Below are 71,716 nucleotides of genomic sequence, written 5' to 3' on the forward strand. Positions count from 1 at the left end.
GAATAGGTGCATAGCCTGCCAGTTGTTGTACACAGGAAGCAGACCCTCGGAGCACAGGGCTACCCTGCAATAAGTACATAGCATGCCTGTTGTAGTATACAGGAAGCAGGCCCTAAGAGCACAGGACTGTCCTCGAATAGGTGCATAGCCTGCCAGTTGTTGTACACAGGAAGCGGACGCTCAGAGCACAGGGATTGTCCTGGAATAGGTGCATAGCCTGCCAGTTGTTGTACACAGGAAGCAGACCCTCGGAGCACAGGGCTGTCCTGCAATAGGTGCATAGCCTGCCAGTTGTAGTACACAGGAAGCAGACCCTCAGAGCACAGGGATGTCTTGGAATAGGTGCATAGCCTGCCAGTTGTTTTAAAAAGGAAGAAGACCCTCAGAGCACAGGACTGTCCTGGAATAGATGCATATTCTGCCAGATGTTGTACACAGGAAGCGGACGCTCAGAGCACAGGGATTGTCCTGGAATAGGTGCATAGCCTGCCTGTTGTTGTACACAGGAAGCAGACCTTCAGAGCACAGGGCTGTCCTGAAATAGGTGCATAGCCTGCCTGTTGATGTACACAGGAAGCAGACCCTAAGAGCACAGGGTTGTCCTGGAATAGGTGAATAGCCTGCCAGTTGTTGTACACAGGAAGCAGACCCTCGGAGCACAGGACTATCCTGGAGTAGATGCAAACCTCGAATAGGTGCATAGCTTGCCTGTTGTTGTACACAGGAAGCAGACCCTCGGCGCACAGGGCTGTCCTAGGAGAGGTGCATAGCCTGCCTGTGGTTGCACACAGGAAGCAGACCCTCGGAGCGCAAGACTGTCCTAGAATAGGTGCACAGCCAGCCAGTTGTTGCACACAAGAAGCAGGCCCTAAGAGCACAGGGCTGTCCTAGAATAGGTACATAGCCTGCTGGTTGTTGTACATAGGAAGCAGACCCTCAGAGCACAGGACTATCATGGAATAGGTGCATAGCCTGCCGGTTGTTGTACACAGGAAGCAGACCCTCGGAGAAGAGGACTGTCCCGGAATAGGTGCATAGCCTGCCAGTTTTTGTACACAGGAAGCAGACCCTCGGAGCACAGGACTATCCAGAAGTAGGTGCACGGCCTGGCAGTTGTTGTACACAGGATGCAGACCCTCGGAAAACAGGGCTGTCCTGGCATAGGTGCATAGCCTGCCAGTTGTTGTAAACAGGAAGCGGACCCTAAGTACACAGGACAGTCCTGGAATAGGTGCATAGTCTGCCCGTTGTTGTACACAGGAAGCAGACCCTCAGAGCAGAAGGCTGTCCTGGAATAGGTGCATAGCCTGCCTGTTGTAGTATACAGGAAGCAGGCCCTAAGAGCACACGGCTATCCTGGAATAGGTGCATAGCCTCCCAGTTGTTGTACACAGGAAGCGGACCCTTGGAGCACAGAGCTGTCCTGGAATAGGTGCATAGCCGGCCAGTTGTACACAGGAAGCAGACCCTCGGAGCACAGGACTGTCTTGGAATAGGTGCATAGCCTGCCAGTTGTACACAGGAAGAAGACCCCCCAGGGCACAGAGCTGTCTTGGAATAGGTGCATAGCCTGTGAGATGTTGTACACAGGAAGTGGACCCTGGGAGAACAGGGCTGTCCTGGAATAGGTGCATAGCCTGCCAGTTGTTGTACCCTCGGAGCAGAGGACTGTCCTGGAATAGGTGCATAGCCTGCCAGTTGCTGTACACAGGAAGCAGACCTTCAGAGCACAGGGCTGTCCTGGAATAAGTGCATAACCTGCCTGCTCTTGTACACAGGAAACAGACCCTCAGAGCACAGGGTTGTCCTGGAAGAGGTGGATAGCCTGACAGTTGCTGTACACAGGAAGCAGACCCTAGGAGCACAGGACTATCCTGGAATAGGTGCATAGCCTGCCAGTTGTTGTACACAGGAAGCAGACCCTCGGAGCACAGGGCTACCCTGCAATAAGTACATAGCATGCCTGTTGTAGTATACAGGAAGCAGGCCCTAAGAGCACAGGACTGTCCTCGAATAGGTGCATAGCCTGCCAGTTGTTGTACACAGGAAGCGGACGCTCAGAGCACAGGGATTGTCCTGGAATAGGTGCATAGCCTGCCAGTTGTTGTACACAGGAAGCAGACCCTCGGAGCACAGGGCTGTCCTGCAATAGGTGCATAGCCTGCCAGTCGTAGTACACAGGAAGCAGACCCTCAGAGCACAGGGATGTCTTGGAATAGGTGCATAGCCTGCCAGTTGTTGTACAAAGGAAGAAGACCCTCAGAGCACAGGACTGTCCTGGAATAGATGCATATTCTGCCAGATGTTGTACACAGGAAGCGGACGCTCAGAGCACAGGGATTGTCCTGGAATAGGTGCATAGCCTGCCAGTTGTTGTACACAGGAAGCAGACCCTCGGAGCACAGGGCTGTCCTGGAATAGGTACATAGCCTGCCTGTTGTTGTACACAGGAAGCAGACCTTCAGAGCACAGGGCTGTCCTGAAATAGGTGCATAGCCTGCCTGTTGATGTACACAGGAAGCAGGCCCTAAAGGCAAAGGGCTGTCCAGGAATAGGTGCATAGCCTGCCAGTTGTTGTACACAGGAAGCAGACCCTCGGAGGACAGGGCTGCCCTGGAATAGGTGCATAGCCTGCCAGTTGTTGTACACAGGAAGCAGACACTCAGAGCATAGGACTGTCCTGGAATAGGTGCATAGCCTGCCTGTTGTAGTACACAGGAATAAGGTCCTAGGAGCACAGAGCTGTCCTGGAATAGGTGCATAGCCTGCCATTTGTTGTACACAGGAAGCAGACCCTAAGGGCACAGGGCTGTCCTGGAATATGTGCATAGACTGCCAGTTATTGTACACAGGCAGCAGACCCTCAGAGCACAGGCCTGTCCTGGAATAGGTGGATAGCCTGCCTGTTGTAGTACACAGGAAACAGGCCCTAAGGGGAAAGGGCTGTCCTGGAATAGGTGCATAGCCTGCCAGTTGTTGTACACAGGAAGCAGACCCTCGGAGGACAGGGCTGTCCTGGAATAGGTGCATGGCCTGACAGTTGTTGTATACATGAAGCAGACCCTCAGAGCACAGGCCTGTCCTGGAATAGGTGGATATCCTGCCTGTTGTAGTACACAGGAAGCAAGCTCTAAGGGCAAAGGGCTGCCCTAGAATAGGTGCATAGCCTGCCAGTTATGTACACAGGAAGCAGACCCTCAGAGCACAGGGCTGTCCTGGAATAGGTGCGTAGCCTGCCATTTGTTGAACACAGGAAGCAGACCTCAGAGCACAGGGATGTCCTGGCATAGGTGCATAGCCTGCCTGTTGTAGTACACAGGAAGAAGGCCCTAAGAGCACAGAGCTGTCCTGGAATAGGTGCATAGCCTGCCATTTGTTGTACACAGGAAGCAGACCCTAAGGGCACAGGGCTGTCCTGGAATAGGTGCATAGACTGCCAGTTGTTGTACACAGGAAGCAGATCCTCAGAACACAGGGTTGTCCTGGAATAGGTGCGTAGTGTACCTGCTGTAGTACACAGGAAGCAGGCTCTAAGAGCACAGGGCTGTCGGGAATAGGTGCCTAACGTGCCATTTGTTGTACACAGGAAGCAGACCCTAAGGGCACAGGGCTGTCCTGGAATAGGTGCATAGCCTGTCAGTTGCTGTACACAGGAATTAGGCCCTAAGAGCACAGAGATGTCCTGGAATAGGTGCATAGCCTGCCATTTGTTGTACACAGGAAGCAGACCCTAAGGGCACAGGGCTGTCCTGGAACAGGTGCATAGACTGCCAGTTGTTGTACACAGGAAGCGGACCCTCAGAGCACAGGGCTGTCCTGGAATAGGTGCATAGCCTGCCAGTTGTTGTACAAAGGAAGCAGACCCTCAGAGCACAGGGCTGTCCTGGAATAGGTGTGTATCCTGCCTGTTGTTGTACACAGGAAGAAGGCCCTAAGAGCACAGAGCTGTCCTGGAATAGGTGCATACCCTGCCATTTGTTGTACACAGGAAGCAGACCTCAGAGCACAGGGATGTCCTGGCATAGGTGCATAGCCTGCCTGTTGTAGTACACAGGAAGAAGGCCCTAAGAGCACAGAGCTGTCCTGGAATAGGTGCATAGCCTGCCATTTGTTGTACACAGGAAGCAGACCCTAAGGGCACAGGGCTGTCCTGGAATAGGTGCATAGACTGCCAGTTGTTGTACACAGGAAGCAGATCCTCAGAACACAGGTTTGTCCTGGAATAGGTGCGTAGCGTGCCTGCTTTAGTACACAGGAAGCAGGCCCTAAGAGCACAGGGCTGTCGGGAATAGGTGCCTAACGTGCCATTTGTTGTACACTGGAAGCAGACCCTAAGGGCACAGGGCTGTCCTGGAAATGGTGCATAGCCTGCCAGTTGTTGTACACAGGAAGAAGGCCCTAAGAGCACATAGATGTCCTGGAATGGGTGCATAGCCTGCCATTTGTTGTACACAGGAAGCAGACCCTAAGGGCACAGGGCTGTCCTGGAACAGGTGCATAGACTGCCAGTTGTTGTACACAGGAAGCGGACCCTCAGAGCACAGGGCTGTCCTGGAATAGGTGCATAGCCTGCCAGTTGTTGTACAAAGGAAGCAGACCCTCAGAGCACAGGGCTGTCCTGGAATAGGTGCGTAGCCTGCCTGTTGTTGTACACAGGAAGAAGGCCCTAAGAGCACAGAGCTGTCCTGGAATAGGTGCATAGCCTGCCATTTGTTGAACACAGGAAGCAGACCTCAGAGCACAGGGATGTCCTGGCATAGGTGCATAGCCTGCCTGTTGTAATACACAGGAAGAAGGCCCTAAGAGCACAGAGCTGTCCTGGAATAGGTGCATAGCCTGCCATTTGTTGTACACAGGAAGCAGACCCTAAGGGCACAGGGCTGTCCTGGAATAGGTGCATAGACTGCCAGTTGTTGTACACAGGAAGCAGATCCTCAGAACACAGGGTTGTCCTGGAATAGGTGCGTAGCGTGCCTGCTGTAGTACACAGGAAGCAGGCCCTAAGAGCACAGGGCTGTCGGGAATAGGTGCCTAACGTGCCATTTGTTGTACACAGGAAGCAGACCCTAAGGGCACAGGGCTGTCCTGGAATAGGTGCATAGCCTGCCAGTTGTTGTACACAGGAATAAGGCCCTAAGAGCACAGAGATGTCCTGGAATAGGTGCATAGCCTGCCATTTGTTGTACACAGGAAGCAGACCCTAAGGGCACAGGGCTGTCCTGGAACAGGTGCGTAGACTGCCAGTTGTTGTACACAGGAAGCGGACCCTCAGAGCACAGGGCTGTCCTGGAATAGGTGCATAGCCTGCCAGTTGTTGTACAAAGGAAGCAGACCCTCAGAGCACAGGGCTGTCCTGGAATAGGTGTGTATCCTGCCTGTTGTTGTACACAGGAAGAAGGCCCTAAGAGCACAGAGCTGTCCTGGAATAGGTGCATAGCCTGCCATTTGTTGTACACAGGAAGCAGACCTCAGAGCACAGGGATGTCCTGGCATAGGTGCATAGCCTGCCTGTTGTAGTACACAGGAAGAAGGCCCTAAGAGCACAGAGCTGTCCTGGAATAGGTGCATAGCCTGCCATTTGTTGTACACAGGAAGCAGACCCTAAGGGCACAGGGCTGTCCTGGAATAGGTGCATAGACTGCCAGTTGTTGTACACAGGAAGCAGATCCTCAGAACACAGGTTTGTCCTGGAATAGGTGCGTAGCGTGCCTGCTTTAGTACACAGGAAGCAGGCCCTAAGAGCACAGGGCTGTCGGGAATAGGTGCCTAACGTGCCATTTGTTGTACACTGGAAGCAGACCCTAAGGGCACAGGGCTGTCCTGGAAATGGTGCATAGCCTGCCAGTTGTTGTACACAGGAAGAAGGCACTAAGAGCACATAGATGTCCTGGAATGGGTGCATAGCCTGCCATTTGTTGTACACAGGAAGCAGACCCTAAGGGCACAGGGCTGTCCTGGAACAGGTGCATAGACTGCCAGTTGTTGTACACAGGAAGCGGACCCTCAGAGCACAGGGCAGTCCTGGAATAGGTGCATAGCCTGTCAGTTGTTGTACAAAGGAAGCAGACCCTCAGAGCAATGGGCTGTCCTGGAATAGGTGCGTAGCCTGCCTGTTGTTGTACACAGGAAGCAGACCCTCGGAGCACAGGGTTGTCCTGGAATAGGTGCATAGCCTGCCAGTTGTAGTACACAGGAAGCAGACCCTCAGAGCACAGGGATGTCTTGGAATAGGTGCATAGACTGTCAGTTGTTGTACACAGGAAGCAGACCCTCAGAGCACAGGGCTGTCCTGGAATAGGTGCATAGCCTGCCTTTAGACCCTCAGAGCACAGGGATGTCCTGGAATAGGTACATAGCCTGCCAGTTGTTGTACACAGGAAGCAGACCCTCGGAGCAGAGGACTGTCCCGGAATAGGTGCATAGCCTGCCAGTTTTTGTACACAGGAAGCAGACCCTCGGAGCACAGGACTATCCGGAAGTAGGTGCACGGCCTGGCAGTTGTTGTACACAGGATGCAGACCTTCGGAAAACAGGGCTGTCCTGGCATAGGTGCATAGCCTGCCAGTTCTTGTAAACAGGAAGCGGACCCTAAGTACACAGGACAGTCCTGGAATAGGTGCATAGCCTGCCCGTTGTTGTACACAGGAAGCAGACCCTCAGAGCAGAAGGCTGTCCTGGAATAGGTGCATAGCCTGCCTGTTGTAGTATACAGGAAGCAGGCCCTAAGAGCACACGGCTATCCTGGAATAGGTGCATAGCCTCCCAGTTGTTGTACACAGGAAGCGGACCCTTGGAGCACAGAGCTGTCCTGGAATAGGTGCATAGCCGGCCAGTTGTACACAGGAAGCGGACCCTTGGAGCACAGAGCTGTCCTGGAATAGGTGCATAGCCTGCCAGTTGTACACAGGAAGAAGACCCCCCAGGGCACAGAGCTGTCTTGGAATAGGTGCATAGCCTGCGAGATGTTGTACACAGGAAGTGGACCCTGGGAGACCAGGGCTGTCCTGGAATAGGTGCATAGCCTGCCAGTTGTTGTACCCTCGGAGCAGAGGACTGTCCTGGAATAGGTGCATAGCCTGCCAGTTGCTGTACACAGGAAGCAGACCTTCAGAGCACAGGGCTGTCCTGGAATAAGTGCATAACCTGCCTGCTCTTGTACACAGGAAACAGACCCTCAGAGCACAGGGTTGTCCTGGAAGAGGTGGATAGCCTGACAGTTGCTGTACACAGGAAGCAGACCCTAGGAGCACAGGACTATCCTGGAATAGGTGCATAGCCTGCCAGTTGTTGTAAACAGGAAGCCGACCCTCGGAGCACAGGGCTACCCTGCAATAAGTACATAGCATGCCTGTTGTAGTATAAAGGAAGCAGGCCCTAAGAGCACAGGACTGTCCTCGAATAGGTGCATAGCCTGCCAGTTGTTGTACACAGGAAGCGGACGCTCAGAGCACAGGGATTGTCCTGGAATAGGTGCATAGCCTGCCAGTTGTTGTACACAGGAAGCAGACCCTCGGAGCACAGGGCTGTCCTGCAATAGGTGCATAGCCTGCCAGTTCTAGTACACAGGAAGCAGACCCTCAGAGCACAGGGATGTCTTGGAATAGGTGCATAGCCTGCCAGTTGTTGTACAAAGGAAGAAGACCCTCAGAGCACAGGACTGTCCTGGAATAGATGCATATTCTGCCAGATGTTGAACACAGGAAGCGGACCCTCTGGGCACAGGGCTGTCCTGGAATAGGTGCATAGCCTGCCTGTTGTTGTACACAGGAAGCAGACCTTCAGAGCACAGGGCTGTCCTGAAATAGGTGCATAGCCTGCCTGTTGATGTACACAGGAAGCAGACCCTAAGAGCACATGGTTGTCCTGGAATAGGTGAATAGCCTGCCAGTTGTTGTACACAGGAAGCAGACCCTCGGAGCACAGGACTATCCTGGAGTAGATGCAAACCTCGAATAGGTGCATAGCTTGCCTGTTGTTGTACACAGGAAGCAGACCCTCGGCGCACAGGGCTGTCCTAGAATAGGTGCACAGCCAGCCAGTTGTTGCACACAAGAAGCAGGCCCTAAGAGCACAGGGCTGTCCTAGAATAGGTGCATAGCCTGCTGGTTGTTGTACACAGGAAGCAGACCCTCGGAGCACAGGACTATCATGGAATAGGTGCATAGCCTGCCGGTTGTTGTACACAGGAAGCAGACCCTCGGAGCACAGGGCTGTCCTGGAATAGGTGCATGGCCTGCCAGTTGTTGTACACAGGAAGTAGACCCCGGACCACAGGGCTGTTCTGGAATAGGTTGATAGCCTGCCTGTTGTTGTACACAGGAAGCAGACCCGCAGATCACAGGATTATCCTGGAATAGGTGCATAGCCTGCCGGTTGTTGTACACAGGAAGCAGACCCTCTGAGCACAGGGCTGTCTTGGAATAGGTGCATAGCCTGCCAGTTGTTGTACAAAGGAAGAAGACCCTCAGAGCACAGGGCTGTCCAGGAATAGGCGCAGAGCCTGCCTGTTGTAGTATACAGGAAGCAGGCCCTAAGAGCACAGGACTGTCCTCGAATAGGAGCATAGCCTGCCAGTTGTTGTACACAGGAAGCGGACGCTCAGAGCACAGGGATTGTCCTGGAATAGGTGCATAGCCTGCCAGTTGTTGTACACAGGAAGCAGACCCTCGGAGCACAGGGCTGTCCTGGAATAGGTGCATAGCTTGCCAGTTGTAGTACACAGGAAGCAGACCCTCAGAGCACAGGGATGTCTTGGAATAGGTGCATAGACTGTCAGTTGTTGTACACAGGAAGCAGACCCTCAGAGCACAGGGCTGTCCTGGAATAGGTGCATAGCCTGCCGGTTGTTGTACACAGGAAGCAGACCCTCGGAGCACAGGACTGTCCTGGAATAGGTGCATAGCCTGCCCGTTGTTGTACACAGGAAGCAGACCCTCAGAGCACAAGGCTGTCCAGGAATAGGCGCAGAGCCTGCCTGTTGTAGTATACAGGAAGCAGGCCCTAAGAGCACAGGACTGTCCTCGAATAGGTGCATAGCCTGCCAGTTGTTGTACACAGGAAGCGGACGCTCAGAGCACAGGGATTGTCCTGGAATAGGTACATAGCCTGCCAGTTGTTGTACACAGGAAGCAGACCCTCGGAGCACAGGGCTGTCCTGGAATAGGTGCATAGCCTGCCAGTTGTAGTACACAGGAAGCAGACCCTCAGAGCACAGGGATGTCTTGGAATAGGTGCATAGACTGTCAGTTGTTGTACACAGGAAGCAGACCCTTAGAGCACAGGGCTGTCCTGGAATAGGTACATAGCCTGCCAGTTGTTGTACACAGGAAGCAGACCCTCGGAGCAGAGGACTGTCCCGGAATAGGTGCATAGCCTGCCAGTTTTTGTACACAGGAAGCAGACCCTCGGAGCACAGGACTATCCAGAAGTAGGTGCACGGCCTGGCAGTTGTTGTACACAGGATGCAGACCCTCGGAAAACATGGCTGTCCTGGCATAGGTGCATAGCCTGCCAGTTGTTGTAAACAGGAAGCGGACCCTAAGTACACAGGACAGTCCTGGAATAGGTGCATAGCCTGCCCGTTGTTGTACACAGGAAGCAGACCCTCAGAGCAGAAGGCTGTCCTGGAATAGGTGCATAGCCTGCCTGTTGTAGTATACAGGAAGCAGGCCCTAAGAGCACACAGCTATCCTGGAATAGGTGCATAGCCTCCCAGTTGTTGTACACAGGAAGCGGACCCTTGGAGCACAGAGCTGTCCTGGAATAGGTGCATAGCCGGCCAGTTGTACACAGGAAGCAGACCCTCGGAGCACAGGACTGTCTTGGAATAGGTGCATAGCCTGCCAGTTGTACACAGGAAGAAGACCCCCCAGGGCACAGAGCTGTCTTGGAATAGGTGCATAGCCTGTGAGATGTTGTACACAGGAAGTGGACCCTGGGAGAACAGGGCTGTCCTGGAATAGGTGCATAGCCTGCCAGTTGTTGTACCCTCGGAGCAGAGGACTGTCCTGGAATAGGTGCATAGCCTGCCAGTTGCTGTACACAGGAAGCAGACCTTCAGAGCACAGGGCTGTCCTGGAATAAATGCATAACCTGCCTGCTCTTGTACACAGGAAACAGACCCTCAGAGCACAGGGTTGTCCTGGAAGAGGTGGATAGCCTGACAGTTGCTGTACACAGGAAGCAGACCCTAGGAGCACAGGACTATCCTGGAATAGGTGCATAGCCTGCCAGTTGTTGTACACAGGAAGCAGACCCTCGGAGCACAGGGCTACCCTGCAATAAGTACATAGCATGCCTGTTGTAGTATACAGGAAGCAGGCCCTAAGAGCACAGGACTGTCCTCGAATAGGTGCATAGCCTGCCAGTTGTTGTACACAGGAAGCGGACGCTCAGAGCACAGGGATTGTCCTGGAATAGGTGCATAGCCTGCCAGTTGTTGTACACAGGAAGCAGACCCTCGGAGCACAGGGCTGTCCTGCAATAGGTGCATAGCCTGCCAGTTGTAGTACACAGGAAGCAGACCCTCAGAGCACAGGGATGTCTTGGAATAGGTGCATAGCCTGCCAGTTGTTTTACAAAGGAAGAAGACCCTCAGAGCACAGGACTGTCCTGGAATAGATGCATATTCTGCCAGATGTTGTACACAGGAAGCGGACGCTCAGAGCACAGGGATTGTCCTGGAATAGGTGCATAGCCTGCCAGTTGTTGTACACAGGAAGCAGACCCTCGGAGCACAGGGCTGTCCTGGAATAGGTGCATAGCCTGCCTGTTGTTGTACACAGGAAGCAGACCTTCAGAGCACAGGGCTGTCCTGAAATAGGTGCATAGCCTGCCTGTTGATGTACACAGGAAGCAGACCCTAAGAGCACAGGGTTGTCCTGGAATAGGTGAATAGCCTGCCAGTTGTTGTACACAGGAAGCAGACCCTCGGAGCACAGGACTATCCTGGAGTAGATGCAAACCTCGAATAGGTGCATAGCTTGCCTGTTGTTGTACACAGGAAGCAGACCCTCGGCGCACAGGGCTGTCCTAGGAGAGGTGCATAGCCTGCCTGTGGTTTCACACAGGAAGCAGACCCTCGGAGCGCAAGACTGTCCTAGAATAGGTGCACAGCCAGCCAGTTGTTGCACACAAGAAGCAGGCCCTAAGAGCACAGGGCTGTCCTAGAATAGGTACATAGCCTGCTGGTTGTTGTACATAGGAAGCAGACCCTCAGAGCACAGGACTATCATGGAATAGGTGCATAGCCTGCCGGTTGTTGTACACAGGAAGCAGACCCTCGGAGAAGAGGACTGTCCCGGAATAGGTGCATAGCCTGCCAGTTTTTGTACACAGGAAGCAGACCCTCGGAGCACAGGACTATCCAGAAGTAGGTGCACGGCCTGGCAGTTGTTGTACACAGGATGCAGACCCTCGGAAAACAGGGCTGTCCTGGCATAGGTGCATAGCCTGCCAGTTGTTGTAAACAGGAAGCGGACCCTAAGTACACAGGACAGTCCTGGAATAGGTGCATAGCCTGCCCGTTGTTGTACACAGGAAGCAGACCCTCAGAGCAGAAGGCTGTCCTGGAATAGGTGCATAGCCTGCCTGTTGTAGTATACAGGAAGCAGGCCCTAAGAGCACACGGCTATCCTGGAATAGGTGCATAGCCTCCCAGTTGTTGTACACAGGAAGCGGACCCTTGGAGCACAGAGCTGTCCTGGAATAGGTGCATAGCCGGCCAGTTGTACACAGGAAGCAGACCCTCGGAGCACAGGACTGTCTTGGAATAGGTGCATAGCCTGCCAGTTGTACACAGGAAGAAGACCCCCCAGGGCACAGAGCTGTCTTGGAATAGGTGCATAGCCTGTGAGATGTTGTACACAGGAAGTGGACCCTGGGAGAACAGGGCTGTCCTGGAATAGGTGCATAGCCTGCCAGTTGTTGTACCCTCGGAGCAGAGGACTGTCCTGGAATAGGTGCATAGCCTGCCAGTTGCTGTACACAGGAAGCAGACCTTCAGAGCACAGGGCTGTCCTGGAATAAGTGCATAACCTGCCTGCTCTTGTACACAGGAAACAGACCCTCAGAGCACAGGGTTGTCCTGGAAGAGGTGGATAGCCTGACAGTTGCTGTACACAGGAAGCAGACCCTAGGAGCACAGGACTATCCTGGAATAGGTGCATAGCCTGCCAGTTGTTGTACACAGGAAGCAGACCCTCGGAGCACAGGGCTACCCTGCAATAAGTACATAGCATGCCTGTTGTAGTATACAGGAAGCAGGCCCTAAGAGCACAGGACTGTCCTCGAATAGGTGCATAGCCTGCCAGTTGTTGTACACAGGAAGCGGACGCTCAGAGCACAGGGATTGTCCTGGAATAGGTGCATAGCCTGCCAGTTGTTGTACACAGGAAGCAGACCCTCGGAGCACAGGGCTGTCCTGCAATAGGTGCATAGCCTGCCAGTCGTAGTATACAGGAAGCAGACCCTCAGAGCACAGGGATGTCTTGGAATAGGTGCATAGCCTGCCAGTTGTTGTACAAAGGAAGAAGACCCTCAGAGCACAGGACTGTCCTGGAATAGATGCATATTCTGCCAGATGTTGTACACAGGAAGCGGACGCTCAGAGCACAGGGATTGTCCTGGAATAGGTGCATAGCCTGCCAGTTGTTGTACACAGGAAGCAGACCCTCGGAGCACAGGGCTGTCCTGGAATAGGTACATAGCCTGCCTGTTGTTGTACACAGGAAGCAGACCTTCAGAGCACAGGGCTGTCCTGAAATAGGTGCATAGCCTGCCTGTTGATGTACACAGGAAGCAGACCCTAAGAGCACAGGGTTGTCCTGGAATAGGTGAATAGCCTGCCAGTTGTTGTACACAGGAAGCAGACCCTCGGAGCACAGGACTATCCTGGAGTAGATGCAAACCTCGAATAGGTGCATAGCTTGCCTGTTGTTGTACACAGGAAGCAGACCCTCGGTGCACAGGGCTGTCCTAGGAGAGGTGCATAGCCTGCCTGTGGTTGCACACAGGAAGCAGACCCTCGGAGCGCAAGACTGTCCTAGAATAGGTGAACAGCCAGCCAGTTGTTGCACACAAGAAGCAGGCCCTAAGAGCACAGGGCTGTCCTAGAATAGGTACATAGCCTGCTGGTTGTTGTACACAGGAAGCAGACCCTCGGAGCACAGGACTATCATGGAATAGGTGCATAGCCTGCCGGTTGTTGTACACAGGAAGCAGACCCTCGGAGCACAGGGCTGTCCTGGAATAGGTGCATGACCTGCCAGTTGTTGTACACAGGAAGCAGACCCCGGACCACAGGGCTGTTCTGGAATAGGTTGATAGCCTGCCTGTTGTTGTACACAGGAAGCAGACCCGCAGATCACAGGACTATACTAGAATAGGTGCAATGCCTGCCGGTTGTTGTACACAGGAAGCAGACCCTCGGAGCACAGGACTATCCGGGAATAGGTGCATAGCCTGCCCTTTGTGTTATACAGGAAGCAAGCCCTAAGAGCAAAGGGCTGTCCTGGAATAGGTGCATAACCTGCCAGTTGTTGTACACAGGAAGCGGACGCTCAGAGCACAGGACTGTCCTGGAATAGGTGCATAGCCTGCCAGTTGTTGTACACAGGAAGCGGACGCTCGGAACACAGGATTGTCCTGGAATAGGTGCATAGCCTGCCAGTTGTTGTACACAGGAAGCGGACCATCGGAGCACAGGGCTGTCCGGGAATAGGTTCATAGCCTGCCAGTTGCTGTACAAAGGAAGAAGACCCTCAGAGCACAGGACTGTCCTGGAATAGATCCCTAGCCTGCCAGATGTTGTACACAGGAAGCGGACCCTCTGAACATAGGGCTGTCCTGGAATAGGTGCATAGCCTGCCAGTTGTTGTACCCTTGGAGCATAGGACTGGCCTGGAATAGGTGCATAACCTGCCAGTTGTTGTAAACAGGAAGCGACCTTCAGAGAACAGGGCTGTCCTGAAATAGGTGCATAGCCTGCCTGTTGTTGTACACAGGAAGCAGACCCTTAGAGCACAGGGTTGTCCTGCAATAATTGAATAGCCTGCCAGTTGTTGTACAGAGGAAGCAGACCCTCGGAGCACAGGGCTGTCCTCGAATAGGTGCATAGCCTGCCAGTTGTTGTACACAGGAGGCAGACCCTTGGCGCACAGAGCTGTCCTAGAAGAGGTGCATAGCCTGCCTGTTGTTGCACACAGGAAGCAGACCCTCGGAGCACAGGACTGTCCTAGAATAGGTGCAGAGCCTGCTAGTTGTTATACACAGGAAGCAGGCCCTAAGAGCACAGGACTAGCCTGGAATAGGTGCATAGCCTGCCTGTTGTTGCACACAGGAAGCAGACCCTCTGAGCACAGGGCTGTCCTAGAATAGGTACATAGCCTGCTGGTTGTTGTACACAGGAAGCAGACCCTCGGAGCACCGGAGTAGCCTGGAATAGGTGCATAGTCTGCCGGTTGTTGTACACAGGAAGCAGACCCTCGGCGCACAGGGCTGTCCTGGAATAGGTACATGGCCTGCCAGTTCTTGTACACAGGAAGTGGACCCTCAGAGCACAGGGCTGTCCTGGAATAGGTGCATAAACTGCCAGTTCTTGTACACAGGAAGTAGACCCTCGGACCAAAGGGCTGTTCTGGAATAGGTTGATAGCCTGCCTGTTGTTGTACACAGGAAGCAGACCCGCAGAGCACAGGACTATCCTGGAATAGGTGCATAGCCTGCTGGTTGTTGCACACAGGAAGCAGACCCTCGGAGCACAGGGCTGTCTTGGAATAGGTGCATAGCCTGCCAGTTGTTGTACAAAGGAAGAAGACCCTCAGAGCACAGGGCTGTCCTGGAATAGGTGCGTAGCCTGCCTGTTGTTGTAGACAGGAAGAAGGCCCTAAGAGCACAGAGCTGTCCTGGAATGGGTGCATAGCCTGTCATTTGTTGTACACAGGAAACAGACCCTAAGGGCACAGGGCTGTCCTGGAATAGGTGCATAGACTGCCAGTTGTTTTACACAGGAAGCAGACCCTCAGAGCACAGGGCTGTCCTGGAATAGGTGCATAGCCTGCCTGCAGACCCTCAGAGCACAGGGATGTCCTGGAATAGGTACATAGCCTGCCAGTTGTTGTACACAGGAAGCAGACCCTCGGAGCAGAGGACTGTCCCGGAATAGGTGCATAGCCTGCCAGTTTTTGTACACAGGAAGCAGACCCTCAGAGCACAGGACTATCCGGAAGTAGGTGCACGGCCTGGCAGTTGTTGTACACAGGATGCAGACCCTCGGAAAACAGGGCTGTCCTGGCATAGGTGCATAGCCTGCCCGTTGTTGTACACAGGAAGCAGACCCTCAGAGCAGAAGGCTGTCCTGGAATAGGTGCATAGCCTGCCTGTTGTAGTATACAGGAAGCAGGCCCTAAGAGCACACGGCTATCCTGGAATAGGTGCATAGCCTCCCAGTTGTTGTACACAGGAAGCGGACCCTTGGAGCACAGCAGTCCTGGAATAGGTGCATAGCCGGCCAGTTGTACACAGGAAGCAGACCCTCGGAACACAGGACTGTCTTGGAATAGGTGCATAGCCTGCCAGTTGTACACAGGAAGAAGACCCCCCAGGGCACAGAGCTGTCTTGGAATAGGTGCATAGCCTGTGAGATGTTGTACACAAAAAGTGGACCCTGGGAGAACAGGGCTGTCCTGGAATAGGTGCATAGCCTGCCAGTTGTTGTACCCTCGGAGCAGAGGACTGTCCTGGAATAGGTGCATAGCCTGCCGGTTGTTGTACACAGGAAGCAGACCCTCTGAGCACAGGGCTGTCCTGGAATAGGTGCATGGCCTGCCAGTTGTTGTACACAGGAAGCAGACCCCCGGACCACAGGGCTGTTCTGGAATAGGTTGATAGCCTGCCTGTTGTTGTACACAGGAAGCAGACCCGCAGATCACAGGATTATCCTGGAATAGGTGCATAGCCTGCCGGTTGTTGTACACAGGAAGCAGACCCTCGGAGCACAGGGCTGTCTTGGAATAGGTGCATAGCCTGCCAGTTGTTGTACAAAGGAAGAAGACCCTCAGAGCACAGGGCTGTCCAGGAATAGGCGCAGAGCCTGCCTGTTGTAGTATACAGGAAGCAGGCGCTAAGAGCACAGGACTGTCCTCGAATAGGTGCATAGCCTGCCAGTTGTTGTACACCGGAAGCGGACGCTCAGAGCACAGGGATTGTCCTGGAATAGGTGCATAGCCTGCCAGTTGTTGTACACAGGAAGCAGACCCTCGGAGCACAGGGCTGTCCTGGAATAGGTGCATAGCCTGCCAGTTTTAGTACACAGGAAGCAGACCCTCAGAGCACAGGGATGTCTTGGAATAGGTGCCTAGCCTGCCAGTTGTTGTAGAAAGGAAGAAGACCCTCAGAGCACAGGACTGTCCTGGAATAGATGCATATTCTGCCAGATGTTGAACACAGGAAGCGGACCCTCTGGGCACAGGGCTGTCCTGGAATAGGTGCATAGCCTGCCCGTTGTTGTACACAGGAAGCAGACCTTCAGAGCACAGGGCTGTCCTGAAATAGGTGCATAGCCTGCCTGTTGTTGTACACAGGAAGCAGACCCTAAGAGCACAGGGTTGTCCTGGAATAGGTGAATAGCCTGCCAGTTGTTGTACACAGGAAGCAGACCCTTGGAGCACAGGACTATCCTGGAGTAGATGCAAACCTCGAATAGGTGCATAGCTTGCCTGTTGTACACAGGAAGCAGACCCTCGGCGCACAGGGCTGTCCTAGGAGAGGTGCATAGCCAGCCTGTTGTTGCACACAGGAAGCAGACCCTCAGAGCGCAGGACTGTCCTGGAATAGGTGCACAGCCTGCCAGTTGTTGCACACAAGAAGCAGGCCCAAAGAGCACAGGGCTGCCCTAGAATAGGTACATAGCCTGCTGGTTGTTGTACACAGGAAGCAGACCTTCGGAGCACAGGACTATCATGGAATAGGTGCATAGCCTGCCGGTTGTTGTACACAGGAAGCAGACCCTCTGAGCACAGGGCTGTCCTGGAATAGGTGCATGGCCTGCCAGTTGTTGTACACAGGAAGCAGACCCCCGGACCACAGGGCTGTTCTGGAATAGGTTGATAGCCTGCCTGTTGTTGTACACAGGAAGCAGACCCGCAGATCACAGAACTATACTGGAATAGGTGCAATGCCTGCCGGTTGTTGTACACAGGAAGCAGACCCTCGGAGCACAGGACTATCCGGGAATAGGTGCATAGCCTGCCTCTTGTAGTATACAGGAAGCAGGCCCGAAGAGCAAAGGGCTGTCCTGGAATAGGTGCCTAACCTGCCAGTTGTTGTACACAGGAAGCGGACGCTCAGAGCACAGGACTGTCCTGGAATAGGTGCATAGCCTGCCAGTTGTTGTACACAGGAAGCGGACGCTCGGAACACAGGATTGTCCTGGAATAGGTGCATAGCCTGCCAGTTGTTGTACACAGGAAGCAGAGGCTCGGAGCACATGGCTACCCTGCAATAAGTACATAGCATGCCTGTTGTAGTATACAGGAAGCAGGCCTTAAGAGCACAGGACTGTCCTCGAATAGGTGCATAGCCTGCCAGTTGTTGTACACAGGAAGCGGACGCTCAGAGCACAGGGATTGTCCTGGAATAGGTGCATAGCCTGCCAGTTGTACACAGGAAGCAGACCCTCGGAGCACAGGGCTGTCCTGCAATAGGTGCATAGCCTGCCAGTTGTAGTACACAGGAAGCAGACCCTCAGAGCACAGGGATGTCTTGGAATAGGTGCATAGCCTGCCAGTTGTTGTACAAAGGAAGAAGACCCTCAGAGCACAGGACTGTCCTGGAATAGATGCATATTCTGCCAGATGTTGAACACAGGAAGCGGACCCTCTGGGCACAGGGCTGTCCTGGAATAGGTGCATAGCCTGCCTGTTGTTGTACACAGGAAGCAGACCTTCAGAGCACAGGGCTGTCCTGAAATAGGTGCATAGCCTGCCAGTTGTTGTACACAGGAAGCAGACCCTTGGAGCACAGGACTATCCTGGAGTAGATGCAAACCTCGAATAGGTGCATAGCTTGCCTGTTGTTGTACACAGGAAGCAGACCCTCGGCGCACAGGGCTGTCCTAGGAGAGGTGCATAGCCTGCCTGTTGTGGCACACAGGAAGCAGACCCTCGGAGCGCAAGACTGTCCTAGAATAGGTGCACAGCCTGCCAGTTGTTGCACACAAGAAGCAGGCCCTAAGAGCACAGGGCTGTCCTAGAATAGGTACATAGCCTGCTGGTTGTTGTACACAGGAAGCAGACCCTCGGAGCACAGGACTATCATGGAATAGGTGCATAGCCTGCCTTTTGTTGTACACAGGAAGCAGACCCTCGGAGCACAGGGCTGTCCTGGAATAGGTGCATGGCCTGCCAGTTGTTGTACACAGGAAGCAGACCCCGGACCACAGGGCTGTTCTGGAATAGGTTGATAGCCTGCCTGTTGTTGTACACAGGAAGCAGACCCGCAGATCACAGGACTATACTGGAATAGGTGCAATGCCTGCCGGTTGTTGTACACAGGAAGCAGACCCTCGGAGCACAGGACTATCCGGGAATAGGTGCATAGCCTGCCCTTTGTAGTATACAGGAAGCAGGCCCTAAGAGCAAAGGGCTGTCCTGGAATAGGTGCATAACCTGCCAGTTGTTGTACACAGGAAGCGGACGCTCGGAACACAGGATTGTCCTGGAATAGGTGCATAGCCTGCCAGTTGTTGTACACAGGAAGCGGACCCCTGGAGCACAGGGCTGTCCAGGAATAGGTGCATAGCCTGCCAGTTGCTGTACACAGGAAGCAGACGCTCAGAGCACAGGACTGTCCTGGAATAGGTGCATAGCCTGCCAGTTGTTGTACACAGGAAGCGGACGCTCGGAACACAGGATTGTCCTGGAATAGGTGCATAGCCTGCCTGTTGTTGCACACAGGAAGCAGACCCTCGGAGCACAGGACTGTCCTAGAATAGGTGCAGAGCCTGCTAGTTGTTATACACAGGAAGCAGGCCCTAAGAGCACAGGACTAGCCTGGAATAGGTGCATAGCCTGCCTGTTGTTGCACACAGGAAGCAGACCCTCGGAGCACAGGGCTGTCCTAGAATAGGCACATAGCCTGCTGGTTGTTGTACACAGGAAGCAGACCCTCGGAGCACCGGACTAGCCTGGAATAGGTGCATAGCCTGCCGGTTGTTGTACACAGGAAGCAGACCCTTGGAGCACAGGGCTGTCCTGGAATAGGTACATGGCCTGCCAGTTCTTGTACTCAGGAAGTGGACCCTCAGAGCACAGGGCTGTCCTGGAATAGGTGCATAACCTGCCTGTTTTTGTACACAGTAAAATGACCCTCAAATACCAGGGCTTTCCTGGAATAGGTGCAAAACCTGCCTGTTGTTGTACACAGTAAGTTGACCCTCAAAGCACAGGGCTTTCCTGGAATAGGTGCATAGCCTGCCGGTTGTTGTACAAAGGAAGCAGACCCTCGGACCAAAGGGCTGTTCTGGAATAGGTTGATAGCCTGCCTGTTGTTATACACAGGAAGCAGACCCTCAAAGCACAGGGCTGTCCTGGAATAGGTGTGTAGCCTGCCTGTTGTTGTAGACAGGAAGAAGGCCCTAAGAGCACAGAGCTGTCCTGGAATGGGTGCATAGCCTGCCATTTGTTGTACACAGGAAGCAGACCCTAAGGGCACAGGGCTGTCCTGGAATAGGTACATAGCCTGCCAGTTGTTGTACACAGGAAGCAGACCCTCGGAGCAGACGACTGTCCCGGAATAGGTGCATAGCCTGCCCGTTTTTGTACACAGGAAGCAGACCCTCGGAGCACAGGACTATCCGGAAGTAGGTGCACGGCCTGGCAGTTGTTGTACACAGGATGCAGACCCTCGGAAAACAGGGCTGTCCTGGCATAGGTGCATAGCCTGCCAGTTGTTGTAAACAGGAAGAGGACCCTAAGTACACAGGACTGTCCTGGAATAGGTGCATAGCCTGCCGTTTGTGTACACAGGAAGCAGACCCTCAGAGCAGAAGGCTGTCCTGGAATAGGTGCATAGCCTGCCTATTGTAGTATACAGGAAGCAGGCCCTAAGAGCACACAGCTATCCTGGAATAGGTGCATAGCCTCCCAGTTGTTGTACACAGGAAGCGGACCCTTGGAGCACAGCTGTCCTGGAATAGGTGCATAGCCGGCCAGTTGTACACAGGAAGCAGACCCTCGGAACACAGGACTGTCTTGGAATAGGTGCATAGCCTGCCAGTTGTACACAGGAAGAAGACCCCCCAGGGCACAGAGCTGTCTTGGAATAGGTGCATAGCCTGTGAGATGTTGTACACAAAAAGTGGACCCTGGGAGAACAGGGCTGTCCTGGAATAGGTGCATAGCCTGCCAGTTGCTGTACACAGGAAGCAGACCTTCAGAGCACAGGGCTGTCCTGGAATAAGTGCAAAACCTGCCTGCTCTTGTACACAGGAAACAGACCCTCAGAGCACAGGGTTGTCCTGGAAGAGGTGGATAGCCTGACAATTGCTGTACACAGGAAGCAGACTCTAGGAGCACAGGACTATCCTGGAATAGGTGCATAACCTGCCAGTTGTTGTACACAGGAAGCAGACCCTCGGAGCACAGGGCTACCCTGCAATAAGTACATAGCATGCCGGTTGTTGTACCCAGGAAGCAGACCCTCAGAGCACAGGGCTGTCCTGGATTAGGTGCATAGCCTGCCAGTTGTTGTACACAGGAAGCAGACCCTAAGTGCACAGGACTGTCCTGGAATAGGTGCATAGCCTGCCCGTTGTTGTATACAGGAAGCAGACCCTCAGAGCACAAGGCTGTCCAGGAATAGGCGCAGAGCCTGCCTGTTGTAGTATACAGGAAGCAGGCGCTAAGAGCACAGGACTGTCCTCGAATAGGTGCATAGCCTGCCAGTTGTTGTACACCGGAAGCGGACGCTCAGAGCACAGGGATTGTCCTGGAATAGGTGCATAGCCTGCCAGTTGTTGTACACAGGAAGCAGACCCTCGGAGCACAGGGCTGTCCTGGAATAGGTGCATAGCCTGCCAGTTTTAGTACACAGGAAGCAGACCCTCAGAGCACAGGGATGTCTTGGAATAGGTGCCTAGCCTGCCAGTTGTTGTAGAAAGGAAGAAGACCCTCAGAGCACAGGACTGTCCTGGAATAGATGCATATTCTGCCAGATGTTGAACACAGGAAGCGGACCCTCTGGGCACAGGGCTGTCCTGGAATAGGTGCATAGCCTGCCAGTTGTTGTACCCTCGGAGCAGAAGACTGTCCTGGAATAGGTGCATAGCCTTCCCGTTGTTGTACACAGGAAGCAGACCTTCGGAGCACAGGGCTGTCCTGAAATAGGTGCATAGCCTGCCTGTTGTTGTACACAGGAAGCAGACCCTAAGAGCACAGGGTTGTCCTGGAATAGGTGAATAGCCTGCCAGTTGTTGTACACAGGAAGCAGACCCTTGGAGCACAGGACTATCCTGGAGTAGATGCAAACCTCGAATAGGTGCATAGCTTGCCTGTTGTACACAGGAAGCAGACCCTCGGCACACAGGGCTGTCCTAGGAGAGGTGCATAGCCAGCCTGTTGTTGCACACAGGAAGCAGACCCTCAGAGCGCAGGACTGTCCTGGAATAGGTGCACAGCCTGCCAGTTGTTGCACACAAGAAGCAGGCCCAAAGAGCACAGGGCTGCCCTAGAATAGGTACATAGCCTGCTGGTTGTTGTACACAGGAAGCAGACCTTCGGAGCACAGGACTATCATGGAATAGGTGCATAGCCTGCCGGTTGTTGTACACAGGAAGCAGACCCTCTGAGCACAGGGCTGTCCTGGAATAGGTGCATGGCCTGCCAGTTGTTGTACACAGGAAGCAGACCCCCGGACCACAGGGCTGTTCTGGAATAGGTTGATAGCCTGCCTGTTGTTGTACACAGGAAGCAGACCCGCAGATCACAGGACTATACTGGAATAGGTGCAATGCCTGCCGGTTGTTGTACACAGGAAGCAGACCCTCGGAGCACAGGACTATCCGGGAATAGGTGCATAGCCTGCCTCTTGTAGTATACAGGAAGCAGGCCCTAAGAGCAAAGGGCTGTCCTGGAATAGGTGCATAACCTGCCAGTTGTTGTACACAGGAAGCGGACGCTCAGAGCACAGGACTGTCCTGGAATAGGTGCATAGCCTGCCAGTTGTTGTACACAGGAAGCGGACGCTCGGAACACAGGATTGTCCTGGAATAGGTGCATAGCCTGCCAGTTGTTGTACACAGGAAGCAGACCCTCGGAGCACATGGCTACCCTGCAATAAGTACATAGCATGCCTGTTGTAGTATACAGGAAGCAGGCCTTAAGAGCACAGGACTGTCCTCGAATAGGTGCATAGCCTGCCAGTTGTTGTACACAGGAAGCGGACGCTCAGAGCACAGGGATTGTCCTGGAATAGGTGCATAGCCTGCCAGTTGTACACAAGAAGCAGACCCTCGGAGCACAGGGCTGTCCTGCAATAGGTGCATAGCCTGCCAGTTGTAGTACACAGGAAGGAGACCCTCAGAGCACAGGGATGTCTTGGAATAGGTGCATAGCCTGCCAGTTGTTGCACAAAGGAAGAAGACCCTCAGAGCACAGGACTGTCCTGGAATAGATGCATATTCTGCCAGATGTTGAACACAGGAAGCGGACCCTCTGGGCACAGGGCTGTCCTGGAATAGGTGCATAGCCTGCCTGTTGTTGTACACAGGAAGCAGACCTTCAGAGCACAGGGCTGTCCTGAAATAGGTGCATAGCCTGCCAGTTGTTGTACACAGGAAGCAGACCCTTGGAGCACAGGACTATCCTGGAGTAGATGCAAACCTCGAATAGGTGCATAGCTTGCCTGTTGTTGTACACAGGAAGCAGACCCTCGGCGCACAGGGCTGTCCTAGGAGAGGTGCATAGCCTGCCTGTTGTTGCACACAGGAAGCAGACCCTCGGAGCGCAAGACTGTCCTAGAATAGGTGCACAGCCTGCCAGTTGTTGCACACAAGAAGCAGGCCCTAAGAGCACAGGGCTGTCCTAGAATAGGTACATAGCCTGCTGGTTGTTGTACACAGGAAGCAGACCCTCGGAGCACAGGACTATCATGGAATAGGTGCATAGCCTGCCGGTTGTTGTACACAGGAAGCAGACCCTCGGAGCACAGGGCTGTCCTGGAATAGGTGCATGGCCTGCCAGTTGTTGTACACAGGAAGCAGACCCCGGACCACAGGGCTGTTCTGGAATAGGTTGATAGCCTGCCTGTTGTTGTACACAGGAAGCAGACCCGCAGATCACAGGACTATACTGGAATAGGTGCAATGCCTGCCGGTTGTTGTACACAGGAAGCAGACCCGCGGAGCACAGGACTATCCGGGAATAGGTGCATAGCCTGCCCTTTGTAGTATACAGGAAGCAGGCCCTAAGAGCAAAGGGCTGTCCTGGAATAGGTGCATAACCTGCCAGTTATTGTACACAGGAAGCAGACGCTCAGAGCACAGGACTGTCCTGGAATAGGTGCATAGCCTGCCAGTTGTTGTACACAGGAAGCGGACGCTCGGAACACAGGATTGTCCTGGAATAGGTGCATAGCCTGCCAGTTGTTGTACACAGGAAGCGGACCCCTGGAGCACAGGGCTGTCCGGGAATAGGTGCATAGCCTGCCAGTTGCTGTACACAGGAAGCAGACGCTCAGAGCACAGGACTGTCCTGGAATAGGTGCATAGCCTGCCAGTTGTTGTACACAGGAAGCGGACGCTCGGAACACAGGATTGTCCTGGAATAGGTGCATAGCCTGCCTGTTGTTGCACACAGGAAGCAGACCCTTGGAGCACAGGACTGTCCTAGAATAGGTGCAGAGCCTGCTAGTTGTTATACACATGAAGCAGGCCCTAAGAGCACAGGACTAGCCTGGAATAGGTGCATAGCCTGCCTGTTGTTGCACACAGGAAGCAGACCCTCGGAGCACAGGGCTGTCCTAGAATAGGCAAATAGCCTGCTGGTTGTTGTACACAGGAAGCAGACCCTCGGAGCACCGGACTAGCCTGGAATAGGTGCATAGCCTGCCGGTTGTTGTACACAGGAAGCAGACCCTCGGAGCACAGGGCTGTCCTGGAATAGGTACATGGCCTGCCAGTTCTTGTATACAGGAAGTGGACCCTCAGAGCACAGGGCTGTCCTGGAATAGGTGCATAACCTGCCTGTTTTTGTATACAGTAAGATGACCCTCAAATACCAGGGCTTTCCTGGAATAGGTGCAAAACCTGCCTGTTGTTGTACACAGTAAGTTGACCCTCAAAGCACAGGGCTTTCCTGGAATAGGTGCGTAGCCTGCCGGTTGTTGTACAAAGGAAGCAGACCCTCGGACCAAAGGGCTGTTCTGGAATAGGTTGATAGCCTGCCTGTTGTTGTACACAGGAAGCAGACCCGCAGAGCACAGGACTATCCTGGAATAGGTGCATAGCCTGCCGGTTGTTGTACATAGGAAGCAGACCCTCGGAGCACAGGATTGTCCTGGAATAGGTGCATAGCCTGCCTGTTGTTGCACACAGGAAGCAGACCCTCGGAGCACAGGACTGTCCTAGAATAGGTGTGTAGCCTGCTAGTTGTTATACACATGAAGCAGGCCCTAAGAGCACAGGACTAGCCTGGAATAGGTGCATAGCCTGCCTGTTGTTGCACACAGGAAGCAGACCCTCGGAGCACAGGGCTGTCCTAGAATAGGCACATAGCCTGCTGGTTGTTGTACACAGGAAGCAGACCCTCGGAGCACCGGACTAGCCTGGAATAGGTGCATAGCCTGCCTGTTGTTGTACACAGGAAGCAGACCCGCAGAGCACAGGACTATCCTGGAATAGGTGCATAGCCTGCCTGTTGTTGTACATAGGAAGCAGACCCTCGGAGCACAGGGCTGTCTTGGAATAGGTGCATAGCCTGCCAGTTGTTGTACAAAGGAAGAAGACCCTCAAAGCACAGGGCTGTCCTGGAATAGGTGTGTAGCCTGCCTGTTGTTGTAGACAGGAAGAAGGCCCTAAGAGCACAGAGCTGTCCTGGAATGGGTGCATAGCCTGCCATTTGTTGTACACAGGAAGCAGACCCTAAGGGCACAGGGCTGTCCTGGAATAGGTACATAGCCTGCCAGTTGTTGTACACAGGAAGCAGACCCTCGGAGCAGACGACTATCCCGGAATAGGTGCATAGCCTGCCCGTTTTTGTACACAGGAAGCAGACCCTCGGAGCACAGGACTATCCGGAAGTAGGTGCACGGCCTGGCAGTTGTTGTACACAGGATGCAGACCCTCGGAAAACAGGGCTGTCCTGGCATAGGTGCATAGCCTGCCAGTTGTTGTAAACAGGAAGAGGACCCTAAGTACACATGACTGTCCTGGAATAGGTGCATAGCCTGCCCGTTTGTGTACACAGGAAGCAGACCCTCAGAGCAGAAGGCTGTCCTGGAATAGGTGCATAGCCTGCCTATTGTAGTATACAGGAAGCAGGCCCTAAGAGCACACAGCTATCCTGGAATAGGTGCATAGCCTCCCAGTTGTTGTACACAGGAAGCAGACCCTTGGAGCACAGAGCTGTCCTGGAATAGGTGCATAGCCGGCCAGTTGTACACAGGAAGCAGACCCTCGGAGCACAGGACTGTCTTGGAATAGGTGCATAGCCTGCCAGTTGTTGTACAAAGGAAGCAGACCCTCGGACCAAAGGGCTGTTCTGGAATAGGTTGATAGCCTGCCTGTTGTTGTACACAGGAAGCAGACCCGCAGAGCACAGGACTATCCTGGAATAGGTGCATAGCCTGCCGGTTGTTGTACACAGGAAGCAGACCCTCGGAGCACAGGGCTGTCTTGGAATAGGTGCATAGCCTGCCAGTTGTTGTACAAATGAAGAAGACCCTCAGAGAACAGGGCTGTCCTGGAATAGGTGCGTAACCTGCCTGTTGTTGTAGACAGGAAGAAGGCCCTAAGAGCACAGAGCTGTCCTGGAATGGGTGCATAGCCTGCCATTTGTTCTACACAGGAAGCAGACTCTAAGGGCACAGGGCTGTCCTGGAATAGGTGCATAGACTGTCAGTTGTTGTACACAGGAAGCAGACCCTCAGAGCACAGGGCTGTCCTGGAATAGGTGCATAGCTTGCCTGCAGACCCTCAGAGCACAGGGATGTCCTGGAATAGGTACATAGCCTGCAAGTTGTTGTACACAGGAAGCAGACCCTCGGAGCAGAGAACTGTCCCGGAATAGGTGCATAGCCTGCCAGTTTTTGTACACAGGAAGCAGACCCTCGGAGCACAGGACTATCCGGAAGTAGGTGCACGGCCTGGCAGTTGTTGTACACAGGATGCAGACCCTCGGAAAACAGGGCTGTCCTGGCATAGGTGCATAGCCTGCCAGTTGTTGTAAACAGGAAGCGGTCCCTAAGTACACAGGGCAGTCCTGGAATAGGTGCATAGCCTGCCCGTTGTTGTACACAGGAAGCAGACCCTCAGAGCAGAAGGCTGTCCTGGAATAGGTGCATAGCCTGCCTGTTGTAGTATACAGGAAGCAGGCCCTAAGAGCACACAGCTATCCTGGAATAGGTGCATAGCCTCCCAGTTGTTGTACACAGGAAGCGGACCCTTGGAGCACAGAGCTGTCCTGGAATAGGTGCATAGCCGGCCAGTTGTACACAGGAAGCAGACCCTCGGAGCACAGGACTGTCTTGGAATAGGTGCATAGCCTGCCAGTTGTACACAGGAAGAAGACCCCCCAGGGCACAGAGCTGTCTTGGAATAGGTGCATAGCCTGCGAGATGTTGTACACAGGAAGTGGACCCTGGGAGAACAGGGCTGTCCTGGAATAGGTGCATAGCCTGCCAGTTGTTGTACCCTCGGAGCAGAGGACTGTCCTGGAATAGGTGCATAGCCTGCCAGTTGCTGTACACAGGAAGCAGACCTTCAGAGCACAGGGCTGTCCTGGAATAAGTGCATAACCTGCCTGCTCTTGTACACAGGAAACAGACCCTCGGAGCACAGGGTTGTCCTGGAAGAGGTGGATAGCCTGACAGTTGCTGTACACAGGAAGCAGACCCTAGGAGCACAGGACTATCCTGGAATAGGTGCATAGCCTGCCAGTTGTTGTACACAGGAAGCAGACCCTCGGAGCACAGGGTTGTCCTGGAAGAGGTGCATAGCCTGCCAGTTGTTGTACACAGGAAGCGGACACTCAGAGCACAGGGATTGTCCTGGAATAGGTGCATAGCCTGCCAGTTGTTGTACACAGGAAGCAGACCCTCGGAGCACAGGGCTGTCCTGCAATAGATGCATAGCCTGCCAGTTGTAGTACACAGGAAGCAGACCCTCAGAGCACAGGGATGTCTTGGAATAGGTGCATAGCCTGCCAGTTGTTGTACAAAGGAAGAAGACCCTCAGAGCACAGGACTGTCCTGGAATAGATGCATATTCTGCCAGATGTTGAACACAGGAAGCAGACCCTCTGGGCACAGGGCTGTCCTGGAATAGGTGCATAGCCTGCCTGTTGTTGTACACAGGAAGCAGACCTTCAGAGCACAGGGCTGTCCTGAAATAGGTGCATAGCCTGCCTGTTGATGTACACAGGAAGCAGACCCTAAGAGCACAGGGTTGTCCTGGAATAGGTGAATAGCCTGCCAGTTGTTGTACACAGGAAGCAGACCCTCGGAGCACAGGACTATCCTGGAGTAGATGCAAACCTCGAATAGGTGCATAGCTTGCCTGTTGTTGTACACAGGAAGCAGACCCTCGGCGCACAGGGCTGTCCTTGGAGAGGTGCATAGCCTGCCTGTTGTTGCACACAGGAAGAAGGCCCTAAGAGCACAGAGCTGTCCTGGAATAGGTGCATAGCCTGCCATTTGTTGTACACAGGAAGCAGACCTCAGAGCACAGGGATGTCCTGGCATAGGTGCATAGCCTGCCTGTTGTAGTACACAGGAAGAAGGCCCTAAGAGCACAGAGCTGTCCTGGAATAGGTGCATAGCCTGCCATTTGTTGTACACAGGAAGCAGACCCTAAGGGCACAGGGCTGTCCTGGAATAGGTGCATAGACTGCCAGTTGTTGTACACAGGAAGCAGATCCTCAGAACACAGGTTTGTCCTGGAATAGGTGCGTAGCGTGCCTGCTTTAGTACACAGGAAGCAGGCCCTAAGAGCACAGGGCTGTCGGGAATAGGTGCCTAACGTGCCATTTGTTGTACACTGGAAGCAGACCCTAAGGGCACAGGGCTGTCCTGGAAATGGTGCATAGCCTGCCAGTTGTTGTACACAGGAAGAAGGCACTAAGAGCACATAGATGTCCTGGAATGGGTGCATAGCCTGCCATTTGTTGTACACAGGAAGCAGACCCTAAGGGCACAGGGCTGTCCTGGAACAGGTGCATAGACTGCCAGTTGTTGTACACAGGAAGCGGACCCTCAGAGCACAGGGCAGTCCTGGAATAGGTGCATAGCCTGTCAGTTGTTGTACAAAGGAAGCAGACCCTCAGAGCAATGGGCTGTCCTGGAATAGGTGCGTAGCCTGCCTGTTGTTGTACACAGGAAGCAGACCCTCGGAGCACAGGGTTGTCCTGGAATAGGTGCATAGCCTGCCAGTTGTAGTACACAGGAAGCAGACCCTCAGAGCACAGGGATGTCTTGGAATAGGTGCATAGACTGTCAGTTGTTGTACACAGGAAGCAGACCCTCAGAGCACAGGGCTGTCCTGGAATAGGTGCATAGCCTGCCTTTAGACCCTCAGAGCACAGGGATGTCCTGGAATAGGTACATAGCCTGCCAGTTGTTGTACACAGGAAGCAGACCCTCGGAGCAGAGGACTGTCCCGGAATAGGTGCATAGCCTGCCAGTTTTTGTACACAGGAAGCAGACCCTCGGAGCACAGGACTATCCGGAAGTAGGTGCACGGCCTGGCAGTTGTTGTACACAGGATGCAGACCCTCGGAAAACAGGGCTGTCCTGGCATAGGTGCATAGCCTGCCAGTTCTTGTAAACAGGAAGCGGACCCTAAGTACACAGGACAGTCCTGGAATAGGTGCATAGCCTGCCCGTTGTTGTACACAGGAAGCAGACCCTCAGAGCAGAAGGCTGTCCTGGAATAGGTGCATAGCCTGCCTGTTGTAGTATACAGGAAGCAGGCCCTAAGAGCACACGGCTATCCTGGAATAGGTGCATAGCCTCCCAGTTGTTGTACACAGGAAGCGGACCCTTGGAGCACAGAGCTGTCCTGGAATAGGTGCATAGCCGGCCAGTTGTACACAGGAAGCGGACCCTTGGAGCACAGAGCTGTCCTGGAATAGGTGCATAGCCTGCCAGTTGTACACAGGAAGAAGACCCCCCAGGGCACAGAGCTGTCTTGGAATAGGTGCATAGCCTGCGAGATGTTGTACACAGGAAGTGGACCCTGGGAGACCAGGGCTGTCCTGGAATAGGTGCATAGCCTGCCAGTTGTTGTACCCTCGGAGCAGAGGACTGTCCTGGAATAGGTGCATAGCCTGCCAGTTGCTGTACACAGGAAGCAGACCTTCAGAGCACAGGGCTGTCCTGGAATAAGTGCATAACCTGCCTGCTCTTGTACACAGGAAACAGACCCTCAGAGCACAGGGTTGTCCTGGAAGAGGTGGATAGCCTGACAGTTGCTGTACACAGGAAGCAGACCCTAGGAGCACAGGACTATCCTGGAATAGGTGCATAGCCTGCCAGTTGTTGTAAACAGGAAGCCGACCCTCGGAGCACAGGGCTACCCTGCAATAAGTACATAGCATGCCTGTTGTAGTATAAAGGAAGCAGGCCCTAAGAGCACAGGACTGTCCTCGAATAGGTGCATAGCCTGCCAGTTGTTGTACACAGGAAGCGGACGCTCAGAGCACAGGGATTGTCCTGGAATAGGTGCATAGCCTGCCAGTTGTTGTACACAGGAAGCAGACCCTCGGAGCACAGGGCTGTCCTGCAATAGGTGCATAGCCTGCCAGTTCTAGTACACAGGAAGCAGACCCTCAGAGCACAGGGATGTCTTGGAATAGGTGCATAGCCTGCCAGTTGTTGTACAAAGGAAGAAGACCCTCAGAGCACAGGACTGTCCTGGAATAGATGCATATTCTGCCAGATGTTGAACACAGGAAGCGGACCCTCTGGGCACAGGGCTGTCCTGGAATAGGTGCATAGCCTGCCTGTTGTTGTACACAGGAAGCAGACCTTCAGAGCACAGGGCTGTCCTGAAATAGGTGCATAGCCTGCCTGTTGATGTACACAGGAAGCAGACCCTAAGAGCACATGGTTGTCCTGGAATAGGTGAATAGCCTGCCAGTTGTTGTACACAGGAAGCAGACCCTCGGAGCACAGGACTATCCTGGAGTAGATGCAAACCTCGAATAGGTGCATAGCTTGCCTGTTGTTGTACACAGGAAGCAGACCCTCGGCGCACAGGGCTGTCCTAGAATAGGTGCACAGCCAGCCAGTTGTTGCACACAAGAAGCAGGCCCTAAGAGCACAGGGCTGTCCTAGAATAGGTGCATAGCCTGCTGGTTGTTGTACACAGGAAGCAGACCCTCGGAGCACAGGACTATCATGGAATAGGTGCATAGCCTGCCGGTTGTTGTACACAGGAAGCAGACCCTCGGAGCACAGGGCTGTCCTGGAATAGGTGCATGGCCTGCCAGTTGTTGTACACAGGAAGTAGACCCCGGACCACAGGGCTGTTCTGGAATAGGTTGATAGCCTGCCTGTTGTTGTACACAGGAAGCAGACCCGCAGATCACAGGATTATCCTGGAATAGGTGCATAGCCTGCCGGTTGTTGTACACAGGAAGCAGACCCTCTGAGCACAGGGCTGTCTTGGAATAGGTGCATAGCCTGCCAGTTGTTGTACAAAGGAAGAAGACCCTCAGAGCACAGGGCTGTCCAGGAATAGGCGCAGAGCCTGCCTGTTGTAGTATACAGGAAGCAGGCCCTAAGAGCACAGGACTGTCCTCGAATAGGAGCATAGCCTGCCAGTTGTTGTACACAGGAAGCGGACGCTCAGAGCACAGGGATTGTCCTGGAATAGGTGCATAGCCTGCCAGTTGTTGTACACAGGAAGCAGACCCTCGGAGCACAGGGCTGTCCTGGAATAGGTGCATAGCCTGCCAGTTGTAGTACACAGGAAGCAGACCCTCAGAGCACAGGGATGTCTTGGAATAGGTGCATAGACTGTCAGTTGTTGTACACAGGAAGCAGACCCTCAGAGCACAGGGCTGTCCTGGAATAGGTGCATAGCCTGCCGGTTGTTGTACACAGGAAGCAGACCCTCGGAGCACAGGACTGTCCTGGAATAGGTGCATAGCCTGCCCGTTGTTGTACACAGGAAGCAGACCCTCAGAGCACAAGGCTGTCCAGGAATAGGCGCAGAGCCTGCCTGTTGTAGTATACAGGAAGCAGGCCCTAAGAGAACAGGACTGTCCTCGAATAGGTGCATAGCCTGCCAGTTGTTGTACACAGGAAGCGGACGCTCAGAGCACAGGGATTGTCCTGGAATAGGTACATAGCCTGCCAGTTGTTGTACACAGGAAGCAGACCCTCGGAGCACAGGGCTGTCCTGGAATAGGTGCATAGCCTGCCAGTTGTAGTACACAGGAAGCAGACCCTCAGAGCACAGGGATGTCTTGGAATAGGTGCATAGACTGTCAGTTGTTGTACACAGGAAGCAGACCCTTAGAGCACAGGGCTGTCCTGGAATAGGTACATAGCCTGCCAGTTGTTGTACACAGGAAGCAGACCCTCGGAGCAGAGGACTGTCCCGGAATAGGTGCATAGCCTGCCAGTTTTTGTACACAGGAAGCAGACCCTCGGAGCACAGGACTATCCAGAAGTAGGTGCACGGCCTGGCAGTTGTTGTACACAGGATGCAGACCCTCGGAAAACATGGCTGTCCTGGCATAGGTGCATAGCCTGCCAGTTGTTGTAAACAGGAAGCGGACCCTAAGTACACAGGACAGTCCTGGAATAGGTGCATAGCCTGCCCGTTGTTGTACACAGGAAGCAGACCCTCAGAGCAGAAGGCTGTCCTGGAATAGGTGCATAGCCTGCCTGTTGTAGTATACAGGAAGCAGGCCCTAAGAGCACACAGCTATCCTGGAATAGGTGCATAGCCTCCCAGTTGTTGTACACAGGAAGCGGACCCTTGGAGCACAGAGCTGTCCTGGAATAGGTGCATAGCCGGCCAGTTGTACACAGGAAGCAGACCCTCGGAGCACAGGACTGTCTTGGAATAGGTGCATAGCCTGCCAGTTGTACACAGGAAGAAGACCCCCCAGGGCACAGAGCTGTCTTGGAATAGGTGCATAGCCTGTGAGATGTTGTACACAGGAAGTGGACCCTGGGAGAACAGGGCTGTCCTGGAATAGGTGCATAGCCTGCCAGTTGTTGTACCCTCGGAGCAGAGGACTGTCCTGGAATAGGTGCATAGCCTGCCAGTTGCTGTACACAGGAAGCAGACCTTCAGAGCACAGGGCTGTCCTGGAATAAATGCATAACCTGCCTGCTCTTGTACACAGGAAACAGACCCTCAGAGCACAGGGTTGTCCTGGAAGAGGTGGATAGCCTGACAGTTGCTGTACACAGGAAGCAGACCCTAGGAGCACAGGACTATCCTGGAATAGGTGCATAGCCTGCCAGTTGTTGTACACAGGAAGCAGACCCTCGGAGCACAGGGCTACCCTGCAATAAGTACATAGCATGCCTGTTGTAGTATACAGGAAGCAGGCCCTAAGAGCACAGGACTGTCCTCGAATAGGTGCATAGCCTGCCAGTTGTTGTACACAGGAAGCGGACGCTCAGAGCACAGGGATTGTCCTGGAATAGGTGCATAGCCTGCCAGTTGTTGTACACAGGAAGCAGACCCTCGGAGCACAGGGCTGTCCTGCAATAGGTGCATAGCCTGCCAGTTGTAGTACACAGGAAGCAGACCCTCAGAGCACAGGGATGTCTTGGAATAGGTGCATAGCCTGCCAGTTGTTTTACAAAGGAAGAAGACCCTCAGAGCACAGGACTGTCCTGGAATAGATGCATATTCTGCCAGATGTTGTACACAGGAAGCGGACGCTCAGAGCACAGGGATTGTCCTGGAATAGGTGCATAGCCTGCCAGTTGTTGTACACAGGAAGCAGACCCTCGGAGCACAGGGCTGTCCTGGAATAGGTGCATAGCCTGCCTGTTGTTGTACACAGGAAGCAGACCTTCAGAGCACAGGGCTGTCCTGAAATAGGTGCATAGCCTGCCTGTTGATGTACACAGGAAGCAGACCCTAAGAGCACAGGGTTGTCCTGGAATAGGTGAATAGCCTGCCAGTTGTTGTACACAGGAAGCAGACCCTCGGAGCACAGGACTATCCTGGAGTAGATGCAAACCTCGAATAGGTGCATAGCTTGCCTGTTGTTGTACACAGGAAGCAGACCCTCGGCGCACAGGGCTGTCCTAGGAGAGGTGCATAGCCTGCCTGTGGTTTCACACAGGAAGCAGACCCTCGGAGCGCAAGACTGTCCTAGAATAGGTGCACAGCCAGCCAGTTGTTGCACACAAGAAGCAGGCCCTAAGAGCACAGGGCTGTCCTAGAATAGGTACATAGCCTGCTGGTTGTTGTACATAGGAAGCAGACGCTCAGAGCACAGGACTATCATGGAATAGGTGCATAGCCTGCCGGTTGTTGTACACAGGAAGCAGACCCTCGGAGAAGAGGACTGTCCCGGAATAGGTGCATAGCCTGCCAGTTTTTGTACACAGGAAGCAGACCCTCGGAGCACAGGACTATCCAGAAGTAGGTGCACGGCCTGGCAGTTGTTGTACACAGGATGCAGACCCTCGGAAAACAGGGCTGTCCTGGCATAGGTGCATAGCCTGCCAGTTGTTGTAAACAGGAAGCGGACCCTAAGTACACAGGACAGTCCTGGAATAGGTGCATAGCCTGCCCGTTGTTGTACACAGGAAGCAGACCCTCAGAGCAGAAGGCTGTCCTGGAATAGGTGCATAGCCTGCCTGTTGTAGTATACAGGAAGCAGGCCCTAAGAGCACACGGCTATCCTGGAATAGGTGCATAGCCTCCCAGTTGTTGTACACAGGAAGCGGACCCTTGGAGCACAGAGCTGTCCTGGAATAGGTGCATAGCCGGCCAGTTGTACACAGGAAGCAGACCCTCGGAGCACAGGACTGTCTTGGAATAGGTGCATAGCCTGCCAGTTGTACACAGGAAGAAGACCCCCCAGGGCACAGAGCTGTCTTGGAATAGGTGCATAGCCTGTGAGATGTTGTACACAGGAAGTGGACCCTGGGAGAACAGGGCTGTCCTGGAATAGGTGCATAGCCTGCCAGTTGTTGTACCCTCGGAGCAGAGGACTGTCCTGGAATAGGTGCATAGCCTGCCAGTTGCTGTACACAGGAAGCAGACCTTCAGAGCACAGGGCTGTCCTGGAATAAGTGCATAACCTGCCTGCTCTTGTACACAGGAAACAGACCCTCAGAGCACAGGGTTGTCCTGGAAGAGGTGGATAGCCTGACAGTTGCTGTACACAGGAAGCAGACCCTAGGAGCACAGGACTATCCTGGAATAGGTGCATAGCCTGCCAGTTGTTGTACACAGGAAGCAGACCCTCGGAGCACAGGGCTACCCTGCAATAAGTACATAGCATGCCTGTTGTAGTATACAGGAAGCAGGCCCTAAGAGCACAGGACTGTCCTCGAATAGGTGCATAGCCTGCCAGTTGTTGTACACAGGAAGCGGACGCTCAGAGCACAGGGATTGTCCTGGAATAGGTGCATAGCCTGCCAGTTGTTGTACACAGGAAGCAGACCCTCGGAGCACAGGGCTGTCCTGCAATAGGTGCATAGCCTGCCAGTCGTAGTATACAGGAAGCAGACCCTCAGAGCACAGGGATGTCTTGGAATAGGTGCATAGCCTGCCAGTTGTTGTACAAAGGAAGAAGACCCTCAGAGCACAGGACTGTCCTGGAATAGATGCATATTCTGCCAGATGTTGTACACAGGAAGCGGACGCTCAGAGCACAGGGATTGTCCTGGAATAGGTGCATAGCCTGCCAGTTGTTGTACACAGGAAGCAGACCCTCGGAGCACAGGGCTGTCCTGGAATAGGTACATAGCCTGCCTGTTGTTGTACACAGGAAGCAGACCTTCAGAGCACAGGGCTGTCCTGAAATAGGTGCATAGCCTGCCTGTTGATGTACACAGGAAGCAGACCCTAAGAGCACAGGGTTGTCCTGGAATAGGTGAATAGCCTGCCAGTTGTTGTACACAGGAAGCAGACCCTCGGAGCACAGGACTATCCTGGAGTAGATGCAAACCTCGAATAGGTGCATAGCTTGCCTGTTGTTGTACACAGGAAGCAGACCCTCGGTGCACAGGGCTGTCCTAGGAGAGGTGCATAGCCTGCCTGTGGTTGCACACAGGAAGCAGACCCTCGGAGCGCAAGACTGTCCTAGAATAGGTGAACAGCCAGCCAGTTGTTGCACACAAGAAGCAGGCCCTAAGAGCACAGGGCTGTCCTAGAATAGGTACATAGCCTGCTGGTTGTTGTACACAGGAAGCAGACCCTCGGAGCACAGGACTATCATGGAATAGGTGCATAGCCTGCCGGTTGTTGTACACAGGAAGCAGACCCTCGGAGCACAGGGCTGTCCTGGAATAGGTGCATGACCTGCCAGTTGTTGTACACAGGAAGCAGACCCCGGACCACAGGGCTGTTCTGGAATAGGTTGATAGCCTGCCTGTTGTTGTACACAGGAAGCAGACCCGCAGATCACAGGACTATACTAGAATAGGTGCAATGCCTGCCGGTTGTTGTACACAGGAAGCAGACCCTCGGAGCACAGGACTATCCGGGAATAGGTGCATAGCCTGCCCTTTGTGTTATACAGGAAGCAAGCCCTAAGAGCAAAGGGCTGTCCTGGAATAGGTGCATAACCTGCCAGTTGTTGTACACAGGAAGCGGACGCTCAGAGCACAGGACTGTCCTGGAATAGGTGCATAGCCTGCCAGTTGTTGTACACAGGAAGCGGACGCTCGGAACACAGGATTGTCCTGGAATAGGTGCATAGCCTGCCAGTTGTTGTACACAGGAAGCGGACCATCGGAGCACAGGGCTGTCCGGGAATAGGTTCATAGCCTGCCAGTTGCTGTACAAAGGAAGAAGACCCTCAGAGCACAGGACTGTCCTGGAATAGATCCCTAGCCTGCCAGATGTTGTACACAGGAAGCGGACCCTCTGAACATAGGGCTGTCCTGGAATAGGTGCATAGCCTGCCAGTTGTTGTACCCTTGGAGCATAGGACTGGCCTGGAATAGGTGCATAACCTGCCAGTTGTTGTAAACAGGAAGCGACCTTCAGAGAACAGGGCTGTCCTGAAATAGGTGCATAGCCTGCCTGTTGTTGTACACAGGAAGCAGACCCTTAGAGCACAGGGTTGTCCTGCAATAATTGAATAGCCTGCCAGTTGTTGTACAGAGGAAGCAGACCCTCGGAGCACAGGGCTGTCCTCGAATAGGTGCATAGCCTGCCAGTTGTTGTACACAGGAGGCAGACCCTTGGCGCACAGAGCTGTCCTAGAAGAGGTGCATAGCCTGCCTGTTGTTGCACACAGGAAGCAGACCCTCGGAGCACAGGACTGTCCTAGAATAGGTGCAGAGCCTGCTAGTTGTTATACACAGGAAGCAGGCCCTAAGAGCACAGGACTAGCCTGGAATAGGTGCATAGCCTGCCTGTTGTTGCACACAGGAAGCAGACCCTCTGAGCACAGGGCTGTCCTAGAATAGGTACATAGCCTGCTGGTTGTTGTACACAGGAAGCAGACCCTCGGAGCACCGGAGTAGCCTGGAATAGGTGCATAGTCTGCCGGTTGTTGTACACAGGAAGCAGACCCTCGGCGCACAGGGCTGTCCTGGAATAGGTACATGGCCTGCCAGTTCTTGTACACAGGAAGTGGACCCTCAGAGCACAGGGCTGTCCTGGAATAGGTGCATAAACTGCCAGTTCTTGTACACAGGAAGTAGACCCTCGGACCAAAGGGCTGTTCTGGAATAGGTTGATAGCCTGCCTGTTGTTGTACACAGGAAGCAGACCCGCAGAGCACAGGACTATCCTGGAATAGGTGCATAGCCTGCTGGTTGTTGCACACAGGAAGCAGACCCTCGGAGCACAGGGCTGTCTTGGAATAGGTGCATAGCCTGCCAGTTGTTGTACAAAGGAAGAAGACCCTCAGAGCACAGGGCTGTCCTGGAATAGGTGCGTAGCCTGCCTGTTGTTGTAGACAGGAAGAAGGCCCTAAGAGCACAGAGCTGTCCTGGAATGGGTGCATAGCCTGTCATTTGTTGTACACAGGAAACAGACCCTAAGGGCACAGGGCTGTCCTGGAATAGGTGCATAGACTGCCAGTTGTTTTACACAGGAAGCAGACCCTCAGAGCACAGGGCTGTCCTGGAATAGGTGCATAGCCTGCCTGCAGACCCTCAGAGCACAGGGATGTCCTGGAATAGGTACATAGCCTGCCAGTTGTTGTACACAGGAAGCAGACCCTCGGAGCAGAGGACTGTCCCGGAATAGGTGCATAGCCTGCCAGTTTTTGTACACAGGAAGCAGACCCTCAGAGCACAGGACTATCCGGAAGTAGGTGCACGGCCTGGCAGTTGTTGTACACAGGATGCAGACCCTCGGAAAACAGGGCTGTCCTGGCATAGGTGCATAGCCTGCCCGTTGTTGTACACAGGAAGCAGACCCTCAGAGCAGAAGGCTGTCCTGGAATAGGTGCATAGCCTGCCTGTTGTAGTATACAGGAAGCAGGCCCTAAGAGCACACGGCTATCCTGGAATAGGTGCATAGCCTCCCAGTTGTTGTACACAGGAAGCGGACCCTTGGAGCACAGCAGTCCTGGAATAGGTGCATAGCCGGCCAGTTGTACACAGGAAGCAGACCCTCGGAACACAGGACTGTCTTGGAATAGGTGCATAGCCTGCCAGTTGTACACAGGAAGAAGACCCCCCAGGGCACAGAGCTGTCTTGGAATAGGTGCATAGCCTGTGAGATGTTGTACACAAAAAGTGGACCCTGGGAGAACAGGGCTGTCCTGGAATAGGTGCATAGCCTGCCAGTTGTTGTACCCTCGGAGCAGAGGACTGTCCTGGAATAGGTGCATAGCCTGCCGGTTGTTGTACACAGGAAGCAGACCCTCTGAGCACAGGGCTGTCCTGGAATAGGTGCATGGCCTGCCAGTTGTTGTACACAGGAAGCAGACCCCCGGACCACAGGGCTGTTCTGGAATAGGTTGATAGCCTGCCTGTTGTTGTACACAGGAAGCAGACCCGCAGATCACAGGATTATCCTGGAATAGGTGCATAGCCTGCCGGTTGTTGTACACAGGAAGCAGACCCTCGGAGCACAGGGCTGTCTTGGAATAGGTGCATAGCCTGCCAGTTGTTGTACAAAGGAAGAAGACCCTCAGAGCACAGGGCTGTCCAGGAATAGGCGCAGAGCCTGCCTGTTGTAGTATACAGGAAGCAGGCGCTAAGAGCACAGGACTGTCCTCGAATAGGTGCATAGCCTGCCAGTTGTTGTACACCGGAAGCGGACGCTCAGAGCACAGGGATTGTCCTGGAATAGGTGCATAGCCTGCCAGTTGTTGTACACAGGAAGCAGACCCTCGGAGCACAGGGCTGTCCTGGAATAGGTGCATAGCCTGCCAGTTTTAGTACACAGGAAGCAGACCCTCAGAGCACAGGGATGTCTTGGAATAGGTGCCTAGCCTGCCAGTTGTTGTAGAAAGGAAGAAGACCCTCAGAGCACAGGACTGTCCTGGAATAGATGCATATTCTGCCAGATGTTGAACACAGGAAGCGGACCCTCTGGGCACAGGGCTGTCCTGGAATAGGTGCATAGCCTGCCCGTTGTTGTACACAGGAAGCAGACCTTCAGAGCACAGGGCTGTCCTGAAATAGGTGCATAGCCTGCCTGTTGTTGTACACAGGAAGCAGACCCTAAGAGCACAGGGTTGTCCTGGAATAGGTGAATAGCCTGCCAGTTGTTGTACACAGGAAGCAGACCCTTGGAGCACAGGACTATCCTGGAGTAGATGCAAACCTCGAATAGGTGCATAGCTTGCCTGTTGTACACAGGAAGCAGACCCTCGGCGCACAGGGCTGTCCTAGGAGAGGTGCATAGCCAGCCTGTTGTTGCACACAGGAAGCAGACCCTCAGAGCGCAGGACTGTCCTGGAATAGGTGCACAGCCTGCCAGTTGTTGCACACAAGAAGCAGGCCCAAAGAGCACAGGGCTGCCCTAGAATAGGTACATAGCCTGCTGGTTGTTGTACACAGGAAGCAGACCTTCGGAGCACAGGACTATCATGGAATAGGTGCATAGCCTGCCGGTTGTTGTACACAGGAAGCAGACCCTCTGAGCACAGGGCTGTCCTGGAATAGGTGCATGGCCTGCCAGTTGTTGTACACAGGAAGCAGACCCCCGGACCACAGGGCTGTTCTGGAATAGGTTGATAGCCTGCCTGTTGTTGTACACAGGAAGCAGACCCGCAGATCACAGAACTATACTGGAATAGGTGCAATGCCTGCCGGTTGTTGTACACAGGAAGCAGACCCTCGGAGCACAGGACTATCCGGGAATAGGTGCATAGCCTGCCTCTTGTAGTATACAGGAAGCAGGCCCGAAGAGCAAAGGGCTGTCCTGGAATAGGTGCCTAACCTGCCAGTTGTTGTACACAGGAAGCGGACGCTCAGAGCACAGGACTGTCCTGGAATAGGTGCATAGCCTGCCAGTTGTTGTACACAGGAAGCGGACGCTCGGAACACAGGATTGTCCTGGAATAGGTGCATAGCCTGCCAGTTGTTGTACACAGGAAGCAGAGGCTCGGAGCACATGGCTACCCTGCAATAAGTACATAGCATGCCTGTTGTAGTATACAGGAAGCAGGCCTTAAGAGCACAGGACTGTCCTCGAATAGGTGCATAGCCTGCCAGTTGTTGTACACAGGAAGCGGACGCTCAGAGCACAGGGATTGTCCTGGAATAGGTGCATAGCCTGCCAGTTGTACACAGGAAGCAGACCCTCGGAGCACAGGGCTGTCCTGCAATAGGTGCATAGCCTGCCAGTTGTAGTACACAGGAAGCAGACCCTCAGAGCACAGGGATGTCTTGGAATAGGTGCATAGCCTGCCAGTTGTTGTACAAAGGAAGAAGACCCTCAGAGCACAGGACTGTCCTGGAATAGATGCATATTCTGCCAGATGTTGAACACAGGAAGCGGACCCTCTGGGCACAGGGCTGTCCTGGAATAGGTGCATAGCCTGCCTGTTGTTGTACACAGGAAGCAGACCTTCAGAGCACAGGGCTGTCCTGAAATAGGTGCATAGCCTGCCAGTTGTTGTACACAGGAAGCAGACCCTTGGAGCACAGGACTATCCTGGAGTAGATGCAAACCTCGAATAGGTGCATAGCTTGCCTGTTGTTGTACACAGGAAGCAGACCCTCGGCGCACAGGGCTGTCCTAGGAGAGGTGCATAGCCTGCCTGTTGTGGCACACAGGAAGCAGACCCTCGGAGCGCAAGACTGTCCTAGAATAGGTGCACAGCCTGCAAGTTGTTGCACACAAGAAGCAGGCCCTAAGAGCACAGGGCTGTCCTAGAATAGGTACATAGCCTGCTGGTTGTTGTACACAGGAAGCAGACCCTCGGAGCACAGGACTATCATGGAATAGGTGCATAGCCTGCCTTTTGTTGTACACAGGAAGCAGACCCTCGGAGCACAGGGCTGTCCTGGAATAGGTGCATGGCCTGCCAGTTGTTGTACACAGGAAGCAGACCCCGGACCACAGGGCTGTTCTGGAATAGGTTGATAGCCTGCCTGTTGTTGTACACAGGAAGCAGACCCGCAGATCACAGGACTATACTGGAATAGGTGCAATGCCTGCCGGTTGTTGTACACAGGAAGCAGACCCTCGGAGCACAGGACTATCCGGGAATAGGTGCATAGCCTGCCCTTTGTAGTATACAGGAAGCAGGCCCTAAGAGCAAAGGGCTGTCCTGGAATAGGTGCATAACCTGCCAGTTGTTGTACACAGGAAGCGGACGCTCGGAACACAGGATTGTCCTGGAATAGGTGCATAGCCTGCCAGTTGTTGTACACAGAAAGCGGACCCCTGGAGCACAGGGCTGTCCAGGAATAGGTGCATAGCCTGCCAGTTGCTGTACACAGGAAGCAGACGCTCAGAGCACAGGACTGTCCTGGAATAGGTGCATAGCCTGCCAGTTGTTGTACACAGGAAGCGGACGCTCGGAACACAGGATTGTCCTGGAATAGGTGCATAGCCTGCCTGTTGTTGCACACAGGAAGCAGACCCTCGGAGCACAGGACTGTCCTAGAATAGGTGCAGAGCCTGCTAGTTGTTATACACAGGAAGCAGGCCCTAAGAGCACAGGACTAGCCTGGAATAGGTGCATAGCCTGCCTGTTGTTGCACACAGGAAGCAGACCCTCGGAGCACAGGGCTGTCCTAGAATAGGCACATAGCCTGCTGGTTGTTGTACACAGGAAGCAGACCCTCGGAGCACCGGACTAGCCTGGAATAGGTGCATAGCCTGCCGGTTGTTGTACACAGGAAGCAGACCCTTGGAGCACAGGGCTGTCCTGGAATAGGTACATGGCCTGCCAGTTCTTGTACTCAGGAAGTGGACCCTCAGAGCACAGGGCTGTCCTGGAATAGGTGCATAACCTGCCTGTTTTTGTACACAGTAAAATGACCCTCAAATACCAGGGCTTTCCTGGAATAGGTGCAAAACCTGCCTGTTGTTGTACACAGTAAGTTGACCCTCAAAGCACAGGGCTTTCCTGGAATAGGTGCATAGCCTGCCGGTTGTTGTACAAAGGAAGCAGACCCTCGGACCAAAGGGCTGTTCTGGAATAGGTTGATAGCCTGCCTGTTGTTATACACAGGAAGCAGACCCTCAAAGCACAGGGCTGTCCTGGAATAGGTGTGTAGCCTGCCTGTTGTTGTAGACAGGAAGAAGGCCCTAAGAGCACAGAGCTGTCCTGGAATGGGTGCATAGCCTGCCATTTGTTGTACACAGGAAGCAGACCCTAAGGGCACAGGGCTGTCCTGGAATAGGTACATAGCCTGCCAGTTGTTGTACACAGGAAGCAGACCCTCGGAGCAGACGACTGTCCCGGAATAGGTGCATAGCCTGCCCGTTTTTGTACACAGGAAGCAGACCCTCGGAGCACAGGACTATCCGGAAGTAGGTGCACGGCCTGGCAGTTGTTGTACACAGGATGCAGACCCTCGGAAAACAGGGCTGTCCTGGCATAGGTGCATAGCCTGCCAGTTGTTGTAAACAGGAAGAGGACCCTAAGTACACAGGACTGTCCTGGAATAGGTGCATAGCCTGCCGTTTGTGTACACAGGAAGCAGACCCTCAGAGCAGAAGGCTGTCCTGGAATAGGTGCATAGCCTGCCTATTGTAGTATACAGGAAGCAGGCCCTAAGAGCACACAGCTATCCTGGAATAGGTGCATAGCCTCCCAGTTGTTGTACACAGGAAGCGGACCCTTGGAGCACAGCTGTCCTGGAATAGGTGCATAGCCGGCCAGTTGTACACAGGAAGCAGACCCTCGGAACACAGGACTGTCTTGGAATAGGTGCATAGCCTGCCAGTTGTACACAGGAAGAAGACCCCCCAGGGCACAGAGCTGTCTTGGAATAGGTGCATAGCCTGTGAGATGTTGTACACAAAAAGTGGACCCTGGGAGAACAGGGCTGTCCTGGAATAGGTGCATAGCCTGCCAGTTGCTGTACACAGGAAGCAGACCTTCAGAGCACAGGGCTGTCCTGGAATAAGTGCAAAACCTGCCTGCTCTTGTACACAGGAAACAGACCCTCAGAGCACAGGGTTGTCCTGGAAGAGGTGGATAGCCTGACAATTGCTGTACACAGGAAGCAGACTCTAGGAGCACAGGACTATCCTGGAATAGGTGCATAACCTGCCAGTTGTTGTACACAGGAAGCAGACCCTCGGAGCACAGGGCTACCCTGCAATAAGTACATAGCATGCCGGTTGTTGTACCCAGGAAGCAGACCCTCAGAGCACAGGGCTGTCCTGGATTAGGTGCATAGCCTGCCAGTTGTTGTACACAGGAAGCAGACCCTAAGTGCACAGGACTGTCCTGGAATAGGTGCATAGCCTGCCCGTTGTTGTATACAGGAAGCAGACCCTCAGAGCACAAGGCTGTCCAGGAATAGGCGCAGAGCCTGCCTGTTGTAGTATACAGGAAGCAGGCGCTAAGAGCACAGGACTGTCCTCGAATAGGTGCATAGCCTGCCAGTTGTTGTACACCGGAAGCGGACGCTCAGAGCACAGGGATTGTCCTAGAATAGGTGCATAGCCTGCCAGTTGTTGTACACAGGAAGCAGACCCTCGGAGCACAGGGCTGTCCTGGAATAGGTGCATAGCCTGCCAGTTTTAGTACACAGGAAGCAGACCCTCAGAGCACAGGGATGTCTTGGAATAGGTGCCTAGCCTGCCAGTTGTTGTAGAAAGGAAGAAGACCCTCAGAGCACAGGACTGTCCTGGAATAGATGCATATTCTGCCAGATGTTGAACACAGGAAGCGGACCCTCTGGGCACAGGGCTGTCCTGGAATAGGTGCATAGCCTGCCAGTTGTTGTACCCTCGGAGCAGAAGACTGTCCTGGAATAGGTGCATAGCCTTCCCGTTGTTGTACACAGGAAGCAGACCTTCGGAGCACAGGGCTGTCCTGAAATAGGTGCATAGCCTGCCTGTTGTTGTACACAGGAAGCAGACCCTAAGAGCACAGGGTTGTCCTGGAATAGGTGAATAGCCTGCCAGTTGTTGTACACAGGAAGCAGACCCTTGGAGCACAGGACTATCCTGGAGTAGATGCAAACCTCGAATAGGTGCACAGCTTGCCTGTTGTACACAGGAAGCAGACCCTCGGCACACAGGGCTGTCCTAGGAGAGGTGCATAGCCAGCCTGTTGTTGCACACAGGAAGCAGACCCTCAGAGCGCAGGACTGTCCTGGAATAGGTGCACAGCCTGCCAGTTGTTGCACACAAGAAGCAGGCCTAAAGAGCACAGGGCTGCCCTAGAATAGGTACATAGCCTGCTGGTTGTTGTACACAGGAAGCAGACCTTCGGAGCACAGGACTATCATGGAATAGGTGCATAGCCTGCCGGTTGTTGTACACAGGAAGCAGACCCTCTGAGCACAGGGCTGTCCTGGAATAGGTGCATGGCCTGCCAGTTGTTGTACACAGGAAGCAGACCCCCGGACCACAGGGCTGTTCTGGAATAGGTTGATAGCCTGCCTGTTGTTGTACACAGGAAGCAGACCCGCAGATCACAGGACTATACTGGAATAGGTGCAATGCCTGCTGGTTGTTGTACACAGGAAGCAGACCCTCGGAGCACAGGACTATCCGGGAATAGGTGCATAGCCTGCCTCTTGTAGTATACAGGAAGCAGGCCCTAAGAGCAAAGGGCTGTCCTGGAATAGGTGCATAACCTGCCAGTTGTTGTACACAGGAAGCGGACGCTCAGAGCACAGGACTGTCCTGGAATAGGTGCATAGCCTGCCAGTTGTTGTACACAGGAAGCGGACGCTCGGAACACAGGATTGTCCTGGAATAGGTGCATAGCCTGCCAGTTGTTGTACACAGGAAGCAGACCCTCGGAGCACATGGCTACCCTGCAATAAGTACATAGCATGCCTGTTGTAGTATACAGGAAGCAGGCCTTAAGAGCACAGGACTGTCCTCGAATAGGTGCATAGCCTGCCAGTTGTTGTACACAGGAAGCGGACGCTCAGAGCACAGGGATTGTCCTGGAATAGGTGCATAGCCTGCCAGTTGTACACAAGAAGCAGACCCTCGGAGCACAGGGCTGTCCTGCAATAGGTGCATAGCCTGCCAGTTGTAGTACACAGGAAGGAGACCCTCAGAGCACAGGGATGTCTTGGAATAGGTGCATAGCCTGCCAGTTGTTGTACAAAGGAAGAAGACCCTCAGAGCACAGGACTGTCCTGGAATAGATGCATATTCTGCCAGATGTTGAACACAGGAAGCGGACCCTCTGGGCACAGGGCTGTCCTGGAATAGGTGCATAGCCTGCCTGTTGTTGTACACAGGAAGCAGACCTTCAGAGCACAGGGCTGTCCTGAAATAGGTGCATAGCCTGCCAGTTGTTGTACACAGGAAGCAGACCCTTGGAGCACAGGACTATCCTGGAGTAGATGCAAACCTCGAATAGGTGCATAGCTTGCCTGTTGTTGTACACAGGAAGCAGACCCTCGGCGCACAGGGCTGTCCTAGGAGAGGTGCATAGCCTGCCTGTTGTTGCACACAGGAAGCAGACCCTCGGAGCGCAAGACTGTCCTAGAATAGGTGCACAGCCTGCCAGTTGTTGCACACAAGAAGCAGGCCCTAAGAGCACAGGGCTGTCCTAGAATAGGTACATAGCCTGCTGGTTGTTGTACACAGGAAGCAGACCCTCGGAGCACAGGACTATCATGGAATAGGTGCATAGCCTGCCGGTTGTTGTACACAGGAAGCAGACCCTCGGAGCACAGGGCTGTCCTGGAATAGGTGCATGGCCTGCCAGTTGTTGTACACAGGAAGCAGACCCCGGACCACAGGGCTGTTCTGGAATAGGTTGATAGCCTGCCTGTTGTTGTACACAGGAAGCAGACCCGCAGATCACAGGACTATACTGGAATAGGTGCAATGCCTGCCGGTTGTTGTACACAGGAAGCAGACCCGCGGAGCACAGGACTATCCGGGAATAGGTGCATAGCCTGCCCTTTGTAGTATACAGGAAGCAGGCCCTAAGAGCAAAGGGCTGTCCTGGAATAGGTGCATAACCTGCCAGTTATTGTACACAGGAAGCAGACGCTCAGAGCACAGGACTGTCCTGGAATAGGTGCATAGCCTGCCAGTTGTTGTACACAGGAAGCGGACGCTCGGAACACAGGATTGTCCTGGAATAGGTGCATAGCCTGCCAGTTGTTGTACACAGGAAGCGGACCCCTGGAGCACAGGGCTGTCCGGGAATAGGTGCATAGCCTGCCAGTTGCTGTACACAGGAAGCAGACGCTCAGAGCACAGGACTGTCCTGGAATAGGTGCATAGCCTGCCAGTTGTTGTACACAGGAAGCGGACGCTCGGAACACAGGATTGTCCTGGAATAGGTGCATAGCCTGCCTGTTGTTGCACACAGGAAGCAGACCCTTGGAGCACAGGACTGTCCTAGAATAGGTGCAGAGCCTGCTAGTTGTTATACACATGAAGCAGGCCCTAAGAGCACAGGACTAGCCTGGAATAGGTGCATAGCCTGCCTGTTGTTGCACACAGGAAGCAGACCCTCGGAGCACAGGGCTGTCCTAGAATAGGCAAATAGCCTGCTGGTTGTTGTACACAGGAAGCAGACCCTCGGAGCACCGGACTAGCCTGGAATAGGTGCATAGCCTGCCGGTTGTTGTACACAGGAAGCAGACCCTCGGAGCACAGGGCTGTCCTGGAATAGGTACATGGCCTGCCAGTTCTTGTATACAGGAAGTGGACCCTCAGAGCACAGGGCTGTCCTGGAATAGGTGCATAACCTGCCTGTTTTTGTACACAGTAAGATGACCCTCAAATACCAGGGCTTTCCTGGAATAGGTGCAAAACCTGCCTGTTGTTGTACACAGTAAGTTGACCCTCAAAGCACAGGGCTTTCCTGGAATAGGTGCGTAGCCTGCCGGTTGTTGTACAAAGGAAGCAGACCCTCGGACCAAAGGGCTGTTCTGGAATAGGTTGATAGCCTGCCTGTTGTTGTACACAGGAAGCAGACCCGCAGAGCACAGGACTATCCTGGAATAGGTGCATAGCCTGCCGGTTGTTGTACATAGGAAGCAGACCCTCGGAGCACAGGATTGTCCTGGAATAGGTGCATAGCCTGCCTGTTGTTGCACACAGGAAGCAGACCCTCGGAGCACAGGACTGTCCTAGAATAGGTGTGTAGCCTGCTAGTTGTTATACACATGAAGCAGGCCCTAAGAGCACAGGACTAGCCTGGAATAGGTGCATAGCCTGCCTGTTGTTGCACACAGGAAGCAGACCCTCGGAGCACAGGGCTGTCCTAGAATAGGCACATAGCCTGCTGGTTGTTGTACACAGGAAGCAGACCCTCGGAGCACCGGACTAGCCTGGAATAGGTGCATAGCCTGCCGGTTGTTGTACACAGGAAGCAGACCCTCGGAGCACAGGGCTGTCCTGGAATAGGTACATGGCCTGCCAGTTCTTGTATACAGGAAGTGGACCCTCAGAGCACAGGGCTGTCCTGGAATAGGTGCATAACCTGCCTGTTTTTGTACACAGTAAGATGACCCTCAAATACCAGGGCTTTCCTGGAATAGGTGCAAAACCTGCCTGTTGTTGTACACAGTAAGTTGACCCTCAAAGCACAGGGCTTTCCTGGAATAGGTGCATAGCTTGCCGGTTGTTGTACAAAGGAAGCAGACCCTCGGACCAAAGGGCTGTTCTGGAATAGGTTGATAGCCTGCCTGTTGTTGTACACAGGAAGCAGACCCGCAGAGCACAGGACTATCCTGGAATAGGTGCATAGCCTGCCTGTTGTTGTACATAGGAAGCAGACCCTCGGAGCACAGGGCTGTCTTGGAATAGGTGCATAGCCTGCCAGTTGTTGTACAAAGGAAGAAGACCCTCAAAGCACAGGGCTGTCCTGGAATAGGTGTGTAGCCTGCCTGTTGTTGTAGACAGGAAGAAGGCCCTAAGAGCACAGAGCTGTCCTGGAATGGGTGCATAGCCTGCCATTTGTTGTACACAGGAAGCAGACCCTAAGGGCACAGGGCTGTCCTGGAATAGGTACATAGCCTGCCAGTTGTTGTACACAGGAAGCAGACCCTCGGAGCAGACGACTGTCCCGGAATAGGTGCATAGCCTGCCCGTTTTTGTACACAGGAAGCAGACCCTCGGAGCACAGGACTATCCGGAAGTAGGTGCACGGCCTGGCAGTTGTTGTACACAGGATGCAGACCCTCGGAAAACAGGGCTGTCCTGGCATAGGTGCATAGCCTGCCAGTTGTTGTAAACAGGAAGAGGACCCTAAGTACACATGACTGTCCTGGAATAGGTGCATAGCCTGCCCGTTTGTGTACACAGGAAGCAGACCCTCAGAGCAGAAGGCTGTCCTGGAATAGGTGCATAGCCTGCCTATTGTAGTATACAGGAAGCAGGCCCTAAGAGCACACAGCTATCCTGGAATAGGTGCATAGCCTCCCAGTTGTTGTACACAGGAAGCAGACCCTTGGAGCACAGAGCTGTCCTGGAATAGGTGCATAGCCGGCCAGTTGTACACAGGAAGCAGACCCTCGGAGCACAGGACTGTCTTGGAATAGGTGCATAGCCTGCCAGTTGTTGTACAAAGGAAGCAGACCCTCGGACCAAAGGGCTGTTCTGGAATAGGTTGATAGCCTGCCTGTTGTTGTACACAGGAAGCAGACCCGCAGAGCACAGGACTATCCTGGAATAGGTGCATAGCCTGCCGGTTGTTGTACACAGGAAGCAGACCCTCGGAGCACAGGGCTGTCTTGGAATAGGTGCATAGCCTGCCAGTTGTTGTACAAATGAAGAAGACCCTCAGAGCACAGGGCTGTCCTGGAATAGGTGCGTAACCTGCCTGTTGTTGTAGACAGGAAGAAGGCCCTAAGAGCACAGAGCTGTCCTGGAATGGGTGCATAGCCTGCCATTTGTTCTACACAGGAAGCAGACTCTAAGGGCACAGGGCTGTCCTGGAATAGGTGCATAGACTGTCAGTTGTTGTACACAGGAAGCAGACCCTCAGAGCACAGGGCTGTCCTGGAATAGGTGCATAGCTTGCCTGCAGACCCTCAGAGCACAGGGATGTCCTGGAATAGGTACATAGCCTGCAAGTTGTTGTACACAGGAAGCAGACCCTCGGAGCAGAGAACTGTCCCGGAATAGGTGCATAGCCTGCCAGTTTTTGTACACAGGAAGCAGACCCTCGGAGCACAGGACTATCCGGAAGTAGGTGCACGGCCTGGCAGTTGTTGTACACAGGATGCAGACCCTCGGAAAACAGGGCTGTCCTGGCATAGGTGCATAGCCTGCCAGTTGTTGTAAACAGGAAGCGGTCCCTAAGTACACAGGGCAGTCCTGGAATAGGTGCATAGCCTGCCCGTTGTTGTACACAGGAAGCAGACCCTCAGAGCAGAAGGCTGTCCTGGAATAGGTGCATAGCCTGCCTGTTGTAGTATACAGGAAGCAGGCCCTAAGAGCACACAGCTATCCTGGAATAGGTGCATAGCCTCCCAGTTGTTGTACACAGGAAGCGGACCCTTGGAGCACAGAGCTGTCCTGGAATAGGTGCATAGCCGGCCAGTTGTACACAGGAAGCAGACCCTCGGAGCACAGGACTGTCTTGGAATAGGTGCATAGCCTGCCAGTTGTACACAGGAAGAAGACCCCCCAGGGCACAGAGCTGTCTTGGAATAGGTGCATAGCCTGCGAGATGTTGTACACAGGAAGTGGACCCTGGGAGAACAGGGCTGTCCTGGAATAGGTGCATAGCCTGCCAGTTGTTGTACCCTCGGAGCAGAGGACTGTCCTGGAATAGGTGCATAGCCTGCCAGTTGCTGTACACAGGAAGCAGACCTTCAGAGCACAGGGCTGTCCTGGAATAAGTGCATAACCTGCCTGCTCTTGTACACAGGAAACAGACCCTCGGAGCACAGGGTTGTCCTGGAAGAGGTGGATAGCCTGACAGTTGCTGTACACAGGAAGCAGACCCTAGGAGCACAGGACTATCCTGGAATAGGTGCATAGCCTGCCAGTTGTTGTACACAGGAAGCAGACCCTCGGAGCACAGGGTTGTCCTGGAAGAGGTGCATAGCCTGCCAGTTGTTGTACACAGGAAGCGGACACTCAGAGCACAGGGATTGTCCTGGAATAGGTGCATAGCCTGCCAGTTGTTGTACACAGGAAGCAGACCCTCGGAGCACAGGGCTGTCCTGCAATAGATGCATAGCCTGCCAGTTGTAGTACACAGGAAGCAGACCCTCAGAGCACAGGGATGTCTTGGAATAGGTGCATAGCCTGCCAGTTGTTGTACAAAGGAAGAAGACCCTCAGAGCACAGGACTGTCCTGGAATAGATGCATATTCTGCCAGATGTTGAACACAGGAAGCAGACCCTCTGGGCACAGGGCTGTCCTGGAATAGGTGCATAGCCTGCCTGTTGTTGTACACAGGAAGCAGACCTTCAGAGCACAGGGCTGTCCTGAAATAGGTGCATAGCCTGCCTGTTGATGTACACAGGAAGCAGACCCTAAGAGCACAGGGTTGTCCTGGAATAGGTGAATAGCCTGCCAGTTGTTGTACACAGGAAGCAGACCCTCGGAGCACAGGACTATCCTGGAGTAGATGCAAACCTCGAATAGGTGCATAGCTTGCCTGTTGTTGTACACAGGAAGCAGACCCTCGGCGCACAGGGCTGTCCTTGGAGAGGTGCATAGCCTGCCTGTTGTTGCACACAGGAAGCAGACCCTCAGAGCGCAAGACTGTCCTAGAATAGGTGCACAGCCTGCCAGTTGTTGCACACAAGAAACAGGCCCTAAGAGCACAGGGCTGTCCTAGAATAGGTACATAGCCTGCTGGTTGTTGTACACAGGAAGCAGACCCTCGGAGCACAGGACTATCATGGAATAGGTGCATAGCCTGCCAGTTGTTGTACACAGGAAGCAGACCCTCGGAGCACAGGGCTGTCCTGGAATAGGTGCATGGCCTGCCAGTTGTTGTACACAGGAAGCAGACCCCGGACCACAGGGCTGTTCTGGAATAGGTTGATAGCCTGCCTGTTGTTGTACACAGGAAGCAGACCCGCAGATCACAGGACTATACTTGAATAGGTGCAATGCCTGCCGGTTGTTGTACACAGGAAGCAGACCCTCGGAGCACAGGACTATCCGGAAATAGGTGCATAGCCTGCCCTTTGTAGTATACAGGAAGCAGGCCCTAAGAGCAAAGGGCTGTCCTGGAATAGGTGCATAAACTGCCAGTTGTTGTACACAGGAAGCGGACGCTCAGAGCGCAGGACTGTCCTGGAATAGGTGCATAGCCTGCCAGTTGTTGTACACAGGAAGCGGACGCTCGGAACACAGGATTGTCCTGGAATAGGTGCATAGCCTGCCAGTTGTTGTACACAGGAAGCGGACCATCAGAGCACAGGGCTGTCCGGGAATAGGTGCATAGCCTGCCAGTTGCTGTACAAAGGAAGAAGACCCTCAGAGCACAGGACTGTCCTGGAATAGATCCCTAGCCTGCCAGATGTTGTACACAGGAAGCGGACCCTCTGAACATAGGGCTGTCCTGGAATAGGTGCATAGCCTGCCAGTTGTTGTACCCTTGGAGCATAGGACTGTCCTGGAATAGGTGCATAACCTGCCAGTTGTTGTACACAGGAAGCAGACCCTTAGAGCACAGGGTTGTCCTGGAATAATTGAATAGCGTGCCAGTTGTTGTACAGAGGAAGCAGACCCTCGGAGCACAGGGCTGTCCTCGAATAGGTGCATAGCCTGCCAGTTGTTGTACACAGGAAGCCGACCCTCGGAGCACAGGCATGTCCTGGAATAGGTGCATGCATAGCCTGTCTGTTGTTGTACACAGGAGGCAGACCCTCGGCGCACAGAGCTGTCCTAGAAGAGGTGCATAGCCTGCCTGTTGTTGCACACAGGAAGCAGACCCTCGGAGCACAGGACTGTCCTAGAATAGGTGCAGAGCCTGCTAGTTGTTATACACAGGAAGCAGGCCCTAAGAGCACAGGACTAGCCTGGAATAGGTGCATAGCCTGCCGGTTGTTGTACACAGGAAGCAGACCCTCGGCGCACAGGGCTGTCCTGGAATAGGTACATGGCCTGCCAGTTCTGGTACACAGGAAGTGGACCCTCAGAGCACAGGGCTGTCCTGGAATAGGTGCATAAACTGCCTGTTGTTGTACACAGTAAGATGACCCTCAAAGCACAGGGCTTTCCTGGAATAGGTGGAAAACCTGCCTGTTGTTGTACACAGTAAGTTGACCCTCAAAGCACAGGGCTTTCCTGGAATAGGTGCATAGCCTGCCGGTTGTTGTACAAAGGAAGCAGACCCTCGGACCAAAGGGCTGTTCTGGAATAGGTTGATAGCCTGCCTGTTGTTGTACACAGGAAGCAGACCCGCAGAGCACAGGACTATCCTGGAATAGGTGCATAGCCTGCCGGTTGTTGCACACAGGAAGCAGACCCTCAGAGCACAGAGCTGTCTTGGAATAGGTGCATAGCCTGCCAGTTGTTGTACAAAGGAAGAAGACCCTCAGAGCACAGGGCTGTCCTGGAATAGGTGCGTAGCCTGCCTGTTGTTGTAGACAGGAAGAAGGCCCTAAGAGCACAGAGCTGTCCTGGAATGGGTGCATAGCCTGCCATTTGTTGTACACACGAAGCAGACCCTCAGAGCACAGGGCTGTCCTGGAATAGGTGCATAGCCTGCCTGCAGACCCTCAGAGCACAGGGATGTCCTGGAATAGGTACATAGCCTGCCAGTTGTTGTACACAGGAAGCAGACCCTCAGAGCACAGGACTGTCCTGGAATAGGTGCATTGCCTGCCCGTTGTTGTACACAGGAAGCAGATCCTCAGAGCACAAGGCTGTCCAGGAATAGGCGCAGAGCCTGCCTGTTGTAGTATACAGGAAGCAGGCCCTAAGAGCACAGGACTGTCCTCGAATAGGTGCATAGCCTTCCAGTTGTTGTACACAGGAAGCGGACGCTCAGAGCACAGGGATTGTCCTGGAATAGGTGCATAGCCTGCCAGTTGTTGTACACAGGAAGCAGACCCTCGGAGCACAGGGCTGTCCTGGAATAGGTGCATAGCCTGCCAGTTGTAGTACACAGGAAGCAGACCCTCAGAGCGCAGGGATGTCTTGGAATAGGTGCCTAGCCTGCCAGTTGTTGTACAAAGGAAGAAGACCCTCAGAGCACAGGACTGTCCTGGAATAGATGCATATTCTGCCAGATGTTGAACACAGGAAGCGGACCCTCTGGGCACAGGGCTGTCCTGGAATAGGTGCATAGCCTGCCAGTTGTTGTACCCTCGGAGCAGAGGACTGTCCTGGAATAGATGCATAGCCTGCCCGTTGTTGTACACAGGAAGCAGACCTTCAGAGCACAGGGCTGTCCTGAAATAGGTGCATAGCCTGCCTGTTGTTGTACACAGGAAGCAGACCCTAAGAGCACAGGGTTGTCCTGGAATAGGTGAATAGCCTGCCAGTTGTTGTACACAGTAAGATGACCCTCAAAGCACAGGGCTTTCCTGGAATAGGTGGAAAACCTGCCTGTTGTTGTACACAGTAAGTTGACCCTCAAAGCACAGGGCTTTCCTGGAATAGGTGCATAGCCTGCCGGTTGTTGTACAAAGGAAGCAGACCCTCAGACCAAAGGGCTGTTCTGGAATAGGTTGATAGCCTTCCTGTTGTTGTACACAGGAAGCAGACCCGCAGAGCACAGGACTATCCTGGAATAGGTGCATAGCCTGCCGGTTGTTGCACACAGGAAGCAGACCCTCAGAGCACAGAGCTGTCTTGGAATAGGTGCATAGCCTGCCAGTTGTTGTACAAAGGAAGAAGACCCTCAGAGCACAGGGCTGTCCTGGAATAGGTGCGTAGCCTGCCTGTTGTTGTAGACAGGAAGAAGGCCCTAAGAGCACAGAGCTGTCCTGGAATGGGTGCATAGCCTGCCATTTGTTGTACACACGAAGCAGACCCTAAGGGCACAGGGCTGTCCTGGAATAGGTGCATAGACTGCCAGTTGTTGTACACAGGAAGCAGACCCTCAGAGCACAGGGCTGTCCTGGAATAGGTGCATAGCCTGCCTGCAGACCCTCAGAGCACAGGGATGTCCTGGAATAGGTACATAGCCTGCCAGTTGCTGTACACAGGAAGCAGACCCTCGGAGCACAGGACTGTCCTGGAATAGGTGCATAGCCTGCCCGTTGTTGTACACAGGAAGCAGACCCTCAGAGCACAAGGCTGTCCAGGAATAGGCGCAGAGCCTGCCTGTTGTAGTATACAGGAAGCAGGCCCTAAGAGCACAGGACTGTCCTCGAATAGGTGCATAGCCTGCCAGTTGTTGTACACAGGAAGCGGACGCTCAGAGCACAGGGATTGTCCTGGAATAGGTGCATAGCCTGCCAGTTGTTGTACACAGGAAGCAGACCCTCGGAGCACAGGGCTGTCCTGGAATAGGTGCATAGCCTGCCAGTTGTAGTACACAGGAAGCAGACCCTCAGAGCACAGGGATGTCTTGGAATAGGTGCCTAGCCTGCCAGTTGTTGTACAAAGGAAGAAGACCCTCAGAGCACAGGACTGTCCTGGAATAGATGCATATTCTGCCAGATGTTGAACACAGGAAGCGGACCCTCTGGGCACAGGGCTGTCCTGGAATAGGTGCATAGCCTGCCAGTTGTTGTACCCTCGGAGCAGAGGACTGTCCTGGAATAGGTGCATAGCCTGCCCGTTGTTGTACACAGGAAGCAGACCTTCAGAGCACAGGGCTGTCCTGAAATAGGTGCATAGCCTGCCTGTTGTTGTACACAGGAAGCAGACCCTAAGAGCACAGGGTTGTCCTGGAATAGGTGAATAGCCTGCCAGTTGTTGTACACAGGAAGCAGACCCTTGGAGCACAGGACTATCCTGGAGTAGATGCAAACCTCGAATAGGTGCATAGCTTGCCTGTTGTTGTACACAGGAAGCAGACCCTCGGCGCACAGGGCTGTCCTAGGAGAGGTGCATAGCCAGCCTGTTGTTGCACACAGGAAGCAGACCCTCTGAGCGCAGGACTGTCCTAGAATAGGTGCACAGCCTGCCAGTTGTTGCACACAAGAAGCAGGCCCTAAGAGCACAGGGCTGTCCTAGAATAGGTACATAGCCTGCTGGTTGTTGTACACAGGAAGCAGACCCTCGGAGCACAGGACTATCATGGAATAGGTGCATAGCCTGCCGGTTGTTGTACACAGGAAGCAGACCCTCGGAGCACAGAGCTGTCCTGGAATAGGTGCATGGCCTGCCAGTTGTTGTACACAGGAAGCAGACCCCCGGACCAAAGGGCTGTTCTGGAATAGGTTGATAGCCCGCCTGTTGTTGTACACAGGAAGCAGACCCGCAGATCACAGGACTATACTGGAATAGGTGCAATGCCTACCGGTTGTTGTACACAGGAAGCAGACCCTCGGAGCACAGGACTATCCGGGAATAGGTGCATAGCCTGCCTCTTGTAGTATACAGGAAGCAGGCCCTAAGAGCAAAGGGCTGTCCTGGAATAGGTGCATAACCTGCCAGTTGTTGTACACAGGAAGCGGACGCTCAGAGCACAGGACTGTCCTGGATTAGGTGCATAGCCTGCCAGTTGTTGTACACAGGAAGCGGACGCTCGGAACACAGGATTGTCCTGGAATAGGTGCATAGCCTGCCAGTTGTTGTACACAGGAAGCGGACCCTCGGAGCACAGGGCTGTCCGGGAATAGGTGCATAGCTTGCCAGTTGCTGTACAAAGGAAGAAGACCCTCAGAGCATAGGACTGTCCTAGAATAGATGCCTAGCCTGCCAGATGTTGTACACAGGAAGCGGACCCTCTGAACATAGGGCTGTCCTGGAATAGGTGCATAGCCTGCCAGTTGTTGTACCCTTGGAGCATAGGACTGTCCTGGAATAGGTGCATAACCTGCCAGTTGTTGTAAACAGGAAGCGACCTTCAGAGCACAGGGCTGTCCTCAAATAGGTGCATAGCCTGCCTGTTGTTGTACACAGGAAGCAGACCCTTAGAGCACAGGGTTGTCCTGGAATAAGTGAATATCCTGCCAGTTGTTGTACAGAGGAAGCAGACCCTCGGAGCACAGGGCTGTCCTCGAATAGGTGCATAGCCTGCCAGTTGTTGTACACAGGAAGCAGACCCTCAGAGCACAGGCATGTCCTGGAATAGGTGCATGCATAGCCTGTCTGTTGTTGTACACAGGAGGCAGACCCTCGGCGCACAGAGCTGTCCTAGAAGAGGTGCATAGCCTGCCTGTTGTTGCACACAGGAAGCAGACCCTCGGAGCACAGGACTGTCCTAGAATAGGTGCAGAGCCTGCTAGTTGTTATACACAGGAAGCAGGCCCTAAGAGCACAGGACTAGCCTGGAATAGGTGCATAGCCTGCCTGTTGTTGCACACAGGAAGTAGACCCTCGGAGCACAGGGCTGTCCTAGAATAGGTACATAGCCTGCTGGTTGTTGTACACAGGAAGCAAACCCTCGGAGCACCGGACTAGCCTGGAATAGGTGCATAGCCTGCCGGTTGTTGTACACAGGAAGCAGACCCTCGGAGCACAGGGCTGTCCTGGAATAGGTACATGGCCTGCCAGTTCTTGTACACAGGAAGTGGACCCTCAGAGCACAGGGCTGTCCTGGAATAGGTGTATAACCTGCCTGTTGTTGTACACAGTAAGATGACCCTCAAAGCACAGGGCTTTCCTGGAATAGGTGCAAAACCTGCCTGTTGTTGTACACAGTAAGTTGAACCTCAAAGCACAGGGCTTTCCTGGAATAGGTGCATAGCCTGCCGGTTGTTGTACAAAGGAAGCAGACCCTCAGACCAAAGGGCTGTTCTGGAATAGGTTGATAGCCCGCCTGTTGTTGTACACAGGAAGCAGACCCGCAGATCACAGGACTATACTGGAATAGGTGCAATGCCTACCGGTTGTTGTACACAGGAAGCAGACCCTCGGAGCACAGGGCTGTCCTGGAATAGATGCATAGCCTGCCAGATGTTGTACACAGGAAGCGGACCCTCAGAGCACAAGGCTGTCCTGGAATAGGTGCATAGCCTGCCAGTTGTTGTACCCTCGGAGCAGAGGAATGTCCACAATAGCTGCATAGCCTGCCAGTTGTTTTACACAGGAAGCGGCCCCTCAGAGCACAGGGCTGTCCTGAAATAGGTGCATATCCTGCTGTCATGATTCCTGCCCCTCATGTCCCCAGCCCTCCAAGATGTCAGCGTGGAGCCAGGCCACGATCACCTACATGGCCCTCAAGGGCCCCTCCATCCCTCCAAAGACCCACTTGGAGTCAGACTTGGCGCTTGTGGCACCAGACTCACTCACTCCCATAGCATAACATTGGGGATTGGACTTGTAGTGCATTGATGGGGACAAGATGGATGCCCCCACATATTTCGGTTCCCAGAACTACATGTGCAGTCTAGTCTTTTGGGTGTGGTTCAGCCCAGAGACACCTGGATACCCAGAGACTATTTAAGCCACGCGCAGGCTGAGAAACATGCTTTGTGTTTTCTGCACCTGCAGCGTGACACTCACCGTGTTCGGATCGGTCTCCAGTAGGCCTGCATCTTTCTTCTGCGCTCAGCTCCTGCAAGAACAAGAACACCGTTAGGAACAGCCTTACCTTGCGGCGCTTCTGCCCATCATTCATCGCTCCTTCTATTCTGCGGGCATCTTCGGCGGTGTCATTCCCATCCAGGCACGCGTAAGCATTCAGCAAATCTTCGCTTACTTTTAAAGACTGTACGAGCTTCAAACGCTTACCTGAATCCCAGCCGCTCTGGGGAACTCTGTCTCCAGAACTTCTCATCCATCTGCAAGAGGGAAAAGACACTGCAGGTTAGCGTAGAAACATCTAGAGGCGCCGCATACCGCGCTTACTCACCGCATTTCTTCTTCATAACCGGCATCCACGCTGAAAACGTTGCGGCACCTAAAAGACACAGAAAAAGAACTCAGTTCAATACAAATACGAAAGGGTCGCATCACGCATCGCGCTCTCACTGACCTTCAGCGCTACTCATCTCAGCAGCACGTCGCCATCCCCGGACGCCGGGCAACATCTAAGGAAGGAAAGGAACGAAGTTAGAGAACTGTTCAAAAGACTCATTATACTTACCTGTCGGACTCTTGCCAGTGAAGTAACTAGGCAGCAACGAGCCCGCATCAATCAACGCGCCCCTGAGATGAAAGCAGGACGGAGAGCACAATTTCCAAGAAAAGAAGGCCCAGTCTCCGTAGACTCCAGGGAAGGGTTTGAGGTTGTAAGAGGTCAGAACAGGCTGAGTGACGTCCCCGTGGATACCAGGTGAGCATTACAACTGCCTGTTGTTGTACACAGGAAGCAAACCCTCAGAGAACAGGGTTGTCCTGGAATAGGTGGATAGTCTGCCAGTTGTTTTACACAGGAAGCAGACCCTTGGAGCACCAGACTATCTTGGAATAGGTGTATAGCCTTCCGGGTGTTGTACACACGAAGCCGACCCTCCGAGCACAGGGCTGTCCTGGAATAGGGGGATAGCCTGCCAGTTGTTGTACACAGGAAGCAGACCCTCGGAGCACAGGACTGTTCTGGAATAGGTACATGGTCTGCCAGTTGCTGTACACAGGAAGCAGAACTCAGAGCACAGGGCTGTCCTGAAATAGGTGGATAGCCTGCCTGTTGTTGTACACAGGAAGCAGACCATTGGCGCACAGGACTGTCCTAGAAGAGGTGCATAGCCTGCCTGTTGTTGTAAACAGGAAGCAGACCCTCAGACCACAGGGCTGTCCTAGAATAGGTGCACAGCCTGCCAGTTGTTGTACACAGGAAGCAGGCCCTAAGAGCACAGAGTTGTCCTGGAATATGTGAATAGCCTGCCAGTTGTTGTACACAGGAAGCGGACGCTCAGAGCACAGGGATTGTCCTGGAATAGGTGCATAGCCTGCCAGTTGTTGTACACAGGAAGCAGACCCTCGGAGCACAGGGCTACCCTGCAATAAGTACATACCATGCCTGTTGTAGTATACAGGAAGCAGGCCCTAAGAGCACAGGACTGTCCTCGAATAGGTGCATAGCCTGCCAGTTGTTGTACACAGGAAGCGGACGCTCAGAGCACAGGGCTGTCCTGGAATAGGTACATGGCCTGCCAGTTCTTGTACACAGGAAGTGGACCCTCAGAGCACAGGGCTGTCCTGGAATAGGTGCATAACCTGTCTGTTGTTGTACACAGTAAGATGACCCTCAAAGCACAGGGCTTTCCTGGAATAGGTGCAAAACCTGCCTGTTGTTGTACACAGTAAGTTGACCCTCAAAGCACAGGGCTTTCCTGGAATAGGTGCATAGCCTGCCGGTTGTTGTACAAAGGAAGCAGACCCTCGGACCAAAGGGCTGTTCTGGAATAGGTTGATAGCCTGCCTGTTGTTGTACACAGGAAGCAGACACGCAGAGCACAGGACTATCCTGGAATAGGTGCATAGCCTGTCGGTTGTTGTACACAGGAAGCAGACCCTCGGAGCACAGGGCTGTCTTGGAATAGGTGCATAGCCTGCCAGTTGTTGTACAAAGGAAGAAGACCCTCAGAGCACAGGGCTGTCCTGGAATAGGTGCGTAGCCTGCCTGTTGTTGTAGATAGGAAGAAGGCCCTAAGAGCACAGAGCTTCCTGGAATGGGTGCATAGCCTGCCATTTGTTGTACACAGGAAGCAGACCCTAAGGGCACAGGGCTGTCCTGGAATAGGTGCATGGACTGCCAGTTGTACACAGGAAGCAGACCCTCAGAGCACAGGGCTGTCCTGGAATAGGTGCATAGCCTGCCTGCAGACCCTCAGAGCACAGGGATGTCCTGGAATAGGTACATAGCCTGCCAGTTGTTGTACACAGGAAGCAGACCCTCGGAGCAGAGGACTGTCCCGGAATAGGTGCATAGCCTGCCAGTTTTTGTACACAGGAAGCAGACCCTCGGAGCACAGGACTATCCGGAAGTAGGTGCACGGCCTGGCAGTTGTTGTACACAGGATGCAGACCCTCGGAAAACAGGGCTGTCCTGGCATAGGTGCATAGCCTGCCAGTTGTTGTAAACAGGAAGCGGACCCTAAGTACACAGGACTGTCCTGGAATAGGTGCATAGCCTGCCCGTTTTTGTACACAGGAAGCAGACCCTCAGAGCAGAAGGCTGTCCTGGAATAGGTGCATAGCCTGCCTGTTGTAGTATACAGGAAGCAGGCCCTAAGAGCACACGGCTATCCTGGAATAGGTGCATAGCCTCCCAGTTGTTGTACACAGGAAGCGGACCCTTGGAGCACAGAGCTGTCCTGGAATAGGTGCATAGCCGGCCAGTTGTACACAGGAAGCAGACCCTCGGAGCACAGGACTGTCTTGGAATAGGTGCATAGCCTGCCAGTTGTTGTACAAAGGAAGGAGACCCTCGGACCAAAGGGCTGTTCTGGAATAGGTTGATAGCCTGCCTGTTGTTGTACACAGGAAGCAGACCCGCAGAGCACAGGACTATCCTGGAATAGGTGCATAGCCTGCCGGTTGTTGTACACAGGAAGCAGACCCTCGGAGCACAGGGCTGTCTTGGAATAGGTGCATAGCCTGCCAGTTGTTGTACAAAGGAAGGAGACCCTCGGACCAAAGGGCTGTTCTGGAATAGGTTGATAGCCTGCCTGTTGTTGTACACAGGAAGCAGACCCGCAGAGCACAGGACTATCCTGGAATAGGTGCATAGCCTGCCGGTTGTTGTACACAGGAAGCAGACCCTCGGAGCACAGGGCTGTCTTGGAATAGGTGCATAGCCTGCCAGTTGTTGTACAAAGGAAGAAGACCCTCAGAGCACAGGGCTGTCCTGGAATAGGTGCGTAGCCTGCCTGTTGTTGTAGACAGGAAGAAGGCCCTAAGATCACAGAGCTGTCCTGGAATGGGTGCATAGCCTGCCATTTGTTGTACACAGGAAGCAGACCCTAAGGGCACAGGGCTGTCCTGGAATAGGTGCATAGACTGTCAGTTGTTGTACACAGGAAGCAGACCCTCGGAGCACAGGGCTGTCCTGGAATAGGTGCATAGCCTGCCATTTGTTGTACACAGGAAGCAGACCCTAAGGGCACAGGGCTGTCCTGGAATAGGTGCATAGCCTGCCTGTTGTTGTACACAGGAAGCAGACCCTCAGAGCAGAAGGCTGTCCTGGAATAGGTGCATAGCCTACCTGTTGTAGTATACAGGAAGCAGGCCCTAAGAGCACACGGCTATCCTGGAATAGGTGCATAGCCTCCCAGTTGTTGTACACAGGAAGCGGACCCTTGGAGCACAGAGCTGTCCTGGAATAGGTGCATAGCCGGCCAGTTGTACACAGGAAGCAGACCCTCGGAGCACAGGACTGTCTTGGAATAGGTGCATAGCCTGCCAGGTGTACAAAGGAAGAAGACCCCCCAGGGCACAGAGCTGTCTTGGAATAGGTGCATAGCCTGCCAGTTGTTGTACCCTCGGAGCAGAGGACTGTCCTGGAATAGGTGCATAGCCTGCCAGTTGCTGTACACAGGAAGCAGACCTTCAGAGCACAGGGCTGTCCTGGAATAAGTGCATAACCTGTCTGCTCTTGTACACAGGAAACAGACCCTCAGAGCACAGGGTTGTCCTGGAAGAGGTGGATAGCCTGACAGTTGCTGTACACAGGAAGCAGACCCTAGGAGCACAGGACTATCCTGGAATAAGTACATAGCATGCCTGTTGTAGTATACAGGAAGCAGGCCCTAAGAGCACAGGACTGTCCTCGAATAGGTGCATAGCCTGCCAGTTGTTGTACACAGGAAGCGGACACTCAGAGCACAGGGATTGTCCTGGAATAGGTGCATAGCCTGCCAGTTGTTGTACACAGGAAGCAGACCCTCGGAGCACAGGGCTGTCCTGCAATAGGTGCATAGGCTGCCAGTTGTAGTACACAGGAAGCAGACCCTCAGAGCACAGGGATGTCTTGGAATAGGTGCATAGCCTGCCAGTTGTTGTACAAAGGAAGAAGACCCTCAGAGCACAGGACTGTCCTGGAATAGATGCATATTCTGCCAGATGTTGAACACAGGAAGCTGACCCTCTGGGCACAGGGCTACCCTGGAATAGGTGCATAGCCTGCCTGTTGTTGTACACAGGAAGCAGACCTTCAGAGCACAGGGCTGTCCTAAAATAGGTGCATAGCCTGCCTGTTGTTGTACACAGAAAGCAGACCCTAAGAGCACAGGGTTGTCCTGGAATAGGTGAATAGCCTGCCAGTTGTTGTACACAGGAAGCAGACCCTCGGAGCACAGGACTATCCTGGAGTAGATGCAAACCTCGAATAGGTGCATAGCTTGCCTGTTGTTGTACACAGGAAGCAGACCCTCGGCGCACAGGGCTGTCCTAGGAGAGGTGCATAGCCTGCCTGTTGGTGCCCACAGGAAGCAGACCCTCGGAGCGCAAGACTGTCCTAGAATAGGTGCACAGCCTGCCAGTTGTTGCACACAAGAAGCAGGCCCTAAGAGCACAGGGCTGTCCTAGAATAGGTACATAGCCTGCTGGTTGTTGTACACAGGAAGCAGACCCTCGGAGCACAGGACTATCATGGAATAGGTGCATAGCCTGCCGGTTGTTGTACACAGGATGCAGACCCTCGGAGCACAGGGCTGTCCTGAAATAGGTTGATAGCCTGCCTGTTGTTGTACACAGGAAGCAGACCCGCAGATCACAGGACTATACTGGAATAGGTGCAATGCCTGCCGGTTGTTGTACACAGGAAGCAGACCCTCGGAGCACAGGACTATCCGGGAATAGGTGCATAGCCTGCCCTTTGTAGTATACAGGAAGCAGGCCCTAAGAGCAAAGGGCTGTCCTGGAATAGGTGCATAACCTGCCAGTTGTTGTACACAGGAAGCGGACGCTCAGAGCACAGGACTGTCCTGGAATAGGTGCATTGCCTGCCAGTTGTTGTACACAGGAAGCGGACGCTCGGAACACAGGATTGTCCTGGAATAGGTGCATAGCCTGCCAGTTGTTGTACACAGGAAGCGGACCCTCGGAGCACAGGGCTGTCCGGGAATAGGTGCATAGCCTGCCAGTTGCTGTACAAAGGAAGAAGACCCACAGAGCACAGGACTGTCCTGGAATAGATCCCTAGCCTGCCAGATGTTGTACACAGGAAGCGGACCCTCTGAACATAGGGCTGTCCTGGAATAGGTGCATAGCCTGCCAGTTGTTGTACCCTTGGAGCATAGGACTGTCCTGGAATAGGTGCATAACCTGCCAGTTGTTGTAAACAGGAAGCGACCTTCAGAGCACAGGGCTGTCCTGAAATAGGTGCATAGCCTGCCTGTTGTTGTACACAGGAAGCAGACCCTTAGAGCACAGGGTTGTCCTGGAATAATTGAATAGCCTGCCAGTTGTTGTACAGAGGAAGCAGACCCTCGGAGCACAGGGCTGTCCTCGAATAGGTGCATAGCCTGCCAGTTGTTGTACACAGGAAGCAGACCCTCAGAGCACAGGCATGTCCTGGAATAGGTGCATGCATAGCCTGTCTGTTGTTGTACACAGGAGGCAGACCCTCGGCGCACAGAGCTGTCCTAGAAGAGGTGCATAGCCTGCCTGTTGTTGCACACAGGAAGCAGACCTTCGGAGCACAGGACTGTCCTAGAATAGGTGCAGAGCCTGCTAGCTGTTATACACAGGAAGCAGGCCCTAAGAGCACAGGACTAGCCTGGAATAGGTGCATAGCCTGCCTGTTGTTGCACACAGGAAGCAGACCCTCGGAGCACAGGGCTGTCCTGGAATAGGTACATGGCCTGCCGGTTCTTGTACACAGGAAGTGGACCCTCAGAGCACAGGGCTGTCCTGGAATAGGTGCATAACCTGTCTGTTGTTGTACACAGTAAGATGACCCTCAAAGCACAGGGCTTTCCTGGAATAGGTGCAAAACCTGCCTGTTGTTGTACACAGTAAGTTGACCCTCAAAGCACAGGGCTTTCCTGGAATAGGTGCATAGCCTGCTGGTTGTTGTACAAAGGAAGCAGACCCTCGGACCAAAGGGCTGTTCTGGAATAGGTTGATAGCCTGCCTGTTGTTGTACACAGGAAGCAGACCCGCAGAGCACAGGACTATCCTGGAATAGGTGCATAGCCTGTCGGTTGTTGTACACAGGAAGCAGACCCTCGGAGCACAGGGCAGTCTTGGAATAGGTGCATAGCCTGCCAGTTGTTGTACAAAGGAAGAAGACCCTCAGAGCACAGGGCTGTCCTGGAATAGGTGCGTAGCCTGCCTGTTGTTGTAGATAGGAAGAAGGCCCTAAGAGCACAGAGCTGTCCTGGAATGGGTGCATAGCCTGCCATTTGTTGTACACAGGAAGCAGACCCTAAGGGCACAGGGCTGTCCTGGAATAGGTGCATGGACTGCCAGTTGTTGTACACAGGAAGCAGACCCTCAGAGCACAGGGCTGTCCTGGAATAGGTGCATAGCCTGCCTGCAGACCCTCAGAGCACAGGGATGTCCTGGAATAGGTACATAGCCTGCCAGTTGTTGTACACAGGAAGCAGACCCTCGGAGCAGAGGACTGTCCCGGAATAGGTGCATAGCCTGCCAGTTTTTGTACACAGGAAGCAGACCCTCGGAGCACAGGACTATCCGGAAGTAGGTGCACGGCCTGGCAGTTGTTGTACACAGGATGCAGACCCTCGGAAAACAGGGCTGTCCTGGCATAGGTGCATAGCCTGCCAGTTGTTGTAAACAGGAAGCGGACCCTAAGTACACAGGACTGTCCTGGAATAGGTGCATAGCCTGCCCGTTTTTGTACACAGGAAGCAGACCCTCAGAGCAGAAGGCTGTCCTGGAATAGGTGCATAGCCTGCCTGTTGTAGTATACAGGAAGCAGGCCCTAAGAGCACACGGCTATCCTGGAATAGGTGCATAGCCTCCCAGTTGTTGTACACAGGAAGCAGACCCTCGGAGCACAGGACTGTCTTGGAATAGGTGCATAGCCTGCCAGTTGTTGTACAAAGGAAGGAGACCCTCGGACCAAAGGGCTGTTCTGGAATAGGTTGATAGCCTGCCTGTTGTTGTACACAGGAAGCAGACCCGCAGAGCACAGGACTATCCTGGAATAGGTGCATAGCCTGCCGGTTGTTGTACACAGGAAGCAGACCCTCGGAGCACAGGGCTGTCTTGGAATAGGTGCATAGCCTGCCAGTTGTTGTACAAAGGAAGAAGACCCTCAGAGCACAGGGCTGTCCTGGAATAGGTGCGTAGCCTGCCTGTTGTTGTAGACAGGAAGAAGGCCCTAAGATCACAGAGCTGTCCTGGAATGGGTGCATAGCCTGCCATTTGTTGTACACAGGAAGCAGACCCTAAGGGCACAGGGCTGTCCTGGAATAGGTGCATAGACTGTCAGTTGTTGTACACAGGAAGCAGACCCTCGGAGCACAGGGCTGTCCTGGAATAGGTGCATAGCCTGCCATTTGTTGTACACAGGAAGCAGACCCTAAGGGCACAGGGCTGTCCTGGAATAGGTGCATAGCCTGCCTGTTGTTGTACACAGGAAGCAGACCCTCAGAGCAGAAGGCTGTGCTGGAATAGGTGCATAGCCTACGTGTTGTAGTATACAGGAAGCAGGCCCTAAGAGCACACGACTATCCTGGAATAGGTGCATAGCTTCCCAGTTGTTGTACACAGGAAGCGGACCCTTGGAGCACAGAGCTGTCCTGGAATAGGTGCATAGCCGGCCATTTGTACACAGGAAGCAGACCCTCGGAGCACAGGACTGTCTTGGAATAGGTGCATAGCCTGCCAGGTGTACAAAGGAAGAAGACCCCCCAGGGCACAGAGCTGTCTTGGAATAGGTGCATAGCCTGCCAGTTGTTGTACCCTCGGAGCAGAGGACTGTCCTGGAATAGGTGCATAGCCTGCCAGTTGCTGTACACAGGAAGCAGACCTTCAGAGCACAGGGCTGTCCTGGAATAAGTGCATAACTTGCCTGCTCTTGTACACAGGAAACAGACCCTCAGAGCACAGGGTTGTCCTGGAAGAGGTGGATAGCCTGACAGTTGCTGTACACAGGAAGCAGACCCTAGGAGCACAGGACTATCCTGGAATAAGTACATAGCATGCCTGTTGTAGTATACAGGAAGCAGGCCCTAAGAGCACAGGACTGTCCTCGAATAGGTGCATAGCCTGCCAGTTGTTGTACACAGGAAGCGGACACTCAGAGCACAGGGATTGTCCTGGAATAGGTGCATAGCCTGCCAGTTGTTGTACACAGGAAGCAGACCCTCGGAGCACAGGGCTGTCCTGCAATAGGTGCATAGCCTGCCAGTTGTAGTACACAGGAAGCAGACCCTCAGAGCACAGGGATGTCTTGGAATAGGTGCATAGCCTGCCAGTTGTTGTACAAAGGAAGAAGACCCTCAGAGCACAGGACTGTCCTGGAATAGATGCATATTCTGCCAGATGTTGAACACAGGAAGCTGACCCTCTGGGCACAGGGCTACCCTGGAATAGGTGCATAGCCTGCCTGTTGTTGTACACAGGAAGCAGACCTTCAGAGCACAGGGCTGTCCTGAAATAGGTGCATAGCCTGCCTGTTGATGTACACAGGAAGCAGACCCTAAGAGCACAGGGTTGTCCTGGAATAGGTGAATAGCCTGCCAGTTGTTGTACACAGGAAGCAGACCCTCGGAGCACAGGACTATCCTGGAGTAGCTGCAAACCTCGAATAGGTGCATAGCTTGCCTGTTGTTGTACACAGGAAGCAGACCTTCGGCGCACAGGGCTGTCCTAGGAGAGGTGCATAGCCTGCCTGTTGTTGCACACAGGAAGCAGACACTCGGAGCGCAAGACTGTCCTAGAATAGGTGCACAGCCTGCCAGTTGTTGCACACAAGAAGCAGGCCCTAAGAGCACAGGGCTGTCCTAGAATAGGTACATAGCCTGCTGGTTGTTGTACACAGGAAGCAGACCCTCGGAGCACAGGACTATCATGGAATAGGTGCATAGCCTGCCGGTTGTTGTACACAGGAAGCAGACCCTCGGAGCACAGGGCTGTCCTGGAATAGGTGCATGGCCTGCCAGTTGTTGTACACAGGAAGCAGACCCAGGACCACAGGGCTGTTCTGGAATAGGTTGATAGCCTGCCTGTTGTTGTACACAGGAAGCAGACCCGCAGATCACAGGACTATACTGGAATAGGTGCAATGCCTGCCGGTTGTTGTACACAGGAAGCAGACCCTCGGAGCACAGGACTATCCGGGAATAGGTGCATAGCCTGCCCTTTGTAGTATACAGGAAGCAGGCCCTAAGAGCAAAGGGCTGTCCTGGAATAGGTGCATAACCTGCCAGTTGTTGTACACAGGAAGCAGACGCTCAGAGCACAGGACTGTCCTGGAATAGGTGCATAGCCTGCCAGTTGTTGTACACAGGAAGCGGACGCTCGGAACACAGGATTGTCCTCGAATAGGTGCATAGCCTGCCAGTTGTTGAACACAGGAAGCGGACCCTCGGAGCACAGGGCTGTCCGGGAATAGGTGCATAGCCTGCCAGTTGCTGTACAAAGGAAGAAGACCCTGAGAGCACAGGACTGTCCTGGAATAGATCCCTAGCCTGCCAGATGTTGTACACAGGAAGCGGACCCTCTGAACATAGGGCTGTCCTGGAATAGGTGCATAGCCTGCCAGTTGTTGTACCCTTGGAGCATAGGACTGTCCTGGAATAGGTGCATAACCTGCCAGTTGTTGTAAACAGGAAGCGACCTTCAGAGCACAGGGCTGTCCTGAAATAGGGGCATAGCCTGCCTGTTGTTGTACACAGGAAGCAGACCCTTAGAGCACAGGGTTGTCCTGGAATAATTGAATAGCCTGCCAGTTGTTGTACAGAGGAAGCAGACCCTCGGAGCACAGGGCTGTCCTGGAATAGGTGCATGCATAGCCTGTCTGTTGTTGTACACAGGAGGCAGACCCTCGGCGCACAGAGCTGTCCTAGAAGAGGTGCATAGCCTGCCTGTTGTTGCACACAGGAAGCAGACCCTCGGAGCACAGGACTGTCCTAGAATAGGTGCAGAGCCTGCTAGTTGTTATACACAGGAAGCAGGCCCTAGGAGCACAGGACTAGCCTGGAATAGGTGCATAGCCTGCCTGTTGTTGCACACAGGAAGCAGACCCTCGGAGCACAGGGCTGTCCTAGAATAGGTACATAGCCTGCCAGTTCTTGTACACAGCAAGGGGACCCTCAGAGCACAGGGCTGTCCTGGAATAGGTGCATAACCTGCCTGTTGTTGTACACAGTAAGATGACCCTCAAAGCACAGGGCTTTCCTGGAATAGGTGCAAAACCTGCCTGTTGTTGTACACAGTAAGTTGACCCTCAAAGCACAGGGCTTTCCTGGAATAGGTGCATAGCCTGCCGGTTGTTGTACAAAGGAAGCAGGCCCTCGGACCAAAGGGCTGTTCTGGAATAGGTTGATAGCCTGCCTGTTGTTGTACACAGGAAGCAGACCCGCAGAGCACAGGACTATCCTGGAATAGGTGCATAGCCTGCCGGTTGTTGTACACAGGAAGCGGACCCTCGGAGCACAGGGCTGTCCGGGAATAGGTGCATAGCCTGCCAGTTGCTGTACAAAGGAAGAAGACCCTCAGAGCACAGGGCTGTCCGGGAATAGGTGCATAGCCTGCCAGTTGCTGTACAAAGGAAGAAGACCCTCAGAGCACAGGACTGTCCTGGAATAGATCCCTAGCCTGCCAGATGTTGTACACAGGAAGCGGACCCTCTGAACATAGGGCTGTCCTGGAATAGGTGCATAGCCTGCCAGTTGTTGTACCCTTGGAGCATAGGACTGTCCTGGAATAGGTGCATAACCTGCCAGTTGTTGTAAACAGGAAGCGACCTTCAGAGCACAGGGCTGTCCTGAAATAGGTGCATAGCCTGCCTGTTGTTGTACACAGGAAGCAGACCCTTAGAGCACAGGGTTGTCCTGGAATAATTGAATAGCCTGCCAGTTGTTGTACAGAGGAAGCAGACCCTCGGAGCACAGGGCTGTCCTCGAATAGGTGCATAGCCTGCCAGTTGTTGTACACAGGAAGCAGACCCTCAGAGCACAGGCATGTCCTGGAATAGGTGCATGCATAGCCTGTCTGTTGTTGTACACAGGAGGCAGACCCTCGGCGCACAGAGCTGTCCTAGAAGAGGTGCATAGCCTGCCTGTTGTTGCACACAGGAAGCAGACCCTCGGAGCACAGGACTGTCCTAGAATAGGTGCAGAGCCTGCTAGCTGTTATACACAGGAAGCAGGCCCTAAGAGCACAGGACTAGCCTGGAATAGGTGCATAGCCTGCCTGTTGTTGCACACAGGAAGCAGACCCTCGGAGCACAGGGCTGTCCTAGAATAGGTACATAGCCTGCTGGTTGTTGTACACAGGAAGCAGACCCTCAGAGCAACGGACTAGCCTGGAATAGGTGCATAGCCTGCCGGTTGTTGTACACAGGAAGCAGACCCTCGGAGCACAGGGCTGTCCTGGAATAGGTACATGGCCTGCCAGTTCTTGTACACAGGAAGTGGACCCTCAGAGCACAGGGCTGTCCTGGAATAGGTGCATAACCTGTCTGTTGTTGTACACAGTAAGATGACCCTCAAAGCACAGGACTTTCCTGGAATAGGTGCAAAACCTGCCTGTTGTTGTACACAGTAAGTTGACCCTCAAAGCACAGGGCTTTCCTGGAATAGGTGTATAGCCTGCCGGTTGTTGTACAAAGGAAGCAGACCCTCGGACCAAAGGTCTGTTCTGGAATAGGTTGATAGCCTGCCTGTTGTTGTACACAGGAAGCAGACCCGCAGAGCACAGGACTATCCTGGAATAGGTGCATAGCCTGTCGGTTGTTGTACACAGGAAGCAGACCCTCGGAGCACAGGGCTGTCTTGGAATAGGTGCATAGCCTGCCAGTTGTTGTACAAAGGAAGAAGACCCTCAGAGCACAGGGCTGTCCTGGAATAGGTGCGTAGCCTGCCTGTTGTTGTAGATAGGAAGAAGGCCCTAAGAGCACAGAGCTGTCCTGGAATGGGTGCATAGCCTGCCATTTGTTGTACACAGGAAGCAGACCCTAAGGGCACAGGGCTGTCCTGGAATAGGTGCATGGACTGCCAGTTGTTGTACACAGGAAGCAGACCCTCAGAGCACAGGGCTGTCCTGGAATAGGTGCATAGCCTGCCTGCAGACCCTCAGAGCACAGGGATGTCCTGGAATAGGTACATAGCCTGCCAGTTGTTGTACACAGGAAGCAGACCCTCGGAGCAGAGGACTGTCCCGGAATAGGTGCATAGCCTGCCAGTTTTTGTACACAGGAAGCAGACCCTCGGAGCACAGGACTATCCGGAAGTAGGTGCACGGCCTGGCAGTTGTTGTACACAGGATGCAGACCCTCGGAAAACAGGGCTGTCCTGGCATTGGTGCATAGCCTGCCAGTTGTTGTAAACAGGAAGCGGACCCTAAGTACACAGGACTGTCCTGGAATAGGTGCATAGCCTGCCCGTTTTTGTACACAGGAAGCAGACCCTCAGAGCAGAAGGCTGTCCTGGAATAGGTGCATAGCCTGCCTGTTGTAGTATACAGGAAGCAGGCCCTAAGAGCACACGGCTATCCTGGAATAGGTGCATAGCCTCCCAGTTGTTGTACACAGGAAGCGGACCCTTGGAGCACAGAGCTGTCCTGGAATAGGTGCATAGCCAGCCAGTTGTACACAGGAAGCAGACCCTCGGAGCACAGGACTGTCTTGGAATAGGTGCATAGCCTGCCAGTTGTTGTACAAAGGAAGGAGACCCTCGGACCAAAGGGCTGTTCTGGAATAGGTTGATAGCCTGCCTGTTGTTGTACACAGGAAGCAGACCCGCAGAGCACAGGACTATCCTGGAATAGGTGCATAGCCTGCCGGTTGTTGTACACAGGAAGCAGACCCTCGGAGCACAGGGCTGTCTTGGAATAGGTGCATAGCCTGCCAGTTGTTGTACAAAGGAAGAAGACCCTCAGAGCACAGGGCTGTCCTGGAATAGGTGCGTAGCCTGCCTGTTGTTGTAGACAGGAAGAAGGCCCTAAGATCACAGAGCTGTCCTGGAATGGGTGCATAGCCTGCCATTTGTTGTACACAGGAAGCAGATCCTAATGGCACAGGGCTGTCCTGGAATAGGTGCATAGACTGTCAGTTGTTGTACACAGGAAGCAGACCCTCGGAGCACAGGGCTGTCCTGGAATAGGTGCATAGCCTGCCATTTGTTGTACACAGGAAGCAGACCCTAAGGGCACAGGGCTGTCCTGGAATAGGTGCATAGCCTGCCTGTTGTTGTACACAGGAAGCAGACCCTCAGAGCAGAAGGCTGTCCTGGAATAGGTGCATAGCCTACCTGTTGTAGTATACAGGAAGCAGGCCCTAAGAGCACACGGCTATCCTGGAATAGGTGCATAGCCTCCCAGTTGTTGTACACAGGAAGCGGACCCTTGGAGCACAGAGCTGTCCTGGAATAGGTGCATAGCCGGCCAGTTGTACACAGGAAGCAGACCCTCGGAGCACAGGACTGTCTTGCAATAGGTGCATAGCCTGCCAGGTGTACAAAGGAAGAAGACCCCCCAGGGCACAGAGCTGTCTTGGAATAGGAGCATAGCCTGCCAGTTGTTGTACCCTCGGAGCAGAGGACTGTCCTGGAATAGGTGCATAGCCTGCCAGTTGCTGTACACAGGAAGCAGACCTTCAGAGCACAGGGCTGTCCTGGAATAAGTGCATAACCTGCCTGCTCTTGTACACA

The sequence above is a fragment of the Ambystoma mexicanum genome, chromosome 7p (assembly GCF_040938575.1).
Source record: "Ambystoma mexicanum isolate Mex_15411 chromosome 7p, UKY_AmexF1_1, whole genome shotgun sequence".
Taxonomy (NCBI): Eukaryota; Metazoa; Chordata; class Amphibia; order Caudata; family Ambystomatidae; genus Ambystoma; species Ambystoma mexicanum.